Source organism: Triturus cristatus, chromosome 4_1 (assembly GCF_964204655.1).
Source record: "Triturus cristatus chromosome 4_1, aTriCri1.1, whole genome shotgun sequence".
NCBI classification, from domain to species: Eukaryota; Metazoa; Chordata; class Amphibia; order Caudata; family Salamandridae; genus Triturus; species Triturus cristatus.
This window is the reverse complement of record NC_140585.1, coordinates 668,069,094-668,141,182: the sequence shown is the minus strand read 5'-3', so window position 1 is coordinate 668,141,182 and position 72,089 is coordinate 668,069,094.

Genomic DNA, 72,089 nt, shown 5'->3' with positions numbered 1-72,089 from the left:
GACTTCCCACTTCGAGGCAGGACTGAAGTATTGGGAAGACTTAAGGGGGACCGGACTTAATTATCTGGCAAGAACTACATTTTAATACCAAGGGCTATATGTCGAGGTTTATGTACATGCAGTTAGCAGCATGGTGGAGATTACAAAAATGGGGTGCGGAGGTTAGGTTGGCATATGAACATCGAATACAAGACGTACGGCAGCTGAAAAAGGAACTTGGTGTTGGGAGCTCACTGAGAAGATAGGAACCGAAAGTTACCAGAACACCCCTGGGAAGGGCATCTACCATCTGCAGACCAGCAAACTATATGGCAACTATCCCTTACTATTTTATACAACACAGTTAAATCAGCTACCTTAAAGAACAACATTTTTACACTCTCTAGAGAATGTATCTAATTGAGTAAATGGCAAGAATTTAAGAAGCTTGGCAGAGCGTGCTGCAAAAGGTGTGGAGAAGAAGCTGCAAATGATGTACATGGTAACTAGTCATAATATCAACAAAAAAAATATCGACTGGACAGAATATCGAGTTTTTTATATACAATGGACAGAATATCGAATTGCAAAATACAGGTAAGAAATATCGATTTCCACAATATCGAAGTTAGTAATATCGGTTTTTTTGTGTGTTTTAAGTGATAGTATATGTGTTAAAAGTTTGTATTGTTTTTGTAATGTATGTTTGAATTTTGTAAAAGTAATGTATTTTATGTTAATTAATTTTTGTGTAATTTAATTCCGTAGCGGGTTGTGGGTTTATAGGGGAATAGGGTGGAAAGTAGTTTAATTATAATATATATTTTTAGCATTATTTAGAATTAATTAATTATATGTTAAATTTTTTTTGCGTAATTTAAGTCTGTAGCGGGTTGTGGGTTTATAGGGGAATAGGTTGGGAAGTAATGTAATTGAAATTAATTAATGTATTATTTTATTACTTAATAATTTAATATTTAATAATGTATATTGTTAATTAAGTTAATTAATGTATTACTAATTAATTATAAATTGATTAATAACAAACAATTAATTGGTGATTATGTTAATTGTGTATTTTTTTTATTAATTAGTAATTAATTAGATATTAATTATTAACAATTAATTTGTGTACTTTTTTATCAGTGGGTCGAGGGTTGATAGGGGAGTAGGGTAGGATTAATTTATATTTAATGTAATTTTTATTATTTGTTATATTATAATTTTTTTACGTTATTTTATAGTGTTAAATGTGTGAATTAATTGAGATTTGATTGTTATTAATTATATTGTTAATTGTAATTAGTTAAATAATTAATTGTTAATTAATTATGTTAATTTATTAATATTTTACAATATTGTAGGTAATGTTTATAGGGGAAAATGGTGGGAAGTAAATTTTTTTTTTTTAAATTATTCATTGTTTATTAATGTTAATTATATTGCAGGAGCGGGTATATTATATTATTCCCCTACGCTATGCAACAATGTCCTTACTGTTGCACTCACTGGAGTGGAAATAGTAATTTTTACCCTCCCACTCTCCAACCCTTTCCCTACTGTTGCACTCACTGGAGTGGGAATAGTAATTTTTACCCACCCGTTATCCAACACTTTTCCTACTGTTGCACTGACTGGAGTGGGAAAAGTAATTTTTACCCTCCCACTATCCAACACGTTCCCTACTGTACCACTTGTTGGAGAGGAAATACTAATGTTATCTTTTATGCTATGCAATCTTTTCAGTATTGTTATATTTAATGTAGTGTAAAATATTATTTAAAGATTTGTTTTTTTTTATGTTTTAACTTATATATAATTTATTTTTATATTTATATTATAGGTTTATATATATATATATGTCATTATATTTAAAATTCAGTTTTTAACATTTAATTATTAAAAATATTGATTGGTTTTTAATAATATTAAGTTAATATATATGTAAGAAAAAATAAAAATGCATTTATTTTACTTACATTTATTATTTATTAATTTTAAGGTTATTTAAGTATGTTTTACTTAATTATATTTATTATACCATTAATTTTACATTACAATTAAGACATTCAAAAAAGTCAATATTTAACAAACTATATTATTTACAACGATATTTAGGATTCGATATTTTTGTACTTACCTGTTTGTAGATAGGAATTCGATATTCTGGTAGTCGATATTTTGTCACCAATATTTTTGTAGGTCGATATTTAGCTCCTCGATATTCTGTCAGTGATTCGATGTACATATGTTTGCCTCTTGCCCAGCATTGGAGGAGTACTGGAATAATGTAAGAGAGCCAGTGTCATAGATATTTGGAGCAAGAATTTAGGTAAGCTTTTTACCTGATTTTATTTGGAGTGATTGTTCATGCGGTATATCACTGTATACTAATATATCATCGGCATATAAAGCAATTTTGTTTTGAAATTCATTAGCTTTAAATGGGTATATTATACTATCGCTTCTAAAGGCCTGGGCAAAGGGCTCTAAATATATAAATATATCCAAAAGTAGTGTGGAGAGAGGACATCCCTGCCTGGTACCTGTAGTTATATTTGTCTTCTTGTTAAATTGATATTCAGTAGTAGCTGCGCAAGGGAGCTTTAGATATGCTCTTTATTCCAAATATAAATATTCTGTGGAACCCCACCACCTCCAATACATTCCACAAAGATGCCCAGTTGACCCTATCTAGAACTTTTCCAATATCTAGCACTATTATCGATTACGGGTTGGAATTTCCAATAGAGAGATCCATCGAGGATATTAAGAGATGTGTCAAATCACGCAACTGTCTTCCTGCTACAAATCCTCTCAGGTCAGTATGCATACCACTAGTGGCCACCTTAGGTAGTCTATTTGATAGGACACCAGCTTACACTTAATCATTGAAATTAAGCAGGCAAGAAGGTCTAAACGAGTCCACACTCTTTGAGTCTTTTTTAGGTCTTGACTGTGGAGTCCTGCCATGAGGGGGGAACTGGTATTTTATTAAAGTAAATTCCATTAAATAACTCCACCCAGATGGGGACTACAAACTCTCCTAAGATCTTAAAGCATTCACTCACCAGCCCATCCAGCCTGCCACCTTACCTTTACTGGATTTTTTGATCTGCCAAATTTTCTCTTCTGCAGTAATTTCCACACTGAGGCTTAGTTGGTTCTCCTCTGTTAGTTTCCTCAACTGCTTATCTTTAAGCCAATCAGTTTGGACCTGTCTGTCAACTACTATTGTTTCCGAATAAATTTTTTCAAATGTTTGTAGCACACATTCTTCAATCTGGGCAATATAGTCTGATATCTTTCCAATATCTTCCATCTTTAATTGATATATATGATTTCGTGATCTATCTGTTTTCACTTTCAACGCTAACAACCTATTAGACTTCTCCCCACACTTAAAGTGTGCTAATTTACTTGCCTACTGCAGTGCTGTCAATTCGCTGCAAATTCACATAGATTTTATTTTTTTAAGCTGATTTGTATGCAATAAAGACAAAATATCAACATTCCCCCTCCCTCCCTCACTTTTATTGTGAACTCACTTCATCAATCACAGTACATATTTATTAGATCACAGTCAACAAAAGTGTTTACACTATGGGGCCGATTCCGATTCCGGCCGCAAAACGAACCGACCGACACGGACCCGGTCCGGATACCGACCGACACGGACCAGCGCCGTACGACCCGTGCAGTACGATGCAACGAGTGTGAATTACAACCGACTCATACGGAATACAAGCAGTACGACCGAGCCGTAGGGAAAATCATGAACCGGCCAGAAAACCGACGTGATTTTCACCGACCAACATGAACACGGAATGAACTCGACCGACCCGTACCCGCGATGTCCGATCCGCGCAGTACAATGCAATGTGTGGAAACTCAGACGGACTCGCACGGAGACCAAGCCGCACGACCGACACGCACAGAAAACCGGGCCCACAAGCAATAGAGACCTTCACGACCGACGCGTATGAAACACAGAAGATAGGCAGCGTGAAAGAGGCGGAGAAGCCCGCACGAGACAACATCAGCATCCGTATCCGTCAGATGAACGTCTCCTTCATGCCTACAAAACCCAAAGGAAAAAAAAAAAAAGACCAAAAAAGCAATGACAAAGCCAATGAATATCAAATAAAAAAAACCTGGGACAAAGACACACCCACAACTCCAAATATATAAAGGACTACAATCACTACCATCATCCCTTGCAAACAGGAGAAACAGGCAGCAGCAAACACCATTACACAGCAATCACAGACACACTCACAACTCACCCATCACACAACTCACACACTATTAGCACCTCATCCAACATCACACACATATATAGCCAGCAAAACCAACACCAACCCACCCTCACTTGCATCCTCACACACACATCCCTCACCACCACCACCCATCACCATGCCCCCAAGGAAGAATCCAAAGTTTACAGATAGTGAGTTAGAAGTGCTGGTAGACGAGATCATGAGAGTGGAGCCACATTTGTTTGGTAACTTAGTCCAAAGGACCCCCATATCACAGAAAACCAAGATGTGGGCGAGGATTGTGGACAAGGTGAACGTCCAAGCACCAGCAAGGCGCACAAAGGAAGATATCCAGAACAGGTGGTATGATGTGCGCAGGAGGGTCAAGAAACTCATCGAAAAAGATCACGCCCTGAGTCAGTGCACCGGCGGTGGCCCTCCTGCCAAACCAGTCTACTTCAGGACCTGGGAGGAGAAGGTGCGGGACATCCTACCACCAGAGAGCGTCCATTGGCTAACAGACATAACAGAGCCTGGTGAATACACATACAACATACCCAAGATTGTGTGGCAAGGGGACAGTGAAACTATGCACCGCAAGCAAAGCTACAGTAACCAATAGAGAATCATCCCAAGATGTGTATACCAGTCAGACAAACACAATACCTGCCATCTCATAGTGACTTGGAACTGTGTCATGACATGCACCAACCTACAAACAAATAGAGCAAGGCAGTGGCACAAAGCCAAATAGACACTGCCAGACAGTTTGCCACCACAAACACACTACCTCACAGTGCAGCTGACTGACAGGAAACAAATTGTGGTGATGCAGGTGAAGTAAGTGTATCCAAAAGCATGATGGGGTTTGTAGTCACAGATAATGCTCCCCCTCACAATTGGCCCATCAAGACCTCTCTGAAACATGCCCACATCACAGGGAGTGGAAAATGACTGACAAGGTGGCTGACACTGGGTCCTGCTATGGGGAGCACAAGGCCCTGCTAGGGCATGTGTGCAAATCAGAAGCAGGACACCACTGACTGACATCCTGAAAGACAACTTGCATGCCCTCCAATGGAAGCACGTTTCATGGTGGGATGTCTGGCCGGGTGGGAAGGAGGACTGACAGCTCTGACCATACGTACCAGCATATGGAGACATGCCCCTCTCAACACAAACTCCGCATAACTCACCCGGTAGAATGCATTGACCCACACCTCTGTTAAACATCATCAAAAGACACCCCGTACTTGGTGCAGCTGTGTGAAGCACAGGGGCTCTCTTTGGACTTGTAGCCAAACAAACACCAGGAATTCACAGTCAGCCATCTTGCCATTGCTGTCACACACCCTCACAGGGAAGCAGAGTCAAGAGGGAGGAAGTATGGGCATGCTGGGAAGGGGGGTGTAGCCAAGAGTATGATGAGAGTCGCAGTCAAAGACAATCTACGCCCACTCACATGGCCCAGCAAGCATACACTGAACCATGCTCGCCTCACAGGGAGTGGGAAGGGACTGACAAGATGTCTGACACTGGGCTCTGTTGTGGGGAGCACAAGGCCCTGCTGGGAACTGGGCTACAACAAACACCAGGACTTCACAGTCAGCCATCTTGCCATTGCTGTCACACCCCCTCACAGGGAAGCAGAGTCAAGAGGGAGGCAGTATGGGCATGCTGAAAAGGGGGGTGCAGCCAAGAGTATGATGGGAGTCGCAGTCACAGACAATCTACACCCACTCACATGGCCCAGCAAGTATACACTGAACCATGCCCGCCTCACAGGGAGTGGGAAGGGACTGACAGGATGTCTGACACTGGGCTCTGTTGTGGGGAGCACAAGGCCCTGCTGGGAACTGGGCTACAACAAACACCAGGACTTCACAGTCAGCCATCTTGCCATTGCTGTCACACCCCCTCCTAGGGAAGCAGAGTCAAGAGGGAGGAAGTATGGGCATGCTGGGAAGGGGGGTGTAGCCAAGAGCATGATGGGAGTTTCAGTCACAGACAATCCACATCCACACCCACCTGTCGCAAGAAACCTACACAAAAACAAGTTAGCAGTACTACCCCATTGTGGAGTACACACCACCTGAATGAACACATCACTGCACGCATCCAGTCAAGTGGCACACAGACACACTCAGACAGCAACAGAGCAGCCACAACACATTCCAGGCTAACTCCATACATTGACATAACAACCCTGGAAACTCACATTCAGGTGAAGAAGTTGTTGATGAGCTGTGAGCGGACGTCACCCTCATCATCACTGGCATCTTGGCCCAGGCCGGGATCCTCCACAGGTGCCGGAGGTTGGTCATCGTCATCCTGGATGAGAGGCACCTTCTTCCGCACTGCCATGTTGTGTAGCATGCAGCATACAAGGATTATTTTGCACACCTTTGCAGGTTCATATGGGAGGGCCCCTCCGGTCTTGTCCAGGCAGCAAAAGCGGCTTTTCAGGAGGCCGAATGTCCGCTCAATCAACCTCCTGCTCCGACCATGTGCCTCATTGTAGCGCATCTTGGCTGGTATCACTGGGTTCCTGAGGGGTGTCAGCAACCACGGCATGTTGGGGTATCTGGAGTCACCTACACACACAAAAATGAACAAGTAGCTGAGTTTTGAACAAGTAGCGTTCGGCATCCTCCCCAGTTTATAAAAGGCATCCTTTATTTCAGGGAGTTCAGTTGGGCTTGGGAACTTGATGTACAGGTCTAGGAAATGCAACATCCCCTCCAAGACATCGCGTAGCACCCGACTAAACATAGTTTGCGACATACCACCAGCAGTAGCCACAGTGTACTGGAAGGTACCAGTAGCAAAGAAGTGCAGGGCTGCCATCACCTTCACCTCTGGGGTCAGTGCTGTAGGGTATGTCCGGCCAGATAGCAGATGTGGCGCCAACTGCTCCGCCAACTCCTCAATCAGTGGCCAGGTGAAGCAGTACCGTCGGATGCAGTCGCGTTCCTGCATGGTTGCAAGGTCTGGGAACGGTCGATGGACAGCTGGTGCCCTGCAGAACAGAGATGAACAAAGGAAGAATGTCGGTTCATCCACCCATGTGGCCATGACCAGGCTCAATATCACATGATAGATCATGACATTACACAATGTGCTGAGGTGTGTGCTGTTGGGCATGGACACATATGTCACCTACATGACCATCACCTCACATCTCAATTCCACATGTCCACATGAGTCCCATGTAGTGCAATGGCCAATCATCTGGCTGTGTCACCCGACCTATGTACTGCTGTGATGTTCCAAACACACACCACAGTGACAAGTGAGGCCTGATGTCTCCCAGGCATCACAGATCTTTGCCATGCAGAAACCCCGGGTCCCTGTATTGCCACGTTGACACTGGCATGGACATAGCGTATCACGTACACACCACGAGGCAAGCGTGAGTCCCACAGGTAGTGGCCACTGTTGTTCCTGCAAGCCCTACATGTACGTCTCTTAGACACACACACACCATCAAGGCTGATGTAGATACCACATGGATGTGGAGACTGTCACCCATTGGGCACATTTGATCAGACACATCTGAGACACAACATGCACACAGACAGTGGGTGCACATCAGTATTGTGGCTACAGGTCTCACTGTGACGTACATGCCATCACCCCCAGGACTCAGAGTGTATGTGACATGGCCCAAACATATCCAACATGAAACTGTGTCCGTGACTCATGCCCATTACCGTTCATTTGTACATCACAGTGGTAATGTGCATGACACACAAAGGATTCTGCCCCCATGTACACGTGCACAGCCTGGGAGTGGCTGCACAAAAGTGCCACCCAACAAACCAAATGTGGCCCCCCCAAACACCCAGGGAATGCAGCCTTACATGCCATGGGACACTGTGTGGCCAATTCTGCAGTGTGGTAGGTATGCACAGGTATCCCTGGCAAGTAATTGTGTGTTGAATCCGTCGAATAGTCACACCAATGAGGTCCGACGTGGGTGACAATGCATACGCATTGCACGGTTCATGACCAAGCCTTGCGTACGCTTTGCCATTGACTACAATATGGTCCGACGCGGGTGACAATGCGTACGCATTGCATGGTTCATGACCGAGCCATGCGTACGCTTTGCCATTGACTGCAATGAGGTCCGACGCGGGTGACAATTCGTACGAATTGCACGGTTCATGGCCGTGCGTACGCTTTGCCATTGACTGCAGTGAGGTCCGACGCGGGTGACTATCATGCATATGCGTCGGGCAGGCATGGTCCGAGACAGGCGTACTCCTTGGCCATTGAATCATTTGGAGACGAGTGCATGTGTATTTTCAAAATACGCGTTGTACAGTCAGTTTACCGATTAGCTCTGGACTGTCATGGAGACGCATGCGGATTCAAAACTTGTACGAGTTGTGCGCTGGAAATTCAGTTGGATGCCTACAACAATGTTGCAATTACTAGTGTTTCATGAAGGTGAAGATTTGAATGATGCAGAAGGCGTGTACGAGTCGTACATTTCTATGGATTGGCCAGATTCATAGAATGCAACCGTGTTGGACCTATCACTTGGCACACATGGCACAGATTCTGCCTCTGCAGCACAGATATAAGGCTGGCTGGCACCCAGGGAGCTCACTTGCCTGCACTACATGCTACTGGACCACATCCCTGCTACCACTGCTGCTGTCTCTGCATCCTCTGACTCCTGCTATGGCACGTACTCTGGAGAGGGCTCCAGCCTTCACTGAGGAGGAGAACCAGGTCCTGCTGGACGGGCTCCTTCCACAGTACAGCAAGCTGTATGGGAAACCAGGGGAGCAGGTGAGTGTGCAGTTCACTGCCTTCCTAATTGTGCATGTTGTCTGACTAGCTGTACTAGCAGTGTGTACACCAGTGGCAAGCATTCTCACTGACTACTTTCATCACCCAAAGTGTGTAGGTACATGTAATGAACAGGTGTTCTGCTGCTAAAGTGCATTAGTGCAAGCTTAAACTTCCCAGGCATTGTTAACATGTCAGACATGCAGGTGATTTGTCCTTCCCCATGGTTGCACTACTTGTGTAACTCATTTCCCTTTGTGATGATGACATGTATCTCCAAATGTGTGCAGCACAAATTTGGGGCATGTGTGTTAATGTACTTTTAACTTTGCCATCCTCACAGGTTGATGCCCACCAGAAGCAGGAGATATGGCTGACCATCGCCCGGGCAATTCGTTCGGTGGGGGTCTACAAGCGCAGGATCCGCAACTGCCAGAAGAGGTGGCAGGACCTTCGGGGCTGGACCCGGAGGATAGCTAGAGTCCAGCTGAAGCTGTCACCTCCACGCTGGAGGGGCGGACACCGGACCCTGACTCCCCACATGCTCCGGATCCTGGCGGTGGTCTTCCCGGACCTGGATAGGCAGCTGAAGGCCAGACAGCAGCAGGAAGGGGGTAAGTCCATGCCTTATCTGTGTACTATGTCTGACATGCTAATTGCAGTCTTTTGGCCTGGTCACACTTCCACATTACGTAGGTCTTGTAGTCCCATACTCAGGTCCCACAATTGTGTGATGCACCCTACTCCTCTGTTCCACAGGTGTGGCCCCTACAGTCTGTTGCTTGTGTCACTAGGGCACTGTGTCCTTGCAGTCAGCTATGCTTCAGCTACCGGACATCATCTGTTCCCGTGACTCTGTTGTGTGTTTCATGGGTGGTTCAATTGTTTGCCCAATGCCTGAGATCTGACATGTGATCTGTGTGTGCCCTTGAGATGTGTTCCAATTGCTGGTCTGACTCGCCACATGTGGCTGGGGTATTCCAAACAAACCCATGCAGCAGGGGACTCCAATTTTGGGGCCTCAGGAGTATGTATATCAAGTATGTCACACTTGCTTAGCCACCTGACTACTGTCCAGGGCCAAACACTGTTTCACATAGACCTGGGCAGTCATGCCTCCTCAAGGGCATTTAGAAACACTCTGTAATCCCACTCCTGTGGATTAAATTACAGGTTGTGCTTAGTGACATGTGCCTTCAGGTATCTGCCTCTGTGTCATTATGGTGTGGCTTGTTGTTACGTACAACTGGGGTGTCCATGATTTAGAGGGTCAGCAGGACATCTGAGATGTGACTGTGAGAGACAAGACCTGTGTGACATATAGGTGTGTGATCATCTGACAGCGCACAATGGTGTATGCAACTGTGTCCTTCCGGCAGCTGGGTTACATGCATGGCAGACTGTGATGTGTTAATGTACTGGGACTCATATGTCTGATTTGCATGATGTGGGGTCTTCTGGGTCCTGGATATGTTGTTTGCAGGGGATGGGCAAGTTCACCTGTCATCTGCAGAGTTAGCTTTACCCCTGAGCTATGATTGTGAGACAGTGCATACTGTTGTTGTCTGGATGCCCTGCCCCTGTGACAGGAGACAGTGTTGAATGACTTTCAGGGCATGCCAGTGCCATGGCATTTAACTTGCTATGAGTGATCCTGCATTGTGTTCAAGTGTGCACCATGCACCCCATTGTGGCATTGCCCATCAGGACATGAGAACATCATAGTGTGTGTTGCTGGCATGCATCACAAGCATGTGAAATGAGTCTCTGCCCATCCCTTCATCCGGACACCTGTACTGAGTCAGTAGCAAGAGATGTGCTGTGTGTATAGTGACATACTCCTACATGTTCACTTGCATGTCCAACTAATGTGTGGGTGGTGCATGTCGGGACATTGGGGTATTAGCATCCAACATGCAACAGACATATGTGTGCAAGTCAGGGAGGGATATGTGTGCCATGGTTGATGTTGAGAATGACAATTGGCTTATTATATACAGTGTTGGCACTTTGAGCTGTGTTCAGCTGATGATGCCAGGGCTTGCCCTGTGATGTGATGTACTCACTGTGGTGTGTGCAGTCAGTGCAGGTGACTGATGTTGTTCTCTTACTTCCTATTCCTATCCAGATACATCCACGGCCACAGGAGGGGACAGCTCCACGGACCAGGAGGAGCCCAGAGCCTGACAGGGACAGAAGCAGAGGAGTCAGGGGGACCCAGTGGCATGGAGGGCGAGTGGAGCCACACAGAGGAGTCGTCAGCACCATCCCCCCCAGCTGAGGGCCACAGCAGCTCTGAGGATGACTCCCTTGTGGAGGTGGGTGTCAGCAGCCACCAAACCCCAGCTAGTGAGGCTGTCCCCGCCACCGCCCCGCCACCACCATCACCACCCTCCCATCGGCTCCCATCCCAGAGGTCCCTGGAGGCTCCCGTGTTCGGGAGCATGTCTCCTTTGTGCCAGGCACCGCACCCCCTGCCCCTGTGTACCCTGCTGCCCTGAGTGAGGAGTCTGTGAACTTACTTAGACATACCAATGTAGGGCAGACGTCGATGCTGAAGGTCCTCCATGCACACACAAGTCTGTTGACGCAACTGGTGTTGTTCATGGAGGGCATTTCCTCGGGCATGTCTGCCCTATAGAGTACCAATCAGTCCATGGCCTTTTCCCTGACGGCAGCAGTGTCCCTTCTCCAACAGTACCGCACCCCTCCTACCCCTGCACCACCCATGATTCCTAGCAGCCTACTTGTCCCAAGCACACACACACCTGCACATTCTCACAAAGCCACAGACACGGGCAGCACACAAACATTCAAACCAAGATCTAGACGTGCACACAAGCAAGCGCAGGGGACTGATACCACACTCACAGGGGATGGTTTGCAGACACACACACAGTCATCCACAACCACTCCGCAGTCCTCCGAAACCTCTCCCTCCCAGCCCCCTTCCCTTGCCTCACCTGCAACCCCATCTCCACAGAAGCTCTTCCTCTGTGACCTTGGCCTCTTCCCCACCGACCCAGCAGATCCAGATTACAAGGGGAAGAGGATGTCCCCACACACAAAGGGGAGTGCCCCTCACATCCGAACACCCTCCCCCAGGAGCAGTCAGACTGAGACCCCCACTGGCAAGTCCCCGCGGAGCCGGAAGATCAAGACCCCACCGCCGCCATGCAGCTCCAAGGCGAAGTCTCCATCCTCCATCCCCCAGGCCACCACTCCAGAGGTTCCAATGCCGCTCCCTGCCCCGGGTTCCCCCACTCACAGATACACCATCCCCAAAATGCTGAGGCCGTCCCCCCACCACTTGCTCCTCAACACCTCGTCAGACGGTTAGTGCCACTGATGTGGGGACCGTGTGCCCCCCTCTGTCCTGCCAACCTCACCTGCACCCCATTCCGCTCACATGGATTTAGGAACTGCAGTGGAGCCCACGACCACCCTGTCTGACTTGGGCACTGCAGTGGGGACCCAATCCACTCCATCTGATCTGCCCACTGAAGTTGTGCCGGCACCCACCCCATCTGACTTGTGCCCCACAGTTGTGACTGCACCCACTACTTCAGTCAGCTCCACTGCAGTTGCAAGGGTCTTTCCTGCATCCACCACCTCTTCACTGACTCCTTCTGCTGTGCCCTGATCCTGTCCCTGCGGTGCCTGGCCTGCCCACATGTATGCCCCTCCGAGGGGATGTCCCCTGTCCTTAGCAGTGCAGGCAAGCAACGTGTGACAGTTGTCAATCTAGTTCACTCCTTGGCATTTGATAATGGACTGGCCATTGGCCTTTTGTTTGAACGGACGTTTAACTTTTAATATGCTGACTAAAGCTTTTTTCTTTATCCCTGTGAACTTGATTTAGCTGTACATTAGGTTGATGATGTTTAACATGCCCTTGCACCTGTAATGCTTGGTTTCCAATGTTGAATACTGAGATGTTGATGTGAGGTACTCCATGTGAGATATGTATCCTATTCTGGTCGGTATCCATCTCATCCTTTACAGGTACCTGGGTGTGTCATGAGCAACTATTTGTGGACATCTCTGTGAACATTTCATTTACATGGTCACATCTGTGGCTTGCACCCATGCACATATGATGTGCTTCCCATTGTCCAATTTGTCTAACTCACAGACTTTGTGCGCATCACCACTGGACCTACAGGTGTGGGCATCATTGGTATCGGAGCAACTGGGTCCTCTGTGCAACTTGCTGTACATATGTTTTGAGTATGTGCAGATGACTTAGGGGAGACTCCCGTACCCAGGCTGTTGTGACCAGAGCCTTCATTGTGTGGTAACTGATGGCTGACTGACCAAGTGTTCTGCTGACATGACTGAGACGTGCTGTGACTATTTTTGGCACAGCTGGGCTTTCACAGGAGTTTGGTCCCCTCAAGTAAGTGTGTTGTCCCGTGACATAGCCTGGGCCCATGGTGTGTGTTGTATGAGCATGTGTGTGTGTGTCCACATCCCTTTTCATAGACAGGCAGTGTTCCCTTGATATGTTCCTGTTATTGATGCTTGCTGAGTGGTACTGTATTCATCCCACAACTTTGCCATGGGCTACCAGATGTGTGGGTGCATGACACACTACTGTTAATTGGTGTTTCATCATTGGGATTTGCCAGTTCTGAGTGGTGATGATGTTGTCAGACGCAGATGGGACACAGTCAGGGGTCCCCAAGGCACTTGTTTGTTCGCAATATCATGTAGTTGTTCCTAGGTGGTACCTTTCAGTGATTGAGGCATGTGTATGTGTGTGTGACTGCTCCCACTTGTCGGGTTCAGGGGTGCAATGTTTGCAGGTGTCAGCATGTGTGTCTTGTGGTTCTCCTTGGCTTCTGCATTGTCCTGGGACTGTGGCAGGTATTCGGAAGGTTACGTGAGCTTTGACGTCATGGCCAGGTACCGCATACTGTGCAGTATGTCTGTCATTCACCAGGGTTGTAAACTGTCCTTGTGTGATGAGTCTGTGCACTTTAGTTCCTCCCAACATTACTGTGTTTGTCATGGGTGCAAGTGCAATGTCACCTGCCCATGTGGGCTTCACAGATGCACATTGTTGCACTTCAGGGTGTGTGGTGTTGAGGGTGGGTTGATGTATATGTTTGCATGGATGGGCCCCTAGCTCCCGTTTGTCCATGGATGACGGGCCATACTGAGTGATTTGTGTTTGTGTATGTGTGATGTACGTTTGTGGAACAGGACACATGTCTGGGTTTCCCAGTTTGTAGGACATCTACCTTTGTCATCACAGTGGAGGTGTCATGCATGCTTGTGTCACCCCAATGTCTGGTCCCTGGGGGTAGTGCTGTTGTGTGTCAGTCTCTTGCTGTGTTAGTTGGTGTTCATTCCAGCTTGTGTCACATGTGTCTGTAGTGCTCCCTCTCATCTCACAAAGCCTGATTGCCCACTATGGGTGTCCCAATGATGGTTTACTTTTGTATGGCATTGTGTCCACATCTGTGTCACTGTGGTTCAGCCCCCCTCATGTGTTGTGTAGTTGCCTGGGGATACAGACACACACACACACACACACACATGTTATGTCAGATGTGCAGTGTGAGGTTGCCTGTTTGTGTTTGTGCATCTGCATCAGTGCATTAGTATTGCTGTTGTGGGCCATTGTCTGGATGCTGTTTCTGTGATTTGCCCTGCTGTCCCTGTGAGTCATATCACATCATTGTGCACATTCTTCCTGGTTGCTAGGTGCCATTGATGGCATGGAATGTGAGTTTGTGACCTGACACCTACAGTCTACACAGGTTGTTTTGATTAGTGTGTCTATTTTCGAGATGTGTGTATGCTTTGTGATGGTCACTTCTGCTCTTGTGTCATTGTACACTGTATGCATTGTCAGCCCCCATGGGTGGTGCTTGTCTGCACATGGCCGAGAGTATGTTAGGTTTTCACAGCAATGTTAGCCTCACCACATCTCTGTGGGTATGGGACACAACCACTACTTTGCCCCAGAAGTGTTTGATGTGTTGGGACCGGGAATCATACATGCTGTTTTGCATTTGCAGCTTTGACCATGATGACACTTACCTTTTGGTCACTGTGATGAGGGGGGGTTTAGACCCCATCACCACAATGCTCGACATTTGCTGCAGTTTGGAAGCACACACTTAATTTTTGTTCTACACAGTGAGGGGGTGTTAGTTTTACATTGACACAGTGCTATAGTGAGGCTTGCCTTGTGTATGGCACACTCATTTGTTGGTCATACATGTGCTGTTAGTTACATTGTATGTTCGAAGTCATAATCACTGTTGTTGGCATTTGTCACAGACTACACACTGTTGTCATGATGTTAGGGGGGATGTATTTTGCTGACATACCTAATGTTGGAGTATGATGGATGTGTGGCGCATCACCCATCCTATGAGTGGGGGTGGCAGGGGTGATGGGCAACATAAGCCCTATGAGTGGGGGTGGCAGGGTTGATGGGCAACATATGCCCTATGAGTGGGGGTGGCAGGGGTTATGGGCAACAGGTCCCCTATGTGTGGGGGTGGCAGGAGTAATGGGCAACATAGTCCCTATGGGTGGGGGTGGCAGGGGTGCTGGCCAACATATGCCCTATGAGTTGGGGTGGCAGGGATGATGGGCAACATAAGCCCTATTCGTGGGGGTGGCAGGGGTGATGGGCAACATAAGCCCTATGAGTGGGGCTGGCAGGGGTGATGGACAACAGGTCCCCTATGTGTGGGGGTGGCAGGAGTGCTGGGCAACACATGCCCTATGAGTGGGGGTGGCAGGGGTGATGAGCAACAGGTCCCCTATGGGTGGGGTGGCAGGAGTAATGGGCAGCATAGTCCCTATGGGTGGGGGTGGCAGTGGTGCTGGGCAACATATGCCCTATGAGTGGGGGTGGCAGGGGTGATGGGCAACATAAGCCCTATTCGTGGGGGTGGCAGGGGTGATGGGCAACATAAGCCCTATGAGTGGGGGTGGCAGGGGTGATGGGCAACAGGTCCCCTATGTGTGGGGGTGGCAGGAGTGCTGGGCAAAAGGTCCCCTATGGGTGGGGGTGGCAGGAGTCCTGGGCAACAAGTCCCCTATGGGTGGGGGTGGCAGGGGTGATGGGCAACAGGTCCACTATGTGTGGGGGTGGCAGGAGTGCTGGGCAACAGGTCCTCTATGGGTGGGGGTGGCAGGGGTGATGGGCAACAGGTCCCCTATGGGTGGGGGTGGCAGGAGTAATGGGCAACATAGTCCCTATGGGTGGGGGTGGCAGTGGTGCTGGGCAACATATGCCCTATGAGTGGCGGTGGCAGGGGTAATGGGCAACGTAAGCCCTATGAGTGGGGATGGCAGGGGTGATGGGCAACATAAGCCCTATGAGTGGGGGTGGCAGGGTTGATGGGCAACATATGTCCGATGAGTGGGGGTGGCAGCAGTGATGGTCAACAGGTCACCTATGGGTAGGGGTGGCAGGAGTGCTGGGCAACAGGTCCCCTATTTGTGGGGGTGGCAGGGGTGATGGACAACAGGTCCCCTATGGGTGGGGGTGGCAGGAGTGCTGGGCAACAGGTCCCCTATGAGTGGGGGTGGCAGGGGTGATGGACAACAGGTCCCCTATGTGTGGGGGTGGCAGGAGTGCTGGGCAACACATGCCCTATGAGTGGGGGTGGCAGGGGTGATGGGCAACAGGTCCCCTATGGGTGGGGGTGGTAGGAGTAATGGGCAACATAGTCCCTATGGGTGGGGGTGGCAGTGGTGCTGGGCAACATATGCCCTATGAATGGGGGTGGCAGGGGTGATGGGCAACATAAGCCCTATGAGTGGGGGTGGCAGGGGTGATGGGCAACATAAGCCCTATGTGTGGGGGTGGCAGGAGTGCTGGGCAAAAGGTCCCCTATGGGTGGGGGTGGCAGGAGTCCTGGGCAACAGGTCCCCTATGGGTGGGGGTGGCAGGGGTGATGGGCAACAGGTCCACTATATGTGGGGGTGGCAGGAGTGCTGGGCAACAGGTCCCCTATGGGTGGGGGTGGCAGGGGTGATGGGCAACAGGTCCCCTATGGGTGGGGGTGGCAGGAGTAATGGGCAACATAGTCCCTATGGGTGGGGGTGGCAGTGGTGCTGGGCAACATATGCCCTATGAGTGGCGGTGGCAGGGGTAATGGGCAACGTAAGCCCTATGAGTGGGGGTGGCAGGGGTGATGGGCAACATAAGCCCTATGAGTGGGGGTGGCAGGGGTGATGGGCAACATATGCCCGATGAGTGGGGGTGGCAGCGGTGATGGTCAACAGGTCCCCTATGGGTAGGGGTGGCAGGAGTGCTGGGCAACAGGTCCTCTATTTGTGGGGTGGCAGGGGTGATGGGCAACAGGTCCCCTATGGGTGGGGGTGGCAGGAGTGCTGGGCAACAGGTCCCCTATGGGTGGGGGTGGCAGGGGTGATGGGCAACAGGTCTTCTATGGGTGGGGGTGGCAGGAGTAATGGGCAACACAGTCCATATGGGTGGGGGTGGCAGTGGTGCTGGGCAACATATGCCCTATTAGTGGGGGTGGCAGGGGTGATGGGCAACATGAGCCCTATGAGTGGGGGTGGCAGGGTTGATGGGCAACATAAGCCCTATGAGTGGGGGTGGCAGGGGTGATGGGCAGCATAAGCCCTATGAGTGGGGGTGGCAGGGGTGATGGGCAACATATGCCCTATGAGTGGGGGTGGCAGGGGTGATGGGCAACAGGTCCCCTATGTGTGGGGGTGGCAGAAGTGCTGGGCAACAGGTCCCCTATGTGTAGGGGTGGCAGGAGTGCTGGGCAACAGGTCCCTATGGGTGAGGGTGGCAGGGGTGATGGGCAAGAGGTCCCCTATGGGTGGGTGTGGCAAGAGTAATGGGCAACATAGTCCCTATGGGTGGGGGTGGCAGTGGTGCTGGGCAACGTATGCCCTATGAGTGGGGGTGGCAGGAGTGATTGGCAACATAAGCCCTATGAGTGGGGGTGGCAGGGGTGATGGGCAACATAAGCCCTATTAGTGGGGGTGGCAGGGGTGATGGGCAACATTTTTTTTGCAAAAACATTTTTTATTGCGGGGTGATGGGCAACATAAGCCCTATGAGTGGGAGTGGCAGGGGTGATGAGCAACAGGTCCCCTATGTGTGGGGGTGGCAGGAGTGCTGGGCAACAAGTCCCCTATGGGTGGGGGTGGCAGGAGTGCTGGGCAACAGGTCCCCTCTCGGTGGGGGTGGCAGGGTTGATGGGCAACAGGTCCCCTATGGGTGGGGGTGGCTGGGGTGATGGGCAACATAAGGCCTATAGGTGGGGGTGGTAGTGGTGCTGGCCATGCAACCCTATGGTGGCCTGTGGTTAGTAGCCAGGATGTGGATCCCCTGTGTGTGTGTACCATTTTGCAGGTACGTGTCGTTTGTTTGTGTGGTAGGTGTCTGACTTACCGTCTGCGCGTCAGCGTTGGTTTCTGATCCGGTCATTGATGTAGAGTACTGGTATGACCTGTGCGATGGGATTCATGATGTGTTCGTCTCGTACACGCTGCTTGTTGCTCCGTCTCGTACCCGCTGCAAGCTGGTCCGTCTCGTAGCCGTGGATTGAGTTGTGGCGCGAATCGTAGCTGATATGCTTGTTTTCCGGATGCTGTGACGTGCTGTACGTGGCGACCCGTCCGGCGCGTAGGAAGTACGCATCGTACTTGTCAGGGCGAAAACTGCTGTGGATACTGCTTACTGGAGCTTGAATCACAGCCTACGTGTCGGTCGTGATTTTGGCAGTTATGCGCTTCGTACTTCATCCTAAGGACGGACCAGCTATGGGTACGTGTCGGTCGCACGGTAAGGCTACGAACAGCTCTCGGAGAGATGTCCGACCCGGATCCGAATCGACCCCTATAAATCATATTTCACACACATTGCCATTATAACATTGAGGTCATATTACCATATTGCAATTGATGTTTTTCCGATCCACCTTTCCTACTCTTTCTGTCCCTGTTGTTCCAGCTCTTCTTCCACTAAACCCCACTCTAGTAGGCTGCCTGAATTACCAGCACAGTATTTGAGTGTACAAATATTTTATTGTATTTGAGAGAAAAGGGGTTATACAATCAGAAAGAAAAATACTGCAATACAATCTGCATGAAGTGGTATACAATGCACATGACAACAGAATTAAAATCATATAATAGTTACAAATGTGTGTTGAGCAAAGAAATGTAGGTGTAACAAAGAGAACAACGTAAAACGAAACTATCATAAGCTTGCTCCACAGTAAATTGCTGCAAAGTGCAAATTTCCTTTGAAACATTCGGTTGATAAAACAAAATATACTGGGAATGCCAAAAGGGCTTCATGACATTTGCAGCCTAAACACTGATGTAAAGAACAATATTATAATGTGCATCGAAGTATGTATCGCCTGTTATTTAGAAAAAGAGGAGGAAATAGGAAGGAGAAAGATGGGAAAGAAAGGAAGGGGTCAGAGTGAAAGCATATCTGCTTCATCTACATAAGGAGAAATCTTAGGAAGGAGACGCAAAAGGATGTTGAGCCACCAGGCCCTGAAAACTTAGTTCCATATAGTTATCCAAGAAGCGCCAGACTGTACTAGCAATGGGAGGCGTAAGTTGTTTGCTCCTCAAAGATATGACACTCAGGCCCTTCACATGTTAGAAAGTATGACTTTAACTGCAATAGTTAAAAGTAAATCTAGCAGCGCTAAGTTCATATTGTCAACCGGCATAAGAAATGGTGCTGCCCAGGGGTCCAGCATAATCAAAGGAAACGTATGGTCAATGGTAGTATTAAAGATTCTAGACAAATGTTTCTGTATAGGCATCCAATATGAGTCTAATAATGCGCATTTGAAGAACATATGTTGGTAGGTGCCTGGTTCCATATTACAGTTCCAACAGGTGTCCATATCTAGAAAGTGTAGGGGTCCAGTGTAAACAATTTCGATTGACTGAGTGATAGAGTAATTTTATGGCATAAAGCGGATTTCCCAATCAAATGGCAAGTATCAGAAGAGATGTGTTGATAGTCTTCTTTGTCAAAGTGTTTTGACTATTTGGCACAGGTAATTGTGAGCTGCGGGGAGGGAGAAAGAGATGATAATTTGTAAATTTTGGACGCTATCTGCCCTGAACGTTGCCAGAGGCCAAGATGTGTGACTAGTGCAGAGGTCATAGAGAGGACTAGTTTAGGTATTTTAACTTAGATTTTTTTAAATATATAAAAGTCCATAGTATTCAGATTGTATTTCCATGATATACTGGAGAAGGGAAGCATTTCCATGATATACTGGAGAAGGGAAGCGGGTTGTGATTGGTGTCGTAAAAGTCTCTAACTAATCGGATACCTTTGGAAGCCCATTCAGAAGCAGTACTGGGTTCGATATCAATAATGAGCCTAGGGTTGAGTCATAATGATATCCATCTTGTCTTATAAATGGGTGTAGCAAAACATTTATCTTGGCGCACTAGCCATATCAGAAATAATATGTTGAGAGTATATTGGCGTAAATTTCGACATCGTGACAAGAGAGACTGTATTAAAATGAAAGCACCATTCTCGCTCAATATATATCCATGGTGTAGTATTAGGTAAATCTGGAAAAAACCAGGTAGCCCCTTGGGCTGCTAAAAAAGCTCTATTATATAGTTTCAGTTCAGAAGATTACAAGCCCCTATAGCAAGCGGTTTTCTGAGAGACTTACAGGAGATCCGTGCCTTCTTGTCACTCCATAGAAATCTAAAGGTGAGTTTGTCAATTTCTCGTAAGAAATTGGTGGAAAGATTCAGAAGGAGCATGGAAGATAGGGAACTACCTATTGGGGTAATCATCATTTTAAGTGTCTGTAGTCTACCTCACCAGGAAATATATTTGGGTGACAAGGCCGATAACATAAGAGATCTTTCACTTTGTTAATAGTGTGAGATTTGTTAAAAAGTACGGTGGCTGTAAGGTCCCTGCAAAACCAAATCCCGAAATATTTGAGATGTGTGGGTAGCCACTTAAGGCCAGAATCACCTAGCTGAGAAGGAAGGCAAAGTGGATTTAAGGGGAACACTTCCGTATTGTCTTTATTGATGGTATAGCCAAAGACTACTGAAAATTCACTTATGATGTTAGTTATAAAAGGGATTGCTCATTCAACATCTTCGGAGAAGATGAGGACATCATCTGCAAATGCAGCCTGTTTGAGTGTGTGTGCACTGAATTGGAGTCCTTTGATACCCAGGTCTGCATTAAGAAGCCTAAACAATGGGTCAATGGATAGAAGAATGAGTAAGGGTGAAAGGGGACATCCTTGTCTCGTTCCTTGGTGGAGGTCAAAAAAGGAGGAAGTTGTGCCATTAATTCTAATATTAGCTTTGGCGTTGGCATAGAGCTCAATGACCATGTTAATAAAGGAGATAATGTGATTCCAGAACCGCTTGTAAAAAAGGCCAAGATACCTTGTCAAACGCCTTCTTCGCGTCAAGAGCGATTGCTGCTGTCGGTTGATAAGAGAGACAAACTTTCTCCAAGATGTGACACAAAGTACGAATGCTATCCATTGCAAGTCTACCTTTGACAAAGCCCATTTGCGAGTTAAGGATGAGTTTAAGAATATGACTTTCCAGTCTATTTGCTAGTACTTTAGCAAATATGTTTTCCTCCATGTTCAATAGGGAAATGAGGTGGAAATTATTTGGATACGAATGATATTTACCTTCCTTGGGTATGTCCACTATGGTAGCCTCAGTGGCCATTCCTGAGACCTTACCCGATGAAACGTAATGGTCAAAAATATTTTTAATATACTTGATTAGCAAGGCAGTAAAGGTCTTAAAGAAGGGGATTGGATAACCAGGAGCTTTCCCTGAGCGGGTGGCTTTGATTGCTTTGATAATCTCCTCCATTTCGATTGGTCGTACCAAACTCAATCTGTCTTCTTTCAATACAGTAGAGATGGGAAATAAATTGAGAAACTTCTGGCAGACCGATTTAACGCAGGTCTTTTGTGGGGTATTCAATGTTTTATATACTTCAGCCACACCTCCGAACTCACCTGGACAGACCACCACTGCATCCACTTCTCCTTCCGAAAACCCCTCACACACCACCGCCCCCTACAGACACCCCGCCGCTGCTGGGGCAAAGTCACTGAAGAACAACTACGGACAAGCCTCGCACTCAACCCTCCGACCAACCCCACCAACCCCGATGATGGTGCACTCACCCTCGAACGCTCGATGAACGACTGCGCCAACACCGTAGCCCCGCTGAAAAAACCCACCAACAGAGACACCAGCAAAAGAGTCAGCTGGTTCACCCCAGAACTCCTCGACTCAAAGCGCACCTGCAGGAAATTGGAGAACATATGGCACAAAGACAAGACGCCGGACAGCCGCGCCGCCCACAAAGACGGCTTCTGCAACCACCACCACCTCATCAGGACTGCCAAAAGGGCCTCCTTCACAGACCGCCCTGACAACAACGCACACAACAGCAAGGAACTCTGCACCATCGTGAAGGAACTCTCCAACCCCAGCTCCAGCGCCAACAACATCCCGCCATCGCAAGCCCTATGTGACTTCCTCTTGCCACCTACTTCCACTGAAAAATCTCCGACATCCATGACAGTTTCAAACCCCGGACGACCCCTGCAGACCTCACCCCACCGGACCCACCGCACCCCACCGCCCACGACACCCTGACAGCCTGGGCCATAGTGAGCATTGAGGACACAATCAAGACCATGGGCACAATCCACAACGGATCCCCGTCCAACCCTCTCCCGCACCACATCTTCAACAAAGCCAGCAACTCCATCGCACCCCATCTGCACAAAACCATCAACCTCTCCTTCGAGACCGCCACCTTCCCCGAGAGCTGGAAGCACGCTGAGATCAACACCCTACTGAAGAAACCCAAGGCAGATCCAAGCGACCTCAAAAACTTCCGACCCATCTCCCTGCTTCCTTTCCCAGCAAAGGTCATCGAGAAGATAGTTAACACCCAGCTCACCCGTCACCTCGAAGACAACAACATCCTGGACCCGTCCCAATCAGGATTTCGCAGCAACCACAGCACTGAGACGCCCTCATCGCCGCCACAGACGACATCAGGATCCTTCTAGACAATGGCGAGACGGCGGCCCTCATCCTCCTGGATCTCTCCGCCGCCTTCGACACCATCTGCCACCGCACACTACGCACGCGACTCCAAGACGCAGGGATCCAGGAGAAGGACTTGGACAGGAACACCTCCTTCCTCTCCAGCAGAACTCAGAGAGTCTGCCTCCCCCCGTTCCGGTCCGAGGCCGTCGAGATCATCTGCGGCGTCCCTCAAGGATCTTCCCTCAGCCCGACGCTGTTCAATGTCTACATGGCACCACTCGCACACATCGCCCGACAGCACGACCTCAACATAATCTCCTACGCCGACGACACACAGCTGATCCTCTTACTCACCAAGGACCCTCTCACCGACAAATCCAACCTCCACGAGGGGATGAAGACAATCGCCGACTGGATGAAGGAAAGCCGATTCAAGCTGAACTCTGACAAGACGGAGATCCTCATCCTCGGGTCCAACCCCTCAGCATGGGACGACTCATGGTGGCCCGCAGCACTGGGGACCCCACCGACCACGCATGCAACCTGGGAATCATCCTCGACTCAAAACTCACCATGACCAAACAAGTCAACGCAGCCTCCTTCACCTGCTTCAACACCCTCCGCATGCTCTGCAAGATCTACAGATGTATCCCGACAAACACGAGGAAAACAGTCACCCAGGCCCTAGTCAGCAGCAGACTCGACTACGGAAACACCCTCTACGCCAGAGCCTCATCCAAGCTCATCAACAGACTGCAGAGAATCCAGAACGCCTCTGCACGCCTGATCCTCGACGTCCCGCGCCGCGACCACATCACCCCCCACCTGAGGAACCTACACTAGCTCCCCGTCGACAGGAGAATCGGACCAGCCTATCTCAACAATCGACTCTCCTTCTACGTACCCAACAGGAAACTCCGCTCCGCTGACCACGCCCTGGCAACGGTCCCGCGCATCCGTAGAACAACCTCCAGAGGCAGGTCCTTCTCCCACCGTGCCGCCAGGACCTGGAACACCCTCCGCCTTTACCTACGACAAACCGAAGACCTGCTGACCTTCAGGAGACAACTCAAGATCTGGCTCTTCCACCAGTAGCAGCAGCACCCCTCCGCCCCCCAGCGCCTTGAAACCCTTACGGGTATGTAGTGCGCTTTACAAATTACATGATTGATTGATTGATTATAGAAAACTCAAAATACTTCAAGGATCTCCTGGGTGCGGAATTTTTTCAAACCATCCTTATCATGATATGAGTAATTTTTCGATGTTTTGGTAATGCCAAATTTGAGCATAGATGCTAGTTATTTACCGCCTCTATTACATAACACTAGTTGATGGGATTTTTGAGTGTGAACCCCAAGGTAGGCTCTTTTACTGACTATGGAGTTAAATGAGAACTTCAACTGTTTTTGTCTTGGAGGAGAGAGTTGTTGCTAGTATGTCTGTATAACTCTTCTTTCCATTTAATCTCGTCTCCCAAAGATTGAAGGGTCCTCTTAATGTCACTGTTCTTTTTTGTCATTTTTTTTATTATTTGACCCCTTAAGGCACATTTGAACGTATCCCACAGTATTATCGGAGAGTGAACCGATTGTTTTTTTTCTCTGAAAAAACGGTCGATCTCACTGTTAAGATCTGCGACGTCAGAATCATTGTCTAAAATCTCTGTATTTAAGCACCAGTTTGGGCTCCCTTTCGTATCTATGAGGCTAAGAATAGACAACTAAATTTCCACATGATCAGAGATATTGGTTGGATCGTAGTATCCAAAATGTTTTTAAGGAGGGAGGCTTTGACAAGAAGGCAATCGATGTGAGAAAAGCTTGAGTTAGAATGTGAAATCACTACCCCCCTTTGGTCGAATACTTAGCTGAGCTACATAAGGATCTTATGACTTCAGTTAGAGTCACTAGGGAAGGAAGATGTACTTGTCATTTTAGGTCAGAGAGGGGGGTTAGGCAAGGGTGTATACTTGCCCCCCTCCTCTTCACCCTATACATTAATGACCTTGAGGCAGTAATGTCAACATCCCATAGTGACATCCCGCGTGCAGGTGAGACAAAGATACCTGTCCTCCTGTACGCGGATGATGCTGTTCTTTTAGCACGCTCTGGAGTTGCGTTGAACAAACTTCTTTTATCTTTTGGAGTTTTTATGTCATCACTGGACATGAAAATGAATACAGAAAAATCACATGTAATGATTGCTGGACCCGCAGGTAGGAAAAGAAAGTCGCTAACATTTTACTGTGCGGGGAAGGAGGTTAAGAGAGTCCCTTCTTTCCCATACCTAGGTGTGACTTTTGATGAAAAGGGCACTTGGGGCCCCCAGCTTTTGGTCAAAAGCAGCGCTGTTGCTAGAGCGGCCGCAGGGCTGCTAGGTTTTGCTAAAAAACTGGGCGCCCGTCCCATGGAAAGCATCATCAAAGTTTATAAAGCAAAATGTTTGTCAGTCGCCCAGTATGGCTCTGTCATCTGGGGATATACTAGCTCTGCCAAAATACAGAACGTAGAAAACAAATTTTTGAGATCTCTGCTTTCTGTTCCCCAATCAACCCCGACCTTTGCATTGCATACAGAGTTAGGCTTGGGCTATATATCTGACACTCTAAAACTAGCCCCAGTGATTGGCTGGTTAAAAACCTGGCTCAACCAGGAGCTTACTCTAAATCATATTATTTTAAAAGATTGTTTAGCCCTGGACAGAGCCCTTAACATCCCATGGGTAAGATATGTGAAAACTCAGCTTATTTTAGCAGGCCGCCCGGAGCTCTTCTCATCTCCAGATGGAATAATCCATGAAGATCTAAAATCAGTCAAAAATATTCTGACAAATTTATATGCCCTGGAGAGGGAAGCAATAGAGCTAAAAAAAACCCATGGTAAGGAAACACTGTATGCTTTCCTCTGTTCCAGGAATGGAATCATACCTCTTTTTGGTAACAAATCCTTACCATCGCTTTCTCTTAACGAGATTTCGCTTTGATTTAATTCATTTTATACTGGGCAATTTTAGAACCTGGACTAGACCTGATGATGCTGAACCATGTGACTGCGATCATTTTTCAACACAGGACACGATGCATTTCATTATGTTTTGCGGTCATTATATTGAGATCAGAAAAATATATTTGTCCCCTATTTTACGTAATCAGGGCTTTATTCAGGTAAAACCAGCCCTGTTGTTTTTGCAACTTCTTCCTAACATGAAAGTAGCTTTTTCTGTCGCTAGTTTTCTAGTTGCAGGAGCACGTTTAAATAAGCATCGCACAAGGTACAGGCACTTTATCTCTGAAAAATGAATCTCCTCTTTTCTCATTTATTTGAATGAGTTGTGTTTTAATAAACCCTTCTTTTTATCTTTTTTTAAATATTTATGTATGTCTCACTGTAAAATCTAGTGTCTTCTGTAATGATTGTTTGTAAAATTTTGTGATCTGATGAAATGGTGATATGTATTTTTGCTCGTTCTTTTATGATTTTTAATAATCGAATAAAGATAATTGACTGACTGACTGACTGACACTACCCATAGGTTTATGAAGCCTCCAGGCATCTAGAAGATTATGTGAAGCGCACATATCAAGCAATTGTTTGTGTGCCCTGGGAGGTCAAAATTTAAACTAAGAGTGTCTATCCAGAATACGGTCTAAAGGAAGGTTAAAATCTCCTACAATCATTTTAAAGCCATGTGGAATATCTGAAAGTTTTTTGTTAATTACACGCCAGAAGGTAGGATCATCCACACTAGGGGCATATATATTCATAACATATAGTTCCTCCATCCAACTGGTTAATCATGTAAGTAGCCATCTACCAGTAGTGTAATGCTCAGCTGCAATTATGGATAGTCCCGACTTCTCAGAGATATGAGTGATGGCTCCATTTTTTTTTCCCACTCGCTTTGGAACACGTGACATTTAAAAACCTAGTCCTTCCTCATTAGAAGGGCATCTTTAAAGCTTATCTTGGTTTCTTGAAGGAGAATTAAGTCATCAGACAGACCCTTACAATAATCTAAGGACTTGGCTCTCTTAACAGGGGGGTTCAAACCCTTGACATTTAGGGAAATTACCTTCATTCCAGGCATTTGGGTAGGTACTGAGTAAAGTGTGGACCCTTCGGTAAATAGAGCTCATTGCAAGCCTTAGGATGTAATAGGACCAAGATTGACAAAGCAGATATCCCATACGAGAAGGATGGCGGAAAGGAGGGGTCAGGGAGAAAAGAGCAACTATGGGTGCTCACACAGTTCCCAGGCACGCCTGGAGGAAAGGTAGAGGTCTTCCCACCAGGGGATGTCTGTAAGAGACATATTGCATTGTGGAAAAAAAGTGATCGGGCAAGAGCAAGTGCTGGTACCGCAAGTGCATAGGGCACCATCAGGGAGCAACAGAAGGACAGCGAAGCATAGAAGATCATCAAAATCAACATAGCCGAACAATAGAACAATGTTATCACAATTGCAAGCAGGGTATAACAAACCAAATAGCTAACACCGTGAAACCGCAGGATTCAGGCCTAGGCAGTATATGTCTAGTGTGATTTGGTTAACAGCATATAAATAATAACAGAACACATTCCAACACCACTTCTAGTGCCCTACAAAACTTTAGTATAACCAACCAGAGTTTCTAAGAAGACGGACTTATAATGGTGTAAGTTTGAGCAGAGAGAGCTGCAGGGGCTGCAAGACATCTATTATGACAAGTGTTGCACGAAAGACATGTACAGCATGTAGGTCATCTGTCCTGGCCTGCATACCCACACCCCGATGAGTGACCAACCTTGTGGGTGTATCAATAACTTTATTTATGGGGCAGTGGACTAACCTTAGCCAAAATATCGAAATGGAGTCAACGTCTGAAAAAGGGAGCAAAGTGAAAAGGGGTCAGTTACTGAGAGTGAGTTACAGGCCAGGACACATTGGAATAAGCACAATTAGAACCTGTAGACTGAAAAAACATTGCGCAAAGTGAATATAAATACTATAATACCAGTAATGTAGAGGGTATATCCGAGAAACCATGAGCCCTGCACAGGACATGATACGTAGTGCTATCTTGTCACACTCCAACACTTCAAGAAGTATAGTACTATAGCACTACAAGAAGTAGGAACAGCATTGTAAGAACTACAGCATTACTGCAGCATTATGGGAAGTAGAGATCAAACAGAGACATGTCCCAAACACATATCATACAAGTGGAGAAATAATGCATCCATGCAACATATATCAGACATTCCTAGATGCTAAGGAGATTACAGCAGATAAGTGAGCATGGCTGGCAAGCCTGCATAGTCATATAATCACAACTTAAGATATGAATGGAACTATACTTCGGATGGAACAGAATCAGTCATAGGGCCAATATATGAACCATCGTATAGTAGTTGAGATCGAACAGTATTCCACTGAGCATGAATAGAGTTGGGTGGGTGAGCGACCAGGCAGAGATTTGGAGTGCATGCAAGATTCGGAGTGATTATCCATGAAGGCTGAGAGGTCAGGAGGCCCATAAAAGATTTGCAGACGACCTTTGAAAATTATTCAGAATTTTGAGGGGCCTTAGAAGGAAAATGGGATTCCCATTTCAATAAGTCTCTTTCGTATGTTGAGGAACCCCTTTCGTGAATTACAGTATCGCTGGCATAGTCCTGAGAGATAGAGATTTTGTGACCATCCCATTGTATCACCTTTGTTTTGTCTGCTGATGACGCAGAGGTTTGAGGATCAAGGGTCTTGGTAAAGTTATGTTTTTGGGTTTAAAGGTTGGGACCCTGTGAGCCCATTCTATCTCGAAATCAGTTTTATAGGACAATTAAAAGACGTCTGGAATCCAAGAGATCAAGAAGTTGGCGACCAATGGGGCAGAATTTTCAATCCCTTCCGGCACCCCAAAGATGCAGAGATTGCTTCTCCAATTGCGATCTTCCTGCTCTGTAAGGTCTCTCCTTAGGAATGAAATCAAATCCTCTAGGCTCTGAATGTGTTTAGCTTGTCTATTTGTGTAGTCTTCCACCGTACTTATTCTTGTTTCTGTATTTGACACACAAATTGAAAGCTCTTTAAAATCTCAACAGATTCCGGCCACTTCAACTTGAAGGAGATCAGTATTGGTTTTGGTGCTCTGAGTGATATCATGAACAGTATTGAGTTAAAGTAGGATATCCTCTAAGGTAGAGGAGGGATCTGGGCTGCCTTTAAATGGTGAATCCAGGATAGGTGGAGAGTGTTTGGAACATTTCAGGTGTGCTTTAGAGACTCTGTCTGTAACGTTTCCACTCGTACCCTCCGCCATTTGAACTACTGAGACTGACAATATTTGTAGGAAGTAATAATAGCGGTGTGGACAGCTAGTCTGTCGAGAGCAGGCCAGTATCATGGTGTATTGACCTCCAGCGATTATATTCTTGCACACCTGGGACCTATGGATCCGATAAGTATGGTGTTGTAGTAAGCCTGTCAAATTACATTGGACTCACTGCACTCTAAGTAGTGGCTTCCAAAAGAGACATGTTCCTTCAACAATGTCACTGTGTGAGCCTGTACTCTGCTAAACACACCCCTAGAGTACATCTGCAAGGTTGCGAAAAATTATTGTTAATTGACTCTGGCTTCCCACCGCTAATGCGAGTTAAACTTGCGTATTAAACGTAGATCCAGGCTCACTGCATGCATTATGCTCATTTTCACTTATTATGTACCTCTTATATACCCTATGTTCATTGAGCATAACTACACCAACGTGGGAATGGTTCCTGAGTCAGCGGATACAGTGAGACCAGCGTCCAGTAGCCGGTCCGGGATTACCACATGTACAGAGTGCACTGCATTAGCCTTACTGCTTGCACTGTATAAACTTGTGCAGCATCAAACACAATATGCACCTTTAGTGGCTGTATGTACTGTATGTAAGTGTTCAAAAGTGGGAGGCCCTACTGAGGGAATGCTGAATCGACGATTTGATGATGTTGAGACCTTCAAGCCGGTCTACTGGACAGGGGTTGCTCCGTGCTTCTAGCTGAATACTATGCACTGTCAACAGAAACCATTATAAATCAATATAAAATAACCAGCACGGGAAAGATCATGTGGAGCAGTGTAGAGCGAAATGTAGCTGAAGCCCTAGGTCTCAGCGCAGCAGTAGAACCAGCACGCGGTCCTATCTAATAGCAGGACAGCTGGGTGGCAGTGGTCGGAGAATTTCGAAGGTAAAGATAGAGTGGCCATACATGCCAACATTTCAGAAGAGCAAAGTGGGAGATTTAAAAAAAAAAAAAAAAATCGGGAGAATGGGGCCTTCAATCGGGTTTCTGTCATGTATGGACTTTGGAAGTGTGCTGCTGCAGGATCGGACATTTGAAAGCAAATTCACGTGTTTTTTTATCACCTTTCAGAAGCATGGAGCGCAATGGCAGGCAGAGAAAGAGGGGGATGCAAGAGTTTGCACTGGCCTGGCAGGTTGCGGTCAGTGCATACACCCCCCTCCCTCCCCCATCAGCCCGGGCTGAAACAGCTTCCGGGCACGCACGCAGCTGCGCCCCTCTCCCTCCCCCCCCCCAGTACTTCACAGGTGTTTAAAAGACCATTTGGTTGTTAATGGGGCTTTGTTGGTTTTTCACCCCTTCTAGAACCCCTGCAGCCATTCTGACTATTGCTGGAAGAATTAGCACGTTACACAATACTAAGACCTGTCAGCTGAAACCCCGAGGGATCGGGTTTTTGCTTGCAGGAATCGGGAGGCGGGAGACTAGCCTTCAAATCGGTAGTCTCACGCCTGAATCAGGAGTGTTGGCATGTATGAGAGTGGCCGCCATTTTGATAAGCTAGCGCACCATGTAAGAAAGGGCTAACAGAACACGTGGGAGCTCCAAGTGCAGTAGTTATACTTGCAGTTACTAGAATTTGTAGTATTTGGCCCTGGTTGAAGTGGAGGTTGTTATCTCTCCCTCGAGCTGCTCACTGGAACGATACTGCGGTCCGGCGCCACCATTTTGGTTGCAGCCGATGCAGCTGAGGTGGTAGAAGCAGGATATGAAAAAGATCCTTTCAAGGCAGTTCGGGGACAATTATTTACAGCTCCATGGTCCCACAATATTCCTCTGTCTGTATGTGATCGTAAATCACATGAAAGATATCCCTGGCGGCGTCCCTGTACTGGCAGTGCTGCGGGGCTCAAGGAAGAGCAGCCATCTTCACTGCGTGCCAAGCAACACCCCCATTACCAAGGCGGTATTATCATTTCTTATGCACCCCACATTCCAACTTCACCCATTTGATCATTTCACTGTCCCATTGCTGCAGTGTCAGGGTGGCTTTCCTGATCCATTTAATAGTAGTGCATTTCTTGGCTACTGCAAACCCCAATTCTGCTACCTCGAACATTGTTTTTGTTGATTTACTCCTAGAGACCAGGCCCAATAAACATATAAAAATGCTTGCTGGTAAAACTATACCCTTCCATGAGCACAATTTTGCAACTACCACCTTCCATAACTCGGCTATTCTCCAACATTGCCACCAGATTTATATGTACGTGCCGACCACTGTTTTGCATTTAAGATACATTTCTGAGAGCTCTAGATTCATTTTATGTAGAAGTTAAGGAGTCAAACATGCCCTGTGCACACATTTATAATGAATTAGTTTTAGTTTTGCATTCCAAATCACTTACTTGTAATTCTGGAACACCTTGTTCCAAAGTTGTTCCTCCAATTCCTGCCCCAAATCCCTGTTCAACTTCGACTTCATATTGGATGTTGTCGCTGCTTTTTGAGCAGCAGTCTCGTTGGGCTACTCAACAGCTTAGGCTTTCAAACTCAATAGGTCTTCTCTAGGAGATTCAAGCACCCAAGTCTCACTCTCCCTCCAAAATAAAACTTTAGACTTATCCCTAATTGATATATGGCAAGCCCAACATGAGAGAGAGCCAGACTACAACTTCTTTCCACCATCCATAGGACCTTTTCAAGGATAGACTGCTTTCTACTTCATAACAGGTTATCTCCCCAGGTGCTGGAAACATGTATTAGTGGTAATGTCTTGTCAGACCACTCCACGGTCTTGGTGCTCTCATTGAGACCTCCACATATTTGATAGTGATTAACGAAATCGCCTACCGAGGCATGGCACTATGGTGTCTGTTCACAAAATCATAGAAACCTACTTTAGAGAAAATAGCGATGGCAAGAAGGGTGGAAAATTATTTTGGGATTTCGCTCAGGTAGTTAGAGAGTGAGAGATGATTTCTCAGAAGGCCCAGTTTACCCTCATGTAAGTCCAATAAAATGAAATTAGAGTGCCAGATACAGAAATTAGAATGACAACATAAGAAGGGTGGTTCCCAGTGAGTATATTGTGATCTATAGAATGCGAGAGGTGAGCTGGAACAGCTTTTGGAGACAAACATTCATGGAGACAAAAGGCATCCTATCTGCTTCCCCACTGACTATCCTACTTATCTGATACCCTATATGCACACATGCCACTCTACCTATATAAAAGAGGGATACTTGATTAAATATTAGCTCTCCTAATGCATATTTTACATGCAATAATATCAAATCAACAGTCTCAAAAGCTTTATGTGCGTCAAAACTAGCTATTGCCATAGCTTCTCCAGTCCGGTTCTCGTTATCTGTAATTATGAATGTTTCCTTTATGTTGCTGGTTGTTGTCCACCCTTCCACGAATCCCTTTTAATCTGTGTGAATTAATGTTTTGGCAGTCTTAGCTACTCGATTGGCTAAACCTTTCCTGTGTTTTTCGTATCCACATTATCATTTATAGTGGTCTGTAGGATTCACATTACATGGACCACATTCTGTGCTTCTCTTAAGGGCACTGGTAACATCCCCTTAGTCAGTGCCTTATTTTACATACCTAGTAATGGAGGGGCTAATAATTAGACATACTCCTCATAAAATTCAGCCATAGCCATTTTTCCTGACCCAATATCTTATATTGTCCATTTAATATCCGTGATATCACACGAAGCATTTGGAATCTATTCTAGTCTTCCGAAAGTTGGGGCAATTGAGCTTCAACTAGCAGTTCTTCAATAGCTCCCTTGTCTATGTTAGTCTACTCTGTCTAAAGCGTATCACAGAATTCCCTTAATCTATCAGTGATTAAGGCCTGCTCTATTCGAATCTGTCCGTGCTCGCTATAAATCACTGCTACCTTCTTATTACCTTTTTCTCTTTTTGCTAACCACGCCAGTAATTGACCTGCTTTGTTTCCCTGCTCATGTGCTAATTACTTGCAAGTACAATAATCATGTTTATGGAGATGATCCCTGGCCTGTGTCAGATTTTCCATCAAATTACTATGGGATTCCTAGCTCCCTTGCCTTGTCACTATTTGCCTATCTTGTTCCGGAATCTTACTTTCTAATATGTCTATTGTTGTCAAACGCAATTTCCTCACGCCATATGTAACATTTCACTGATTGTGACTTTAAAAGCTTCCAATAGTGTCCTTGCTGAGTGTACTGTACTATTGTTTGTAGTAAAATATTCCCTTATGGTATCCCTAATTCTTGAACAGAATTGACGATCCTGTAATGCTCTAGTCTGGAAGTGCCATTGCGGTATTGGTACTCTGTATACCTGCTCTGTTAGGTCGACACATGAAGCTTTGTGCATGATCCCACAGTGAACGGTTCAACTCCTCCGCCTTCCCAGATTCCACTATGTGCTCTGGGTGTATTAGAGCAAAGCTTTTTGTTAAATGGTGTTGTGTGGAGGCAAATAAATGAGTTTTCCCTCATGTTTACATTCTGTGATCTTTATATTTCAATAAGATTTAAAGTTTCTTTTGCATTATAAAGCACCTGAGAGAATTTGCTCAGTGGTCGCACTGTGACCCTGGAGCTGCCAAGATAGCTATTAAACGATCAGTTAAAGTCCCCCATTCAAAACATTTCATAGTGTGCATAGGGAGCCAGCAACTCTGGTATTTCCACTTTAAAAAGTATCTATATTTGGAGAGTATGTGGTTAGTAAAATCGTGGTTAGTAAAACCGTGGATTTCCCAAACATCTTCCAGGCTGCTTCCAAACATCAGCTGTTTATGTCCCTGAAGGTTATCTCCACTTTAAGGGGACTCGAAGGTGCCAACCATACAACCCCCCCAGGCGGATGAGGTAAACCAAGCATGCCACATCATTTCTGCCATTTGGCCTATAGTTTCTAATGTTTCCGGAAGCATTACTATTTGGGCATTTGTATGTTTTAAATATGATCATATTCTCTGTTGTTTGACAGCAATATGTAAACCTTTAACACTCCAAGATATAATCATAAACCCCATCAAGTGTTACATATGCTACTGTGGCTTGTCAAACAAATGTAGTGATCTGACAGAAACTATTCTGGGTTGGTGAGCGCATCCATTATACCATGACCCCAATCATCGCCCTACCCTTTAGGCCCACCCCAAGTTGGACCTGACAAGCGGCACAATTTGTGCTTCCCCCACCATTGACAATAGAAACACACATTTAACTATTCCCACTGTGGAGAAGTTCACAATGGCACCCCTAATCAAGGGGCTACCTAGGTTAGCCACTGTTACCAGTCCTAGTCACTATCAGTAACTATCATATAAAGGTCTTAATTGTCTTGAGTGCAGCATCACCCCTCATCTAAAATCTATTCTGTGATCCTGCGAACTGCATCATTCAGCATACATTATTGTATCTTGGGGCATCATATCATATATACAATCAGAGCAATTTGACACACATTGATATATTATACATTACTCAGCTGAGCCTAGGGTTTCTACATATTTAAAAGCTTCTTCCGGGTGATCAAAAGATTGTGTCTTCTCTTGTGCATTGATTCGTAAATGGACAGCAGGCAGTTAACCGTACAGTATATTCAATTGTCTTAGTTTGCATTCTACTCCTCTAATGTCTTTCTCTTCCTCTGTGTTATGACTCCAAAGTTGGGATACACAGAGATTCTGTTGCCATTGTACTTCATATCTCCCAGTTGCAATAGGATACAAATTGTATCTCGGTAACTCTGTACTTCTGATATTATCATTCTGGGTGTGTCACCAGTTGGTGGTTTCTGTCCTTGCGTTCTATGAGCCTTGTCAATCTGTATATCCTTAATATTTCTTACACAGCCTGAAGAAGTATGGGAAGGAGTGTTTCTATATATTTCCATTGGCTGTGTCTCTGTTTTGTCCATTAGCCCTAGGATTCACACATTAATCTGGCCGGACTTGTTCTCGAAGACAACCAGCTTGTTTTCAAGTCATTTCAGTCGTGCTCCATGGTCGGTCAGCTGATTAGCATGTTCACTTACTGAGTACTCTAGGGTGCTTAGCCTGTTTTCCACTTCTCGTGTGTGTTCCCTTATATTGTATATATTTTCCCTCAGTAAAGCCACTGTAATGGTGACACTGTCCATTTTCTGTGTGATTGCCCTGTTTCCCTTTAACATCATTTGTTTCAGATCCATTTTGGATAGCAGAGCCAACTCAGTTATGTTCTCGCAGATCTGTTCTCTAGTGGACGGACTTTGCACCATCTTGGCTAGCCCCGCCTCGATAGTGTAATTGCTTCACGCACAGGGAGTCTCACTGCCTTTTTCTGGTTTTGACATTAAAGCTTATATATTGTCCCGTGGTTGTCTCGCACAAGATGCACTCTTCTGCTGACCTCCCCACACTCGGTTCATAAGGGTCCTTATCACAGCACCTGTCTGTCTGGCCAGCAAAGCAACAGTGCCCCTCTTATATTACCTGACAATCAAAATGCTCCACTCCCAGAGATTGCTTCAGTCGATTGTGTATCATCACCTCAAGTAGCCCCAAGTTCAGGGACCAATTTTAATAAGCCTCTTCTTTACACAAGTATTACCTGGGGTGTGTTCACATAGATAATCCTTCAGTGCTTCAGCAGTCAATCTCCTACGTGTTCCTACCTTAATTAGATTTACTTTTCCCTTTCAAGTCCCCGCCGATATTGTATTTCCTTTGGGGGGGCTTCCAGGGTCACTCCTCCCACACAGCTGGGACACTGCTGCACACTTATTTAATCTTATGTACACTCCACCTGGGTCTTTGATCACCGTAGCACCTACTCCCTTCTGTCCCTCCCACATTAACTACTGAAATGTATACTTATGAGAGCAGAGTAATTGGAGCTGAAATCTCTGCACAGATAAAAATAGGAGATACAAAGGCGGATCCTCCTAGTACTACAAAACATACTACAAAATGAAGTTTGTAAATTGGCCCCAAACTGTCTGAATGACATTTAAATTGCATATTTTATTAACTTACAAAACCAGGAGCTCATTTCTTTTATAATTGTAATTTTGCAAGTTCTGGATGCTTGGTAGGCTTTATATTTTGTTCTCATTTGTGATTTTTTACTGCACACAGTATGCTGGTCCAGCTCATTCGAACAAACCTGTTCTTGCGATCCTGTATTAAAATAGTCTGCATTCAAATGGCATATAGCAATTGACTTTGAATAATCTACTGTTTCTATTTTTGTCTTTCCTGAGAATATAATATCTTACTTCACTAGACAATTCTGTATTGCTTTTTTTGCGCTAAAGATTTGCTATTCATTCTCTCACTGATATTGTAAATACACACCAGGTAATTCAAATCATCATGAAGATTTCAGTATACTTTTCAAAAAGGGGATAGTCATTAATCTGGAGCAGGAATTAATTCTAGGGCATAAATTGCATCAAGGTGATGAGATATTCCACCTGAAGACCAATGGCGTCATCACTCCTAAATGTAAGTGCAGTTTTAGGTTGCATTTATCATATGTTTCTTAAAAAAATAAAATGCATGTTGGAAACTGCACAATCTGAAGAACCAATACCAAAAGCTGTCCGTTCACAAGGTCTGTCGCTTTCTCTTTTTTTTTTAGTTTACAGGTAAAGTTTATTGAATAGAAAACCAGAAATAGCTAAAATATTCCACACAATATAGTGAATCAACAATATAATAAACACAATTGAGAAATGATTAAATACTATAAAATAATATCTAAACATATGTGTGATCACAGAAAAGGAGAGCAAAGAGAGAATAGTGAAAGAGAGAAAAACAAGAGCATTTTATACATTTAAAGGAAAGATTTGATCTAAAAATGTCAAAATCTCAACACTGTAGAGTATATTTAACAAGAAAGCTGCTAAATAACAAAGTACCGTTGATGTAAGGGGGATTAATTATATTTTGGTTATCCTAATAAAGAACTGATTGTTTCAAAAAGAAGATAGTATGATAAGATTGAAAATTTGGAAGTGTACTCCCCCTTGTTGTTTATAACCTTGTAGTCTGGTAAAAGTATTATCTAGTAAAAGGGAAGTATTGAAGTACCAAAGTCTCACTTTTGGATGAAGAGGAAGAAGCTCTAGATCTAACATTACCAGGGCATGATTAGAACTTAAAATGGTACCTATTTCAGCTTGGAAAATATTCTGAGATAAAGCTTTAGAAACAAAAAGGTGATCAATCTTTGTCTGAGAGAGGTGTATAGGTGCAAGGCATGTATATTCTTGTAAGCAGGGGATGCAAATTACCCATGAGTCAGTGAGAGATCTTTGTTTGAGGGCTGCAGTGAATTACTTGTGAATGGAGGAAGGCACAAAAGAAGATTTGAAGGAACGGTCCAAAAATGGATCCATTAGAGATTGCAATCACCACCAAAGATGATATAATCATCAGTGATAGACATTAGTTTGTGTGTAATGAAAGGCCAAAATGATTTTTCAAAATGTGTGGGTGTATATATATATGGAGAATAGTTAGTAGTATCTTATTCACTGTTAACTTCAATAGAATCCAATGGCCTTTCAGATCTAATTCTTGTGATATTAACACAACAGCTAAAGTTTTCTTATAAAGAATTACAACACCATTACGTTTCCCAGTTCCTAGTGAAGTAAATGCATGTCCCACCCAATTACGAACAAGTTTCTTGGCTTTAAGTTCAACAACATCAGTTTTCTGAAATAAAGCAATGTCAGCATTTAATTTGACTAAATGAGTGAGCACCCACTGTCATTTGATGGCTGAACCCAACCCTTTAACATTCCAAGTAACAACACGTAGAGTCATAAATACTAAATTATAGTGAAGGTATTGTACTCTACATATAAACAATTACAAGAAAGTATTTTTCCTATATAACAAAAGGTTGTAACTATGAATTTTTTAGTAGGGAGATTAAAGATAAAGAAAACAATGTGGAAATTGAAAAACAGTCAAATAGCATAAAATGAGTCAAGAAAAGATGAGAGATAGAAATGAGAATAGCAATACAAGCGAAGAAAAACAAACAACAATAGTGGGATTATAACATGGGCAAAAATAAAGAGATAGGTGCAATAAAAGGTACAAAATAAGCCAAGAAACATACCAAATAGCAAGATGAAAGGGAAGGTGACACAACCGGGATCCAGAGGCATCCTGGAGGGATGAAATCCAGACCACGGATATGGGAAAATATATAAACCCATTAGACACAGGAAAAGGGAGTTGACTTTAGCGTGGAAGAAAGAGAAATACATTATGATCTCATGTGAAACATACAAGTCAAGAACATGAAAAACATAAAACTATATGGTGGGTTAATAAGGATATAATGGCATAACGTATATTTTGAGGCATGAAGTATATACAAAATACTATATTCAAGTATATGAACTTTCAGAAGTGCCCATTGTTTCTATTTTACAGTTGTCTATAAATTTCTGCAACATGGACGGATCCTTGTACGTCATTGTTTTGCTTTTGTAAGTCCCTTTAAAGAAGCATGGGTAAAAGAGACCAAACCTGGCACCAAGGGAACGCAATGCAGGATGCATGTCAATGAAATCTGTTCTCACTGTAGGTTTGGCCAGATCCTGAGTAGAAAATTGTGACCTTTCAAACCAAGTCATATGAACTTTGTTTTAAACTGCTTTAATCACCGTGAGGAGATCTTGATATTCCAGAAAGATGATGAGAACACCCTGAGGTTTTTGTAATGATGATGCGTGCTGGGAGCAATTCTGAAGTTTCTGGGCTCTTTGTATGTTCAAACGTGTAGATTCGGGCATATCTAGGATTTTAGGGATAACCGTTTGAAAAAATTGAATAGGTTAAGAATCCTCCGTATCCTTAGCAAGACTACAAATGCGGAGATTGTTGCACCATATGCATTTTTAATCCTCAGTCATCTTTTTGAGATATGCTACCTCTTTTTGGAGTTGTTTAACATCCCAAGCAGTGTCCTGTATATCACTTATCTGTTGTTTCATATTAGTAACTCTAATTTCCATCAGAGACCACTTCTTGATATAGATATTCCAAATCAACAAAACGAGAGGGCCAGCTGGACTTTTGAGAGAGCCTTGCTGTATGACCCAAAGTACATAACCTGGATGGATAGCTGGCTAAAAGACTACCTAAACATTAATAGAGGCTCTGCGCCCCTAAGAATTGTATGGGATGCTATGAAGGCTGGCATAAGGGAAGAGACAATTAGTTATTCGTTAAAACGAAACAAGATAGAGAAAGAGGAAAGGGAGAATAGGCAAAGTACAGTTGCCGCTATTGAAGAGGAATTTATTAAAATAATAGAAGCCAAACATGAGACGGAAGAAGTATCACAACGGTTAGCTATGGCAAAGGCAGCTGTGGTTGAGTTACTAGCAAATAAAGCGGCAGGGAAATATATGGCATGGAAACAGGACCAATATGAATATAGCGAACAGATAGGGCGTATCTTAGCCATCAGGACTCGACAGGCAGTCACAAAAGGGGATATCTCACAGATAAACTCTGCAATAGGAGCTGTTGCCACAACGCCAAAAGAGATCTGCGCTATCTTTCAAGAATTTTATCAAAATCTGTATAACTCAGAAAATGGCGCCGCAGACGGTGAAATTGAGAGCTACCTAGAGACTGTGCAAACAGAGAAACTAACAAATGCGGACAGAGTGATGATGGACTCCAACTTTTCATTAGAAGAACTAAGAGGGGCAATCAAAGATCTGCCAGCCGGGAAAGCGGTGGGTCCTGATTCTATACCTCTCGAATTCTATAAAAAATTTCTACCCAGCATTGAAGAGGATCTTTATCGATTGATGGTCGAGACGCAAAGAGGGGGGATTCCTCCTGAGTCCTGGAGAGATGCAACCATGGTTGTATTTCTCAAAAAGAACAAAAACCCAACCGATCCCGGGTCATACAGGCCCATAAGCTTGATGAATAGCGACACTAAGATATATTCTAAGATGCTGGCTAACCGTCTAAGTGTTTTTATTGGCAAGATCATCTCCCCTCACCAGCATGGGTTCATCCCCGGTAGGGGTACAGCGGACCATATCCGCAGAGTTTGCACTCTGTTTGATGGGACGGCAGCTTCACGAGACCCTATGGCTTTAATCTTATTAGACGCAGAAAAAGCATTTGATAGGGTCTCGTGGGGCTTCCTCTGGGCGGCTCTAGGAAAAGTAAATATAGGGGATGTCTGTATCGGGGCACTGAGAGCTATATATCTGAACCCGACGATAAGATTGCGGATTATGGGGGAGCAGAGCGGGGCTATAAAAGTCAGACGGGGTACCAGACAAGGATGCCCATGTTCTCCACTACTCTTCGCATTTTACATAGATGGGTTTATAAGAAAGATAGAGGCAAATAGAAATATTATGCCGGTTGTCCTGAACGGACATGACACGAAAATCTTAGGGTACGCAGATGACTTAGCGGTAATATCTGTGGATCCGGCGACAGCTCTATTAGAGATAGAACAAGAAGCTACAGCCTATGGGGCGCTCTCAGGGTATAAATTAAACGAGAGTAAAACTCAAATAGTAGTCAATCAAAAGGCAAGGCTGGTAGATAAAAGAATAACAGAATCAGCAACCTATTTAGGGATAACGAAAACCGCCGACCTCTCAAAGATAGTGGAAATGAACTTGGGACCGGTAATTAAAAAGGCTAAGCGGGATCTAGATAGATTAAATAACCTATATTTAACAACAATAGGTCGATGTAATCTAATAAAAATGATCTTCTTGCCTAAAATATTATATTTGTTCCGTACGATTCCGCTTAAATTTAACAATAACTGGTTCCGCGAAATAGAGGGGCTTACAAATCAATTTATATGGGCTAAAGGTAAAACACGGCGAGCACTGAAATTTCTGTCATTACCAAGAGAGCGAGGGGGCCTAGCGGCACCGGACTACAGGACTTACTATTGGGCAACCGTCCTACAATACATCAAGGGGCTAGTGGGGGGAAACACAGAGGATCGATGGAGAGTGGGGGAGAGCATCCCTGATATATATGAGCTATTGATCAAGGACTCTGACAAATGGCTCCTTACATTCAACGAAGGCAGTTACTATAAGAAAGTCAAGTTCAAGACGGTGGGTGCAGCAATGGCAGTATGGTCAATCGTAAGGAAGAGAACACAAATTGGGAGGACGAACTATTATACTCCGTTATTTAATAATCAGTCGTTACCAATGGTATTCCATGATCCGGTTATGAAGTGCTGGGACATGAAGGGGATAAAAACAATAGGAGACTTGGTGGGAACCACGGGACTAATAACATTCGAACAAGCATGCCAACTATATAACTTAGATCGTAGGGATTTTTTAAAATATCTACAAATAAGATCGGTCTTGGCAAAGAAACAGGGAGGGGATACTAACTATAAAAGGGTAGAAATTATTGAAATCCTAAGGGCTAATAAAGGCTGTTCAATCTCACAGGTTTATGAAGAATTGACGAGATATAAGGAGGATGATTGTCGAAAAGTGATTGATAAATGGAATAATAGCTGCTACTCTGCAAACTCAGCAATATAAGACTTTGTATGAGCTATATTATACACCACACAGAATTGCTCAGTGGGGGGGAACAACGGGAGTGGTTTGTCCCAGATGCCGAGACGCACAGGCGGATACCATTCACATGTTTTCCGCTTGTCCCGCCTTGGATCTATTTAAGAACACAATAGAGCAATTCTTGAATCATGCTCTCGGGATTAAAATAAGTATAACCAATGAAGTTATGATCCTGGGAGTAACCAGGGATGGCATAAAATCATTTCATCATGAGTTCATCTATATAGCCATGATCCTATGTAGACAATGTGTGGCAGCGATGTGGAAAGACCCTAACCCGCCAACATTCCAACAATGGATGGCACAACTATTAGCAATATATGTACTAGAAAAAGCTTTGTATGACAAAAAAGGATGGAAGACACAACAGATGGGGAAACGGATATGGACACCAATCTCCGATTGGAGAAATAGACTTGAAAACGACTGAAATAATCCCTTTTTTTTTTTTTTTTTTTTCTTCTTTAATTGTGTATATGTGTCCACAATGGCAAATCTGGATAAAAGGTACTATATAGAGATTTGACTATGCTTCAACCCCGTTTATTTTCGTATCTGCCATTCCGCTCTCTCTGCTGTTTTCTTGTTGTATAACTGGCTAAATGGAATCTGCCTAATGAAATGTATGAATTGATTTTCTTTTGCAATGACGAATAAAATTTTTTTTAAAAAAGAGACCACTTCTTGTGGAGCTTTGTATTAGTATCTAACATATAAGGTTTCGGGGCCCGTATCTCATCTAGGATAAGTTCCATAGAGATGGAGGTAATAGGTTAGACAGGTGATGGATGGTCATTCTTAGGTCTTTGTTAGTTGGAAAGAGAGTTGTTGTTGGAATTTTAAAGAGCTGTTGACAGGCACTTGTGGAGCTAAAGGAGGAGCATGACAGAAGTGGTTCCTGAGATAAGATATTAGGAGGCTTTAGAGTAGATTCTAACATGGAACAAAACTCTTTGGCATCTACTGAGAACTGGTCATAACAGGCATGTTTAGCTTCAAATTCCAACTTTTCCTCATACGAAAGAAGAGTGATTGCACATTTATATTACGGATACAAAATATAAGTTAAATCGTAGTATCTTTAATGTGGTATAATGTAGTCTCTCAAGTCATTGACAAAATATGAGAAGATAAAGATACAAAAATTGAAGGAAAATACTGGTAGAAAAGTGTGTTCTCAAGGGCCCAAAGAGGTCAAAACTGTAGTAATAGAATTTATGTAGGAGGCATGCAGGTCAAAAACACTGTTGTGCGAAGAGGAGAAAGACGATAATTACCTCACATGTGAAGTCAAAATGGGAGGCCCGACCGGGTCCTCAGCGCACAAACGTTTATATCGGCAATGTCAGCAAATACTGGGACAAAGTAACACCAGGATATTGTGTTGTGCTCAGTAAACGTTCAGCTGCAATTTTATTTCTTGAAAAGCTGTCCAGTGGTTGGGAAACTGCTGCAAGGCTGAATTCTCCTTGTGGCTGCGATGAAGCTCTGTCTACGTCTTCAACGGGTGCCAAGCTGTGCCAAACCCTGCCCTCTTTTAGGCTCTTTGCTTCTGCCATTAATCAATCTGCGGCCAAGCAGTGGCGTATTGCCTTTTATAATCCTGTTTCTCTTCTTTGATCAGCTAAGGTCAATTTTCTCTCTGTACAGAGAATCATACTATCATGTTCTGGCAGCCGTGCTTTTGCAAGGCCTTGAACAAACTTTGGCCATGTACAGCGCTTGAATGCCTTTCAGCAAAATCATTGCTGTTTCCAGAACCTTCTGAAAACCCATGTTTCATTTTTTCTTTTAAATCCTTTTCTGTGTGTGCCTGCGTCAGCCCTGATACACCCTGTTTCTGGGCAGCCTTGCATGCGATGACTAACTCATTAATTCATTCTCATACACACGCAGTGTGATGAATTGCTGGGAATCCCAATCCCACCTGTCGTGATGCACGTTTTAGTCACGGTTGGACATTGCCCTCTCTGCAGGGTCACTCCCAAACTTTTTGCCTTCACCCCTCCAATTTCTGTACCCGTTTTGTACCCTTTTAGGACTCTGTGCTAACTAGTGCTAAAGTGCTAGTGCTCTTTCCCTAAAACATACACACAATTGGCACATTTAATTTACTTATATGTCCCTAGTAAAGTCGTACTACAAGTACCTAAGGTCTGTAAAGTAAATGCTACTAGTAGCCCTGCAGCACTTATTATGTCACCCTCTTAAGTAGCCTTATAAAACATGTCTCAGGCCTGCCATTGCAACCTGTGTGCAGTTTAAAACTGTTGATTCGACATGGCAAAATAAACCTTTTGCCAAACCTAATACTTCTCTTTTAATACATATATGTAACCCCAAGGGTAGGCACTAAACAGCCCATAGTATGGGTGCATTGTATTTAAAAAGTTGGACATGTACTTTTAAGTTTTACATTCTCTGTTAGTAAAAATCCTCACAATTTCGTTTTTCAATACTGTAAGCCCGATCTCTTCCATGGGATAACATTGAGTTACCGCATTACAATTCAAAAGTGCTACCTTTTGATGGGTGTGTGTGTGATTAAATGACAAGGACAACCCTATCTGTCCACGTAGACCAGGGTAGGTATGTATTTATATAACAATCGTCCTGTGGTACTCATGCGAAAGAGGTACCTTTTTATGTGTCTTAGAAGGAACCCAGAGTTACTCAGACGTATTCATCAGCCAACGTTAATTACAAAGAAGACAAAACACAGGTCTGATGATGTTTGCATCTTGTAATGTTATGACTCAAACCAAGAGTAATAATCAATAAAATAAGTGATCATCGTAAAGAAGACGCACTGCTCCAGTGGTGGTTATATACAAAGAACAATAGATAAAAGACACCATATGATTCCCAATGGTTGTATTTATTGATTGATAACATTAAAAGCAGGGTTTGCATATGTCATAGTTGATCCCTTGAAGTTAAATTACATATGACAACCAAGAAGGAGGGTTTGGCGCTGTTTTGACCCTGTCTGACTGTTAGGGTCTCTTCAGGATGTACTCATCTGACTACTAGGCCTACCGCAGTCAAATGTTTGAGTGCCGGTGTGTATTCTTTAAGAATCTGTACCAATCCTCTTCTTACCAAATGTGGCAAAGCTGGTCCCATACAGATCGAACCAATGCCAATATTGAGTCAAAATTTCCCAAATTGCCCTTTCAATGTATTCTTCAAAAAGAACACGGTAGAGCTAATCTCATCCCGTTCGGCCCCATTGAAGTGTTGGGCCCATGGGTGGCACCAGGAAGTTGATATCCCACTGGAGACTATCACTTTGCCAATCACAGGTGCAAACCAAGTAGTACTCAATGTTTTCAGTACCTGACTCTACATAGTTCAGAAGGAAGGACCACAAACTTTAATGATGTTTTCAGCCTTATCTGCCCTTGATGAGAGAATACATCTTTTGACTCCTGTCAAGGAAACTTGAGACTCAGCAAAGCAGTTATAAACATCTCTCCTGCACAGGAAATGCTGGTGGGAAGATTCATAGCTCTGTTTACCTTCCAGCTACAAGGTAACATGCAGATATCCATGGAAAATGTCCTGATTGTGATACCCCACTCATTTAAGCCCTCTATTAAGATTATCCCAAATCAGGTTATGCAGAATCTTTTCATATGTAGAAAGCAGGTACTAGGCTTTGTTAGTGTTTTCCTGCTAGATGATCATCCTTACATCATGCAGATGCTCCAAAAGACATCTGAGTGACCCTGGAAGGAGCTTTGCGTCCAGTGATGAAAGGGCCCTGTGTTCCTTCATAATTTATTCTTTCCACTGACTGTCAACTTCGGAATTGTAAGGCATACAAGACTCACATGAAAAGAGATTCATGCTTATTCTGACGGGAGTTACACATGTAGAGACTATGTCACAGAATTATGCCGCTTGGGGTTTGACACCTACTATCAATGTGCTGCCAGTATCTTCAAGAGAGCCAGGAGAGAAACTCATCTTCTTTGGCTTTACCTGCTGCGATCCGGCTCCATCAGACTCCCTTCGGCCTGAAGACTTCCTGCATCTGACATAACTTGCTCTGCCAGTATTTCTCCCCTGTTTCATCAGAATGCTGAATCCTGCTACCAATAGAAACTCTACCAGCATCTTCCCCATCAATGGTAGGGAGAGCTAAGCCATGTTCCTGCCCATCAGGTCCATCAATCTTTGCAGGGACTCCACCTCACTCAGTGACCAAGTGGAACCCCCTGATCCTACAAGTCCTGAAGAACTGCTACTGATAAACTGATATACGGAGGGATCACTGTGCCAATTTGCTACAGTTGGATCACCAAGTGCTTTAGTGCCACAAAAGCAGCCTCAAAGAAGAAATTTGGCCTGGTTGGCAGCTTGACATACCTATGATACTCACCATCTTTGCTCCCGGTAAAATCAATCTGTCAACTTCCAGCAACCAAAACTGTGGTCCACCTCATCCCCTTTCAAGACTTATAGCCTTGCTTACTGCCATCAGCAATCTTCCAGTTCCTCAAGTGACCTATGAGCATCACCTTTACCCACTAAAAGCTGAATTCCGACAATGCACCCCGGGAGTCAAATGTTACAGGGGACTGTCTTTGTGCCTTGTATCTGCAATGGCATTTTTGGCAGTTCTTTCTTGCTTATGAAAAATGCTGCAGGCACAGGATATCGGGCTGTGTTATGTAGTGTTGTATGTGGGCTTGGTTATATATTGCTGCTGAATTTAGTTTATGCCATCAGCATTTTGTATAGATGAGGTTTGATGTATCTTTGTAGTGTAGATGTTGTGCCTGGTCATATAAATATTTTCACACTCACTATATTACTCTATAGGCACAAACACACATGAATTCATCCACAAATCAGGGTGCAAACCTCTGCACAACCTCCCGTAGTGCAGTCCCTTTCCAGGTTCATGTTGTATTTGGGTCTCGTATTGTTTTGGCTAATATGCTTAGCAGATCATTTACAGTTTACCAGTAAACCCGTAAACGTGTTCAGTGGTAACTTTATCACAGTGCATATAATAGTGCCTTTCACATTGGAAAAACTCATATATTACAATATTCGAAATATTAATATTTCTAGAACTGTTTTCCATCCTGTCCAAATCAACTTCTAATGTATGCTTCCTGGATCCAGAAAACCCCTGTTTAAGACTGGTCCTCCATATACCTTGCATCTAGAAAGTATGGCCAGTCAAAACACTGACGCTGCCGACTTTGGAGGTAGGGAACCAGGTTCGAGCTTCGGCGTGGGCTCAACATCCTGTGATTCTGGGCTTATCATTTAATCTCCCTGTGCCTACCAAAAATGAATGTGTTCTTGTGTCACATAACTGATGTTCATGTAAAGTGCTCTAATACCCTTGTGTCGAGTTTGCGCTATATAAAAAACTGCAAAAAAAGCCTGTAAGTTTCACTTGTGTCTCCCTCTTCTCAGCCCAGTTCTGAACACCTTCAAGAAGAATTGGGCAATTCCTCCCTGCAGAGTCTTCCTACCCGATGTAACTCAATTCTGGAAAGGCTCTCAGAACACAATCATTTTCTCCTTTTGGCTCTAGATCTGTGCTTTGGGGTCAAATTGCTCTGGCCCGTAGGGAGATTTGAGATTAGCTTCCCTCTCCCCTTGTCCTTTTTCTTAGTTGCTGTATAAAGGAAAACAAAGAGGGGAGTAGAGAGGTACCACTCAGCGAGTGGTGGAGGTGGATACTTCCTCCCGGTCAATAGTACATAAACAAAGGGATCCACCCACGAGTACAAGAGATCACTCGATTACTCAATGTGTATCCCACGGTCGTGGAGAATACACATTATTTGTTTAAATACCCCTCACACACCAAAAGGGCCCTTGGTGTCATGCTTCATCATAGGGGTCTTCCTGCCCCTCTACGGGACAGGGCGTGCTACGACCTACGAATACGCGGGAGCACTGTTGTTAATGAGACAGCTATGTGTGATGCGGGGGTGTGAGAGGAAGGGTCAGGAGTGAATAAAGAGTGAGTTAAAAAATACCTGGCTCTCAGGTCTAGGAAAATTTATTCTGCCGGTCGAGCTGGTATTATTAAAAGGTGGGGTGAGGAGGGTATAAGCCTCAATGAGCTATAACTCCCAGTGGTGTCGACATGTTTCGAAGCTTCCCCAAGCTTCTTCGTCAGGACCTTAAGGATCCCTTCCTGTCACTAACTGTGTTGTGTTTATAAAAAAGATGAAAAAATTAAATGATATGTAAAAGGAAGTAAATAACCTCCACGGAATAAATGCCTTAATAGGTCTTACATAGTCCTATTAACCTAGAGGAAATAAAAGGCGAATTAATTAAGTAGGAAGTAACTCAATCCATTCCGTGAGTATGGTGATCTGTAAAAAAAGTGAAGGGTGCTGGTCTCTTTAACGCTATCGATAACGTTATCACGTGATCTGTGGTGAAGTCACTGTGTGATAAATGGACATACAACATAAAACATAACACACGCACACAACAGAAAGCACACACTCTATTTGAAAAAAATAGTTCAATGTATATCCATGTCACAGTAAAGATCCCCACAAAGGTATGGACATACTTGCTAGCAGAAGATAAGTAACCTCATGAGCTCGTAAACCGAGTGGTGGGCGTGCCAAATAGGCCACCTGCATGAAGAGAGGAACCAAAGAGGACAAAGTTGGCCAATGATTAAAAATATTAGCGTTGTCAAAACGAATTATCAATTTCCACTGAAACCGCCGTACTTACGACTCCAGGGATCAGTGTCCCGCCAGATCAACCACCCCGGTCGGCTCCGTCGATGGAACTGAATCGGAGGGTGCTATGTTTAAATAGCTGCATCAATTAGGGAAAAAGCGCGAAAAAAGTGAATGCCCAATGCGCGCTGATTCTGCACGTAAGGACCCGGAAACGGAAGTGGACCGTCCGGGTCATTCCTACTGATTGACTGGGCCATGACTGAAGATGGAAGGACCCAAGGAGATGGACCGGGGTGTCCAAATACAATGCCTGACTCATAAATAGGCAAAAAAAACTTATTTTGCAAAAGAGCTGAAACAGAGTAAATGCCATAGTTATTTACCCGTCTAGGCTCCCACAGGGAAAGTCGAGGAGGTTGTTTGTAGTTTACTGGGACTAGTGATCAAAATGGTCCCCCAGACGACCCATATCGAGCCTGGAATTATAGGAGATGGACCTTAGGGACATAGGTGTCCAAACTAAGTGCCCGCATGAATTCTATATCAATGCACATAAAAGGTCGAAAGATTGGCAGTTTAAGTGACCAAAGGGATTTTGAGAGAGCGTAATAATAGAGGGCAAGAGGAGTATAAACTTGCACTCAGTCTATGTGTATTGAGGGAGTGGTATAACCTCACATGGAAAAGAAAGGGTTCACAATAGTGATAGATTACATAGCCCCATATCATTAGTGAGGATCTGACAGAGTGGCAAAAAAGCACAGTTATATGGATTGATTCCCAGAATAAATAGATGGAATCCACATTCATAACATTAGGAGGGAGGAACACTCCCACTGGAGACGGAGAGGTATCTGATAGTTACAGCTGTGAAATTATCGCCCCAGATACACAGGAGCTCCAGTGAGGTGTTAGAGCTCCAGAAAGTGAGCCATTCAATCAGCAATGGGAATTATTAAAGATGGAACTGGTTCCATGGTATATCGTCATTTAATCCATGGATGTGAGTACCCAAACGAAAAACCCAACGTTGTTCTTTTTCCAGAAGGCCATGCTCGCTGCCCATCTGTTCAATCACTGTCCATAGTAGATCATTAACGCCATGTCCACTAGAGATATAGTGGGTGGACATTTTGGTAGTACTGCGCCCACACCTGACATTGCTCCGGTGTTCTCCAATGCGTGTCTTGATGGGTCTCGTGGTCATACCCACATATTCAAGACCGCACGGGCAGGTGATTAAGTAAACAACGTTTTTACTGTTGCAATTGGTAAAATTCCTCTGGTCCCATTTCTCGCCATTGCGGAATTGAATATGTCTGCTTTTCTTAGTGAGTGGGCAAGTATTACAATTGCCACAGGGATGATGACCCTGTACTGGAGGTAGCAGACCCTCAATTCTTGGCTGGGATGTATTCTTGGGTCTGGTGTGGACAAGCATGTCCTTAAGGTTGCGACCCCTCTTGTGTGCAAACATGGGTTTCGTGATGTGCAAGTCACAACTGTTGAGCAGACGCCAGTGTTTATTCACTATCTTAGTGATCCTGTTGGAGTGTGTGTTAAAGGTGGTCACACAGATGGGCCTTTCATCAGTCTGAGTGACCACTTTGTCTTCCAAGAGTGCTTCTCTATTATTGTTTCTCGCTCTCTTGAGGGCTTTGTCAATGATCTGCTCGGGGTAGTTACGCTCGATCAGTTTCAGGCGTAGTTCGGATGCTTGTTTTCTGAACTCTTTGACCTCTGTGCAGTTTCTCCGAAGACGGAGGAATTGACCATAGGGTAGATTTATCCTCAGATGGCGGGGATGAAAACTGTCAAACAGAAGTAAACAGTTCTTGGCTGTTGCCTTAAAATGAGTGGTGGTTTTCAATCTGCCCTGCTCCGGGTAGATATTGAGGTCCAGAAACACCAGATTTTGAGCTGATACAGTGTGTGTGAATTTCAAGAACCTGTTCTGTTGATTGAGCCACAACATGAAAGCGTCAGTAGAATTTATATCACCTTCCCACACGACCAGAACATCGTCTATGTATCTTTTCCAGACTCTGATGTGCGGCAGGAAGGGGTTCATTGTGTGTAAGATTCTACTTGTCTCGAGATGGTGTACATAAAGACCCGCTAGACTAGGAGCGAAGGTACTCCCCATGCTGGTACCGTGTCGTTGCTCATAGATGTCATCACCATACATGAAGAAATTACGGGTAAGTGCTAATGATACGCATTCCATCACCAGATTGCGTGGTGTTTGGTATTCCCACGGGGCAGAAAAGAGTACCTCCTCAATAATGAGTAATGTTTCATCATGGGGGAGGCTGGTGTACAGGCTTTCCACATCAAGTCCTATGAGTAAGTTCTTAGTGGGGTCAAATTCAATGTCCTGTAGTATTTGCAGGACATTCTTAGTATCACGAAGGTAGGTGCTGGTACCTTGAACCAATGGTCGAAGGAACGCGTCCGCGAACCTGGACAGTGGTTCCAAAATAGAATTTACGCCAGAGACGATAGGTCTACCGGGGGGGGAAAACAAATTCTTATGGATTTTGGGTATCGTGTAGAAGTACGGGATCCTGGGGTTGGCATTGACCAGGAACTCCGCCTCCTTCTTAGTAATCCAGTCATTTGCCAAAGCTTCCTCCACCATCGTGACGATTCTAATCCTGATTGATTCGGTAGGATCTATCTGTAGAATGCCATAGTTCCTACGATCATCTAGTAGTTTCCTGCATTCAATGTCATAATTGACTGTGGTCTGTAACACAATTGCTCCCCCCTTGTCCGCTGGTTTGATGATAATGTCATGGTTCATGGACAATTCACGTATGGCCTCCTTTTCTTCCCTTGTGGTGTTATGAAAGGTTTGACTGTTCTCAGTTGGAATCTCCTGTATCTCACCCATCACTGCCTTCTCAAAAGCAAGGATCTCCACCGGTAGTGCAGAATTGGGGGGTACAAAAGTGGATTTATTACGGAGACCTGTGTCCTTTCTCATTATTTCCGTAGTAGGTAGATCACTGAAAAACACTCTCAACTTTAATTTACGGATGAATTCATTGATCTCTGTCAGGGTCTTGAATTTATCGAATCGATTGGTGGGCACGAAACCGAGTCCCCTCTCAAGGACCCTGCTTTGTGTGGGTGTTAGGGTCAGATCAGTGAGATTGACCACTAGGTTCACTTTCGACTCGTTGATGGTTGGGGGGGTATGTTGCTGGTCATGCTCCTGGTTGAGACCCGTGGGGTCTCGGTCTCTGGTGTTGACCAATGGACATTGTATCCCCCTCTGTTCCGTGCTCTTCGTGGCCCTTGGCGAGCCCCTAAAAAAGGCTGTGGGGTGTAATTATACTCAAATTCTTGTGGTGGAGGTATCCACTGAGGGAAAGGTCCGCCCATCATAGGTGGACCATATGCAAATGGAGGGTAGGTCGGGGGTCCTTGATAACCGTTCCAGCCACCACCCCTTTGATAGAAAGGGCGTTGGTTGTAATTGCCCCTCCCTCTATTGAACCGTTTGCCACTACCCCTACTAGAATTAGAGTTATCTGAGCCAGTGTCAGAGGAGTCATCATCATAATTCTGATTCTGATTCTTTGGGACATAGTCTTCTCGTGTGTAAGGATATACACGTTCGTGGCTGAACCGTGCAGTATCCTTCTTGAGTTTGTTATATTTACTCTGCTTCAATGTCATCTCAAAATCAGTTATCTCCTGGTTGAGTTCCTCCAGGCGTTTTTTAAGGACACTCGGGGATATATAAGCCTTCAAACGGACTTCTAGGTTTAGAATCTCAACCTTCAGTTCCTGTGTTAGTCTGGTGGCTGTTTTTATAATTAGCACTAACCAATCTCTGGTGCAGTGCCATGAAATTAGTGACCAATCACGTTTAAAGGTTTTATCTTGTTGAAAGATAAATGGTTCGTTACGAACTATCAAACCCTGGGGGGCTGCATTGGCCCGTAGGTATTCAGTCATTAATAGTCCATGTAAGGCAGTTCTGATCTGTTCTCTCCTCAGGTTGGCCAGTTCATCCCAATCAGCACTGTTGGGCCCTGGGTCAGTGTTGCTCAGCCCCTCAAAGGGGTTAATGGCGGCCAGAATTCTTTCAACTTCGTCATCTGCGAAGGTTAATCCCATATTGTCTGCCATCTTGGTCTCTCTTGGAATATGATTGTGGTGTGGATGAAAGAGGTGTGTGTGTGTCTGTCCAGAGCTGCTATGTGTCCAGTGTCATAAAAAAGTGGTGGTCTAATGTGCACTTATTATGTCAAAAAGGGGTAGATAGCCCCTAGTCTACGGGGGTAAATAGCCTCACGTAGAAAGAATGTATCTAAGTGCTACTAATAGTAGTACTGATGCCAGACAATCCTAGAGATACCAAAAAAACAAAAAGAACTCCCACAGCTGTACGCTGTCTATCATATAAAGGAAAACAAAGAGGGGAGTAGAGAGGTACCACTCAGCGAGTGGTGGAGGTGGATACTTCCTCCCGGTCAATAGTACATAAACAAAGGGATCCACCCACGAGTACAAGAGATCACTCGATTACTCAATGTGTATCCCACGGTCGTGGAGAATACACATTATTTGTTTAAATACCCCTCACACACCAAAAGGGCCCTTGGTGTCATGCTTCATCATAGGGGTCTTCCTGCCCCTCTACGGGACAGGGCGTGCTACGACCTACGAATACGCGGGAGCACTGTTGTTAATGAGACAGCTATGTGTGATGCGGGGGTGTGAGAGGAAGGGTCAGGAGTGAATAAAGAGTGAGTTAAAAAATACCTGGCTCTCAGGTCTAGGAAAATTTATTCTGCCGGTCGAGCTGGTATTATTAAAAGGTGGGGTGAGGAGGGTATAAGCCTCAATGAGCTATAACTCCCAGTGGTGTCGACATGTTTCGAAGCTTCCCCAAGCTTCTTCGTCAGGACCTTAAGGATCCCTTCCTGTCACTAACTGTGTTGTGTTTATAAAAAAGATGAAAAAATTAAATGATATGTAAAAGGAAGTAAATAACCTCCACGGAATAAATGCCTTAATAGGTCTTACATAGTCCTATTAACCTAGAGGAAATAAAAGGCGAATTAATTAAGTAGGAAGTAACTCAATCCATTCCGTGAGTATGGTGATCTGTAAAAAAAGTGAAGGGTGCTGGTCTCTTTAACGCTATCGATAACGTTATCACGTGATCTGTGGTGAAGTCACTGTGTGATAAATGGACATACAACATAAAACATAACACACGCACACAACAGAAAGCACACACTCTATTTGAAAAAAATAGTTCAATGTATATCCATGTCACCATGTCAAGATCCCCACAAAGGTACCTTTGTGGGGATCTTTACTGTGACATGGATATACATTGAACTATTTTTTTCAAATAGAGTGTGTGCTTTCTGTTGTGTGCGTGTGTTATGTTTTATGTTGTATGTCCATTTATCACACAGTGACTTCACCACAGATCACGTGATAACGTTATCGATAGCGTTAAAGAGACCAGCACCCTTCACTTTTTTTACAGATCACCATACTCACGGAATGGATTGAGTTACTTCCTACTTAATTAATTCGCCTTTTATTTCCTCTAGGTTAATAGGACTATGTAAGACCTATTAAGGCATTTATTCCGTGGAGGTTATTTACTTCCTTTTACATATCATTTAATTTTTTCATCTTTTTTATAAACACAACACAGTTAGTGACAGGAAGGGATCCTTAAGGTCCTGACGAAGAAGCTTGGGGAAGCTTCGAAACATGTCGACACCACTGGGAGTTATAGCTCATTGAGGCTTATACCCTCCTCACCCCACCTTTTAATAATACCAGCTCGACCGGCAGAATAAATTTTCCTAGACCTGAGAGCCAGGTATTTTTTAACTCACTCTTTATTCACTCCTGACCCTTCCTCTCACACCCCCGCATCACACATAGCTGTCTCATTAACAACAGTGCTCCCGCGTATTCGTAGGTCGTAGCACGCCCTGTCCCGTAGAGGGGCAGGAAGACCCCTATGATGAAGCATGACACCAAGGGCCCTTTTGGTGTGTGAGGGGTATTTAAACAAATAATGTGTATTCTCCACGACCGTGGGATACACATTGAGTAATCGAGTGATCTCTTGTACTCGTGGGTGGATCCCTTTGTTTATGTACTATTGACCGGGAGGAAGTATCCACCTCCACCACTCGCTGAGTGGTACCTCTCTACTCCCCTCTTTGTTTTCCTTTATATGATAGACAGCGTACAGCTGTGGGAGTTCTTTTTGTTTTTTTGGTATCTCTAGGATTGTCTGGCATCAGTACTACTATTAGTAGCACTTAGATACATTCTTTCTACGTGAGGCTATTTACCCCCGTAGACTAGGGGCTATCTACCCCTTTTTGACATAATAAGTGCACATTAGACCACCACTTTTTTATGACACTGGACACATAGCAGCTCTGGACAGACACACACACACCTCTTTCATCCACACCACAATCATATTCCAAGAGAGACCAAGATGGCAGACAATATGGGATTAACCTTCGCAGATGACGAAGTTGAAAGAATTCTGGCCGCCATTAACCCCTTTGAGGGGCTGAGCAACACTGACCCAGGGCCCAACAGTGCTGATTGGGATGAACTGGCCAACCTGAGGAGAGAACAGATCAGAACTGCCTTACATGGACTATTAATGACTGAATACCTACGGGCCAATGCAGCCCCCCAGGGTTTGATAGTTCGTAACGAACCATTTATCTTTCAACAAGATAAAACCTTTAAACGTGATTGGTCACTAATTTCATGGCACTGCACCAGAGATTGGTTAGTGCTAATTATAAAAACAGCCACCAGACTAACACAGGAACTGAAGGTTGAGATTCTAAACCTAGAAGTCCGTTTGAAGGCTTATATATCCCTGAGTGTCCTTAAAAAACGCCTGGAGGAACTCAACCAGGAGATAACTGATTTTGAGATGACATTGAAGCAGAGTAAATATAACAAACTCAAGAAGGATACTGCACGGTTCAGCCACGAACGTGTATATCCTTACACACGAGAAGACTATGTCCCAAAGAATCAGAATCAGAATTATGATGATGACTCCTCTGACACTGGCTCAGATAACTCTAATTCTAGTAGGGGTAGTGGCAAACGGTTCAATAGAGGGAGGGGCAATTACAACCAACGCCCTTTCTATCAAAGGGGTGGTGGCTGGAACGGTTATCAAGGACCCCCGACCTACCCTCCATTTGCATATGGTCCACCTATGATGGGCGGACCTTTCCCTCAGTGGATACCTCCACCACAAGAATTTGAGTATAATTACACCCCACAGCCTTTTTTAGGGGCTCGCCAAGGGCCACGAAGAGCACGGAACAGAGGGGGATACAATGTCCATTGGTCAACACCAGAGACCGAGACCCCACGGGTCTCAACCAGGAGCATGACCAGCAACATACCCCCCCAACCATCAACGAGTCGAAAGTGAACCTAGTGGTCAATCTCACTGATCTGACCCTAACACCCACACAAAGCAGGGTCCTTGAGAGGGGACTCGGTTTCGTGCCCACCAATCGATTCGATAAATTCAAGACCCTGACAGAGATCAATGAATTCATCCGTAAATTAAAGTTGAGAGTGTTTTTCAGTGATCTACCTACTACGGAAATAATGAGAAAGGACACAGGTCTCCGTAATAAATCCACTTTTGTACCCCCCAATTCTGCACTACCGGTGGAGATCCTTGCTTTTGAGAAGGCAGTGATGGGTGAGATACAGGAGATTCCAACTGAGAACAGTCAAACCTTTCATAACACCACAAGGGAAGAAAAGGAGGCCATACGTGAATTGTCCATGAACCATGACATTATCATCAAACCAGCGGACAAGGGGGGAGCAATTGTGTTACAGACCACAGTCAATTATGACATTGAATGCAGGAAACTACTAGATGATCGTAGGAACTATGGCATTCTACAGATAGATCCTACCGAATCAATCAGGATTAGAATCGTCACGATGGTGGAGGAAGCTTTGGCAAATGACTGGATTACTAAGAAGGAGGCGGAGTTCCTGGTCAATGCCAACCCCAGGATCCCGTACTTCTACACGATACCCAAAATCCATAAGAATTTGTTTTCCCCCCCCGGTAGACCTATCGTCTCTGGCGTAAATTCTATTTTGGAACCACTGTCCAGGTTCGCGGACGCGTTCCTTCGACCATTGGTTCAAGGTACCAGCACCTACCTTCGTGATACTAAGAATGTCCTGCAAATACTACAGGACATTGAATTTGACCCCACTAAGAACTTACTCATAGGACTTGATGTGGAAAGCCTGTACACCAGCCTCCCCCATGATGAAACATTACTCATTATTGAGGAGGTACTCTTTTCTGCCCCGTGGGAATACCAAACACCACGCAATCTGGTGATGGAATGCGTATCATTAGCACTTACCCGTAATTTCTTCATGTATGGTGATGACATCTATGAGCAACGACACGGTACCAGCATGGGGAGTACCTTCGCTCCTAGTCTAGCGGGTCTTTATGTACACCATCTCGAGACAAGTAGAATCTTACACACAATGAACCCCTTCCTGCCGCACATCAGAGTCTGGAAAAGATACATAGACGATGTTCTGGTCGTGTGGGAAGGTGATATAAATTCTACTGACGCTTTCATGTTGTGGCTCAATCAACAGAACAGGTTCTTGAAATTCACACACACTGTATCAGCTCAAAATCTGGTGTTTCTGGACCTCAATATCTACCCGGAGCAGGGCAGATTGAAAACCACCACTCATTTTAAGGCAACAGCCAAGAACTGTTTACTTCTGTTTGACAGTTTTCATCCCCGCCATCTGAGGATAAATCTACCCTATGGTCAATTCCTCCGTCTTCGGAGAAACTGCACAGAGGTCAAAGAGTTCAGAAAACAAGCATCCGAACTACGCCTGAAACTGATCGAGCGTAACTACCCCGAGCAGATCATTGACAAAGCCCTCAAGAGAGCGAGAAACAATAATAGAGAAGCACTCTTGGAAGACAAAGTGGTCACTCAGACTGATGAAAGGCCCATCTGTGTGACCACCTTTAACACACACTCCAACAGGATCACTAAGATAGTGAATAAACACTGGCGTCTGCTCAACAGTTGTGACTTGCACATCACGAAACCCATGTTTGCACACAAGAGGGGTCGCAACCTTAAGGACATGCTTGTCCACACCAGACCCAAGAATACATCCCAGCCAAGAATTGAGGGTCTGCTACCTCCAGTACAGGGTCATCATCCCTGTGGCAATTGTAATACTTGCCCACTCACTAAGAAAAGCAGACATATTCAATTCCGCAATGGCGAGAAATGGGACCAGAGGAATTTTACCAATTGCAACAGTAAAAACGTTGTTTACTTAATCACCTGCCCGTGCGGTCTTGAATATGTGGGTATGACCACGAGACCCATCAAGACACGCATTGGAGAACACCGGAGCAATGTCAGGTGTGGGCGCAGTACTACCAAAATGTCCACCCACTATATCTCTAGTGGACATGGCGTTAATGATCTACTATGGACAGTGATTGAACAGATGGGCAGCGAGCATGGCCTTCTGGAAAAAGAACAACGTTGGGTTTTTCGTTTGGGTACTCACATCCATGGATTAAATGACGATATACCATGGAACCAGTTCCATCTTTAATAATTCCCATTGCTGATTGAATGGCTCACTTTCTGGAGCTCTAACACCTCACTGGAGCTCCTGTGTATCTGGGGCGATAATTTCACAGCTGTAACTATCAGATACCTCTCCGTCTCCAGTGGGAGTGTTCCTCCCTCCTAATGTTATGAATGTGGATTCCATCTATTTATTCTGGGAATCAATCCATATAACTGTGCTTTTTTGCCACTCTGTCAGATCCTCACTAATGATATGGGGCTATGTAATCTATCACTATTGTGAACCCTTTCTTTTCCATGTGAGGTTATACCACTCCCTCAATACACATAGACTGAGTGCAAGTTTATACTCCTCTTGCCCTCTATTATTACGCTCTCTCAAAATCCCTTTGGTCACTTAAACTGCCAATCTTTCGACCTTTTATGTGCATTGATATAGAATTCATGCGGGCACTTAGTTTGGACACCTATGTCCCTAAGGTCCATCTCCTATAATTCCAGGCTCGATATGGGTCGTCTGGGGGACCATTTTGATCACTAGTCCCAGTAAACTACAAACAACCTCCTCGACTTTCCCTGTGGGAGCCTAGACGGGTAAATAACTATGGCATTTACTCTGTTTCAGCTCTTTTGCAAAATAAGTTTTTTTTGCCTATTTATGAGTCAGGCATTGTATTTGGACACCCCGGTCCATCTCCTTGGGTCCTTCCATCTTCAGTCATGGCCCAGTCAATCAGTAGGAATGACCCGGACGGTCCACTTCCGTTTCCGGGTCCTTACGTGCAGAATCAGCGCGCATTGGGCATTCACTTTTTTCGCGCTTTTTCCCTAATTGATGCAGCTATTTAAACATAGCACCCTCCGATTCAGTTCCATCGACGGAGCCGACCGGGGTGGTTGATCTGGCGGGACACTGATCCCTGGAGTCGTAAGTACGGCGGTTTCAGTGGAAATTGATAATTCGTTTTGACAACGCTAATATTTTTAATCATTGGCCAACTTTGTCCTCTTTGGTTCCTCTCTTCATGCAGGTGGCCTATTTGGCACGCCCACCACTCGGTTTACGAGCTCATGAGGTTACTTATCTTCTGCTAGCAAGTATGTCCATACCTTTGTGGGGATCTTTACTGTGACATGGATATACATTGAACTATTTTTTTCAAATAGAGTGTGTGCTTTCTGTTGTGTGCGTGTGTTATGTTTTATGTTGTATGTCCATTTATCACACAGTGACTTCACCACAGATCACGTGATAACGTTATCGATAGCGTTAAAGAGACCAGCACCCTTCACTTTTTTTACAGATCACCATACTCACGGAATGGATTGAGTTACTTCCTACTTAATTAATTCGCCTTTTATTTCCTCTAGGTTAATAGGACTATGTAAGACCTATTAAGGCATTTATTCCGTGGAGGTTATTTACTTCCTTTTACATATCATTTAATTTTTTCATCTTTTTTATAAACACAACACAGTTAGTGACAGGAAGGGATCCTTAAGGTCCTGACGAAGAAGCTTGGGGAAGCTTCGAAACATGTCGACACCACTGGGAGTTATAGCTCATTGAGGCTTATACCCTCCTCACCCCACCTTTTAATAATACCAGCTCGACCGGCAGAATAAATTTTCCTAGACCTGAGAGCCAGGTATTTTTTAACTCACTCTTTATTCACTCCTGACCCTTCCTCTCACACCCCCGCATCACACATAGCTGTCTCATTAACAACAGTGCTCCCGCGTATTCGTAGGTCGTAGCACGCCCTGTCCCGTAGAGGGGCAGGAAGACCCCTATGATGAAGCATGACACCAAGGGCCCTTTTGGTGTGTGAGGGGTATTTAAACAAATAATGTGTATTCTCCACGACCGTGGGATACACATTGAGTAATCGAGTGATCTCTTGTACTCGTGGGTGGATCCCTTTCTTAGTTGCTGTAACCTGGGCCATTGTTCCAGATTCCAAGTTCCCTTGACTTCCCTGGCTGACTGTTTGGGCTCTTGTGACCATGCACACCCACTCAGGCACAACAACCATTTCAACTTGGGTCCTCTTTTCCACCTCCCTCAAGCAGAGGTTTTGAGGTTGTTTCTCTACATACCCTCCACAGGCGGGTCTCACAACTACCTCTTTCTTATGCCCAGTAACTCCTCCTCATTCAATGATGACCATTGCTATAGGGTGGAATTTCACCTCATTGTCAGTGTTGACTACCCTACGGAGAACATATAGAATGATCTGTTCTGGGGACAGTAGCTTTTGACCACATTGGTCATGCTGGCTCCTGTATCTCTCAGAGCCTCTAATGTGCTCCCATTAATCATTTGCTGTTGCTGTACTTCACCATGCTGGGATTTCAGGCAGTATGGGCTTTAACATGCATCTCACCCATCGAGACTAAGGTGACTTCTGTTCAACCCCTGGTTTCCTATGAGCCAAATTCCATCCCAATTCCTGCCCTTGCAATATCTTGGGACTGCCCCTTGATGGAAGGCTTCTTCGGATAGTCTCTCTTCTTGTGCCCAGGCTTTTCATAATCCAGACATACCTCAGCCTCAGAGGCATCAAATGTTTCTTCCCCTTCACGCACCTCACTTAGGTCTAGGAAAGGTATGGGCTCTCCCTCATAGTAAGACATTCGGGGGCCCTTGTGAGAACTCTTCCTTTTTATCCTTGTTGTTCCCCTTTCTCCAAAAGGTGCTGAGACACCCTTTCTTGGCATCAGCCCCTGGGACTTCTTAGGCACCCTAGTGTGCACCCACAATTCAGCTGCCTTCCCAAGCTGCCAAGGGTCAGAGCAGCTTGGAATCCACCGGATGCTCATGTAACCCTGAATGAGAATTATTCAAGATGTGCTCCTCCATGATAAGATGATACAGCCCATCCTACATAGTGACTGCATTATCTTTAACCCACCCTCCAATTTTTTCACAGAGACATCGACAAAATCAGCTCAGGATTGTTGGAAATCTTTGTGTGAGTCCCGGTAATTCTCAGGTGTAAGTTTATACGTCTTCTCTTGGGCCACGTTTGGGTGAGTTTATGAGTCAGCTACACCCTCTTCCAGTGTCAGGACTGCATCACACCCCATTGTAGGTACTAGCTCCCAAAGTAAGGCCTATTAGTGCTGTTGGCCTATCCTGCTCATTCTCAATGTATTTTCGGAGGATGGTTCTAGGCTGGCCTTCTTCTCCTCCAAGGAAAGTTTCTTTTCTTTCGATGTAAGACTCTTTTGCTCTAGTGTTATGGCTGCTAGTTTGGTCTGCAGCTCCCTTGCTGACTGTTTGCCACTCAGTTCCATCTGACATATAGCCAGCTCAGAAGGGCTTATGCTGGCAGAGCCTGCTTCGTTCCCAGCCCTGAAGGGAGCACCAGAAAATCAATTTTGGGACACATTGTATCTTGCCTTTTCTTCCTTTGGGCTTTCCTCAATATCTTCATCTTCAGAAGGGACCTGTGTTTTGTGGACCTCTTCCCAGGTCATAAGGGACTTTTCATAGTTTGTCTTCCTGACATTCAGGCCAGTTTTATTTCCTTCACAGGCATTGGGCCTTCATCTCCACTACTGTGATGGTATACATATCCAACTCTAAGGTTTCTAAGGCTTAATGTGCAACAATTGGAATTTAAATTTTTTTTGAAAAATCTACCCAATCAAAGACTTGATGCCAATCAAAAATCCAAGATAATTTATGTTGTCAGTATAAATTTAGAGATTTTTCAATTTTTCACCTAATAGCTGAGTGGTACTGCTAAACACAAGGTATGAATCCCACTGCTGACACCAATGTGAGAAAGTGAATTACTAATCAGGGAGGATAGTAGCCTGCCACATGAAATAAGGTCACTATCTTGTTAGCTCCTGTTAAAGGTTTCAGTAATAGAAACTTGAGTTCAACCTCTGGTAGCTATGGCACTGAGCAGGCTTAGGGGGAATGTGTTATTTATAATAAGAATAAAACCACTTATAAAGCACATTGCTACTTCACACTGAAGTGTTCCAGTGCTAGGTAAAGTGACCCAGATCCACCGCACAATAAGCTATAGTTAAGACATGGCACACTGGGCTGACCTAAACAGCCAGGTTTTTAGCATTTTGCGAAACAGTGGTTCTGAAAATTTCTGTCTGATTTGTAGAGGCAGGGAGTTCCATCATATGGCTGCTAAAAAGCTAAAGGCGCATCCTCCGATCTGCGCCTTTATAACAGTGGGGACTGATGCTGGCAGAGACACAGCAGTTCTTAACCTTCTAGAAGGGACATAGAGCTTAAATAAAGGGCGCAAATAGAGGGGACCCTTATTCCCAAGGATCTAATGGCAGTAACACATGGCTTTAAAAATGGTTTTACTGCATTTAATAATTATTTTTAAGAATAAAGCTATAGACCTTGTAAAATATTCATTCTCTAAAGATTGTAATGCTAAAAAGCAGAGTGACATTGTCTGAGTCCAAATAGCCTTAAGATTGGTAAAATCCACCTCTTTCTTAATTCAGAATAAAATTTACAAAATAAAAGAACATGCATTGTTGATTGCAGAGACTTATCACATGGGCACATACTCATGGTCCTAGACCAATCGTTTATGATGGGGAAACTGGTAAGCCTGTGAAGGATCCCCAATCTAAAATGGGTCAACACCATTCTATCATAGCCACCTGAAATGTTTTTAAGATACGGCTGAATACTACAAGCAGTTAACAACATTTGATTCTTCAGTACTGTTGGCTTTAATATTTTGGTTCAGAGTCTGTTTGTCTCAAGGAGCGTCAAACAATTTCTTTTTTTATTTCTTCTCGTAACCAAAATTATGGTACCAAGGTCATCATAATATTCTGGGTGCCCAAGGTATTTCATGAAATCTTCAACATATTTTAAATGGTATGCTGGAGGCCCGCTGTAATTTTAGGCTGTCATTTAAGATCTCTCGGTTAAAACTGGTTTTAACGGTGGACCATAACCTGTGCCACAGTAAGATGGGTTATATTTTTATAGGGTCGGATATGTGTGGCATCCCTAGCTCTGAATGACATATGTGAGTAGATGTACTGCTTGGGACAGCCAGCAAAAATCTAAAAAAGGCATTCTCAACCAACTGCAGGGGCTGAGAATCTGCATAGCCCCAAACACCTGCACCATACGTGGCCAAGGAGGCACATTTTGCCTTGTAAATATGTAGTAGTTCTACAGGGGGTCGTCTTCCCAGTTTTCTGGAGAAATGGGCTAGTGCAGCAGTAGTTTTTATAAATAATCATTTTCTAGCTTGTACAGCCTGGGTCCATGTCCCCTTCTGGTCAAAAAGAATGCCTAGGTAAGAGAATCTTTTGGTAAATTCGACTTTTTATTATCAATAAATATGTCTCTACATTTTGAGCTGTCTTTCCCACATGTCATAATAGAAGTTTTAGAGGTGTTCACTCTAAAGCCCAAGTTATGCATAAACATAGAAAAAGCTGTCACTACCCTTTGAAGCCCCAATTGCGTTTGAGACATCAATACAGTGTTGTCTGCATAAAGTAGGACAGGTATGGGACACTTATCAATTTATGGCAGGTCCTGGCACTGATTCGCCAGGACTTTACCTAGTTCATTGATATAAAGTGTCAATAAAAAGGGTGCCAACACTTGTTCGCCCTAATTTGGCAGGGTATGCCCAGACGTGGGTCTCTTGCTCACTTTGCCACTGGGTTCAAGATAGCCTGGCTGATGAGGGTTATGAACCCGAAACCGGTCCCAGGATGCTTGTTTCCGGTCCAGGGAAGACATGGCTTGGCAGTTCGGGCTGGACTGTTCCCATGAGGCACAGGGTCAGACGGATTTGCACATGGCCATGTCTGAACTGGGGTGGTGGAGTAAGCTAAAGAATGATGATGGGTTAAACCCAGATCAGTTGACTGGGGTGAGTGTTTGATTCCCCTTTGGTATCCCAATTGCGTTTGAGACATCAATACAGTGTTGTCTGCATACAGTAGGGCAGGTATGGGACGCTTATCAATTTATGGCAGGTCCTGGCACTGATTCGCCAGGACTTGACCTAGTTCATTGATATAAAGTGTAAATAAAAAGGGTGCCAACACACAACCTTGTCTTACCCCTCTCAGTATTTTAAACATAGCTGTGCATTCCCCACTGGTCCCATAACGATCCTTTGCATCACTATATAGCTGCCTCAAGAAAGTAATAAGTGAGGTTTCCACACCCATATCTTCCAAGATATTCCATAGTTTATCATCTATAATGCAGTCAAAGGCTGCAGTTAGGTCTACAAATGCCTGATATAGCTTACCATGCTTAGCCAATGTGTACTTCCCCAAAAGAATATTTAAATTTAGTCCCTGCTCGACCGTGCCTAAACCCTGTCTCAAACTAAATTGTAATTAAGTTATGATACCATTATCTACCGCCCAGTCCTGTAATCTATTGAGTATATTGCATCCCACCTTTTTAACCAGGGAGTCTAGCAATTATATAGGTCGATAACATACATGGTTATGGCGGTCGCCTTCACTAATAATTGGAACCAATATTTATTCCTACCAAGTTGTCATAAAGCCGGAAGAGCAGCACGCTACAATTACTTGTGTTAAGAGGGGGCCCCATAGAGACAAATTAGATTAATAAAGATCTACAGGGACTCCGTCAGGGCCAGGAGCTTTCCCACCCATACTTGCCTTAATAGCACTGTTGACCTCTTCTAAAGTAAAATGTACGTCTATAGGATAGTACTTGGGTGACATGTCTACTGAAGTGATTGGGGTGTGTCCGTGAATTTCTCATGTGTGCTGTTATTACACATGTTTGACTATTGTTCCACCCATTGGTCCTCAGCAATAGCTATCTCTATAGTTGGTATGTCTCGAGAGGCCAAAAATGTGGCACTTACTGCCTCCCAAAAGGCCATATTATGTCTAATTAATGGGCTTCATGCAGTGCTGCCCATGCCTCTTCTATTATCATGCCTTCAGGATGTTTAAGGGCACGATTATATTCCCTCTAGCCATTTTAATTTCTTGTCTATTTCTGGTGGACTTATGCAAGGCATATTTCAGTTTAGTGTAGGCTTTAGTGCATTTGGCGTCAAACCAGTCTTGTTTGCTATTGTGCGATTTTTTGTTCTCCATGAATAAGGCCTTTTTAATATCTCTGGAAATTTGTGTAAAGGATTTCAGTGTGGGGGGTAGTCTCATTGAGACAAACTAAGAAGGCGGATTTGCAGTTAGTTAATAGTATCCTTGTAAATTCAATCAGGTCCACCATAGGCCAGCGCAGAGAATAGCCATTGATCTTGTTCAGGGCTGTGCTCTGAACAATATAAGCCGATGTGCCCTTAGTATTTATCACATTGCTCTGCAGTGAAAAAGTAATGCTTAAAGGACAGTGATCGCACATGGCATTTTTATGGGTAGTGAAACTTAAGCCTGCTTGAATACCTGTTTGACAGAAGGATATAATCAATGGTCGAACATGTCCCTCTACCAATAAATGTGTGATAAAAGGGGACTGGCAGAGAAGATAAATCGTTGGCAAATCCTATATCAAGTGAAAACATGATCTCATTTAGGTATTCCCCGTAAATTGTGTGTGGGAAGTGTATATAGTTGTTCCCGCTAATGGACATAATTCCACATATATTCCCCTCAATGTGCGAGCACAATGCAGAGTTGAAATCCCCACCCCAGATGACAAACACATCTTTTGCATTATCGTTCTGTATGGTGCTTAGATCGCAACTTAATTTCATCAGTATTCCCACAATCTGAACTAACAAAACATTAATATAAAAAATTTAACAGAACAATACTGTGCACTTTATCAATATCAAATGTGACAAGCAAGCCGGTAATAGATTTCTGATTTATTCACATGAATTCTGTCTTAACTTTATAATAAATTTTTATGTAAATATGGAAGTTGTTTAGATGTCTGGATTGTGTTTTAAATTGTTGTGTTGTTTCAATGAACGTCTGTGTGAACTTTTATGTATACATATATTTATATGTCAAAATGTCTTTATATTTGTGTGGTTACTATGGGCCATTTTTTTCTTAAGATTGTGCAGTCATATATTATTTGTTTTTGTTAATGGCTGTTTTATCTATATGTTTGTAAATGTTGTTTCCTTGTTTGTGACTATTGCAGCCCTGACGAAGTTCCTGCTTGGAACGAAACGCGTGGCTGTGTGCTGTTCGTGTTCAAACTATCGAAATAAAGAGAAAAATATTACGTGCTCTGGACTATTTAATTTCGTGTTCAATTTTAATGAGTGCACCTTCCACCTTTGAATACGTCCCTACAGATTGTGTATCTTTTTGAGGAACTGATTGTGTGGATTGTGTATATGTTATCTCGCTGCCAGTAGACTTTACTTGATCAGTGTGCTTACTTAATGAATTACCATAATTGAAACATTTCGAATTAGCTAAACATTTATTTAAGGTCTCTTCAATTAAGGCTACTCTTTCAGACAATTTAGTCTGGGCATATCTTGTGACTTGTCTAAGTCATCCGTTCTATTGATTAGCTTTTTAAGGTCTATTGGCTATTAGTAAGAGATTTCCCCTTTTGGCCTGCCTCAGGGAGAACTAAAGGTTTACCCCGTCTATGCATTCTTTAATGTTTTTTTGTGGGTTTCGACCTAATTTCTGTGTGGTTATCCTCAAATGGTTTGGGGACTATCTCCGGATTTCTGGGGCACTTCGATGGTGGTTGTGTATCACATTCTTGGTCACTGACAAATATATGATCAGACACATTTTGGATACAACCATTTAGATATAGTTGGCCCTTTGAAACCTTGGGCAGACAAGCATAACCAACCTTTCTCTCTGTGACTCCGCTTCTCAACCTCACATCTGCCCCCTGTTTTTCTAAGTTCACGGTCTGTTCCACAGAGACAATCTGCTGTCCTATAGCCCCATTGTCCCTGTAATGTAGTTCATTAATGTCAGGGGTGATCCCCTTCCGGGTTTTGGCAGTGTCTCTGCATTTCTTTTTCCCATTTTAAAAGCTAACTGAAAATCACTGGATCTTACTCTGTTCGCGATCTTACTTTGTTGGTCCCAATGCTCTCAAGGATCACTGCGTCTATTTATTAATTCCGGTTCATTGATAAGACAACCTTATACTTATACTCCGAGTTATATACCATGTTCCCGCCAATAGTTAGTATGCAACTTTGTGGGTTCACAAGGCTTACACTTGTTGATGTCTCCTGATCTGTAAGATGTTGTACAAAAGGCGAGGACTCACCACGGCTGACGAGACAACGGTCTGTTAAAAACCTAGAAAACCAAGAGGTGGGAGGGGGCCCGGCCTCTTCCGGTCTATGACAGGCTAAGACGGGCCCATCTTGGCCAGGTCTTGGCCCTGGCCGGGAACGCCCCTTGCACGTCCTGCACGCATCCCGCTTGGGGAGAGATATTTATGGTGCTCCTGTGCCTTGCAAGCAGCGTAGCCCCTCCTCACAGGGCTGACAATGGGTCCAGTAACAAAGTACAATGTGCTTTAGTCTCCCACGCTGCGGGACAACTTTGAGATATTTATGGCACTCCTGTGCCTTGCAAGCAGCGGACCCCTCTTCAAAGGGCCGGCAAGGGTCCGGCAACAAAGTGCAATGTGCTTTAGTCTCCTGCGCTGCGGGACGGCTTTGAGATATTTACGGTGCTTCTGTGCCTTGCAAGCAGCATAGCCCCTCCTCACAGGGCCTGCAAGGGTCCGGTAACAAAGTGCGATGTGCTTTAGTGTCCCTACAGTAAGTACTTGTTGCATAACATAAATGACTTAAAAGCATCACAATTTCATGACAACAATACCTATAATTAGTTCATCCCAGATCATCGGGAGTTGGCACTAATCATGCAATGGAATCACGTAGTTTTTAGGTCTCGCCTTGCTATCGCGTGAGCGATCGCAAAGCGAGACTATAGAGAGCAGGTTTGAAAAGTGCTCCCAAAAAGCGGATTGCCTTGCTAGCACGCGCACAATCACGCGCATCGTGCCGCCATGCAATCCGCCTTTTGGGAGCACTTCAAAGGGTCCGCTCCCCCGCCCCCAAGCGCGCAAGCGCCACGCTCCGCCGGGCTTGTCTTTTTTTTTTTTTTTATAAACTTTAAGCGCGAGTCGCGCGTGCGGCCAATGCTTGTTTTTTTAAAGATGGCAGAGCTATTATTCCCATGGTCGGGAGGATTGCCCCTTATGATCTGTCCATTGCAGGGTTTATTTTTGTACAAAGAGTAGTAAAGTCCTGCTGTCCAAGTCACACGAGCCCTGGGGCATACTAAATTCCTCTGTGATCGGGGCTACCTACGGTTGGCACGAATCAACTGTCCCAAATGGGGAAACCGGTGAAAAACGTTGCAAGAAAACGCCCATCGCAAGCATTTTGTTAACACTCAGCATTTCTTGGCTTTTAACCATGGTGTAATATGTTGCTTTGCATGTTCCGTTAGGGGTAGCAGGTGATACTGCCTGCAGGTGTCCGATGTTAGAGCTGCTCCCCCCTTCCATGGTGGATGGAGGCAGCCGCTGAGGGAAAGCTTTGTCGCTGTCCGGCCGGAGGTGGCAGGGGCTGCCGGGGGGGAGGGGGCGATGCGGCCAGACCAAGGAAGCCGCGAAGAGGGCCGGCGGACCGCTGCCTGTCCCCGCTGCTAGCTCTCAGCGTCCTGGGCCTCTTGTTTGTGTACAGCATGCCGGGAGGCACCAAAATGCCGGTTCGAAGAAGCGGAGGGCCCCGGCCACTTCTCAAGGTAGGTGTCGCCCTGTGTTTGTGAAGTTGGGGTGGGGGAGTTGAGGGGGGCTCTGTCCGTCGGCTTGATACTAACAAGTGTTCCCACGCTGCCATGAAACTTGCGCAGTGCAGCGGCTCGTGTGACGGCAAATGGTCTGTGCAGTTCTCTCCGAGCTGGGATGAAAAACTAGCATTCAGAAAGAGAGACGGCTCCAGCTAAACTTATTTGAACCACCCAGCTGCCTTCTGTAAATGTCGACGTTCGCGTGCATGTATTTTTAAATAATTACTTGGGGAACCTTGCACCGTCCCGTTGTGTACCTGCAGTACTGACTGCGCCTTTTATCTTTACCATGTCGATCTAATGAGCGCGATTTAGGTGTAGAATAACGCCTTCCGGCCTGTCATTTTATGCTAAGAGCCGAGTAATTATACAAGTGCTTGCCGGACTTGCGCCTCTTTATTTCCTCCCCATCACCTGTATTTCTGAAAGAAAAAAAGAGCGTCTCGGCTCCATATTTATTTACAGTAGCCAAAGTGTTGCTTTTCTGGTGCTTCCCCTCAATTTGTCTTTCAAACTCACGGATGATGCCATCTACTCGGCTTGTTGTGACACCCAGATTGATTGCGGAGTGCACGAGGCACCGGCGGCAGAGCGGCTCCTGCTGTGTGCACTCTTGTAGCGCCTACAAGCGGTTGGCGCGCATAGGTCGGGACTTAGGTCGCATTTGCCGTCGCTTGACATTTAGTGACTTACTTTTTTTCAATAATGGCCCTTCTAAGCAGGACTGCTGTACCAGTACTGTATATGCTAACTCTTCTAACTTCTGCTGCTGTACTAATTTTTTTTTTGGGGGGTGCGCAGGTGGGGGGGGGGGGGTTGGCCGGGTGTGTGTTTTCTCCATTTCTAGATACAGACTTGGCTTAACTTGGAATATTGTTGAGCTAAATTCTCAAACCCATTTTACCAAATTTTGGTTATGGTTATTAATTCACTCTCTTAGTAGCCCGCACATGCATCCAGCGGAACCAGCATATAAGTAAAACTGTAGTTTAAATGTGACAAAAAAGTGCAAGCATTATCCAGGGATGACCACGATCGTATATGTACTTCAAAAAAAGCGCAAACAACGAGCACTCCAATTAATAGATTTTTTTAAAATTATGAATCATTAATCAGTGTGACAGTAGTCAGTTTACACTTACTCACTCCCAGTTAATAGCAAGTGTTAAGTGAATGCAGTGCTTGCCTGTGGGAACAGTTGCGTCAGAGATAACACATATAGTGATGATATCCCTGTGAAAGGGCAACGCAAAGTCAGGCAGGAGCAGGAACTGCCCCTGTGGACAGTTATGTCACAGGCCCTTGTGACTGGGTGAACAGAACTAAGGTGTTTTGCCTCGTGTATCTTGAAAACCACATGAGGAGCTTTCATGTCTTGTCCTAAAAACAGATAAAACAAGCATTTGCAATGCAATAGGTCTCACAGTTACGAGAGGTTAAACTATTGGCATTGTAAATTACAATGCCTTTTATTTATGTTTTTAAAAAGAAAACAAAAATAAAAGGCATTGTTATTTGCAATGCCAATAGCTCAAACTCGCGTCAATGCGAGACCTATTGCATTGTAAATGCTTGTTATTGAAAAGCTTCTTTCTTTATTTGTATTCCTTATGCAGATACATAAACATGCTCAGCCCAGTCAATGTCTTTCGTCCTACAAGGACTTCATCATTGCTCCTCCCCCACGCTGCCATCGAATTCACCACCAGCGCTTATATAAGTCCTTCAGGCATTTATTTAAGGATAAGGATAAAATGAGGCTAGCACAGAATGGGTGGTAGAGTCCAAAAAATTGGATCGAGAGAATACGCTTAGAGCGCTCCCAACAGACCATCCATGTGCCTTGCTTAGCCCCTGCTCTTGGTGAATCCGCCCCCCTGCATGCCCTGACTCCCCTAGCTTCCCATGGAAGCCAAACACGGTAGCGGAAAACCAGTGCAGGACCAACCTGAGTGAACGGTGTTTGTACCAACAACAGAGCAGTGGAGCTGTTGATATTTCCCTACCAACCGGCATTATTATCCCTTTTCCAAGCAGGTTTGGAAACTCTACTGAATTGGCAGTCTTTTATCCTATTTACTAACCCTTTTTTTCCTAGTCCTTGTTCAATTTTTAACTGTGAGACGTGTATTTAAAAAATGTTGTGTTACTTGCCCACTTCTTATCTCCTTGCTGATCGATATTCCAGCTGTTGTAGCTGTTTCCATGAAAAATCCTGTCAAGCGGTCTGTCTAAATGTTCATCAGGCACACAGCTGGGGTTGTGTAGTTTCCACTAATCAGGAACTGTGTGTTTGTGGACAACGTAAACTTAAGATGGTGCAAGACTGATTCCATGTGTCCCTGCAGGGCATTTTGTCCTTTGGACCAGCTAGCTCACAGTGCCACCATTAGCAACCCCAAACCTGGATAGGGAGCGAACAGTTCAGGCAACCACTGAACATGACAACTCTGTTCCTTCAGGAACTGTTGTGACAGACCTAGGACCTTTCGCTCAGACGCTCATGTTATCTTTCGCTCAGAGAAATATACCAAGAATATTCGAAGGGACGTTTTCAATATTTATTGAACCAAAGTGATTCTTGTATAGAAGATATGTGCTGCAATGATAAATAGATAGAAGCAGACAAAAGTTATGATCAGTGTCTAGATAGTGAATAAAAGGAAAAGTTCCACCATCTTGCTGAGGCAAGTTACATATGCATATGTATACAATATTATAACAATCTAGCATACTCCTAATATGCAAACCCTGACCTACGACTATAGGGTGTGAATGTGTGCTTTGGCAGGAAAACTCTTCTGATGATTTAACCCTCTTACTTGGTGGGTAAGAATGTAGAAAATCGTCTTGGCCATGAATTGGACACCCATCGCAGAGATGTAAGTCAGCTGCTGGGCAAAACCTTCAGCATGTAGGGACCCCTCGAAGTCAGCAGAAGTG